This window comes from Ambystoma mexicanum, chromosome 10 (genome assembly GCF_040938575.1).
Source record: "Ambystoma mexicanum isolate Mex_15411 chromosome 10, UKY_AmexF1_1, whole genome shotgun sequence".
Classification (NCBI taxonomy): domain Eukaryota; kingdom Metazoa; phylum Chordata; class Amphibia; order Caudata; family Ambystomatidae; genus Ambystoma; species Ambystoma mexicanum.
This window is the reverse complement of record NC_090932.1, coordinates 440,058,512-440,130,600: the sequence shown is the minus strand read 5'-3', so window position 1 is coordinate 440,130,600 and position 72,089 is coordinate 440,058,512.

The window sequence follows — 72,089 nt, the reverse complement described above, 5'->3', positions numbered from 1 at the left end:
GGTGTTGCGTTTGAGTTCAGTTCAGTAGAACATCTTCAGAGTGAGGCACCATCAGGGTAAAATCATGGCCTAGGACCATTCCCTCACTCTGTTTTACAGACGCAGCAGCAGCAGCGACAGCTCGCAAACATCTTGGCAAAGCGCATGCTACAGGATCAAGGACGGAAGAAAAGTAACCGCACGGCCTATTCTTCCCTCCGTGTTCCTGCGTTAATACAGCCAAAGCACATCCATCACATTCATGCACAAACAATACAAAGGACTTTTCATAGTTTGGTGTGCCCAAAACTGGTGCAGAGCATAATGCAGTTTTAAGCAAGTCAAACGATTGCTGGTGTTCCGCGTTCCATGGCAATGGCGAAGAAATGCCCTTCTTTGTCAAAGCCAACATCGGTTTGATCACTAGTGAAAAATTTGGGATCACCAACCTACAGTAAGAAGCCATACCTATCAAGGCTCTAACTTCCTTCTGTGTATTTGGGACAGACATGCCAGAAATGTGTTTTATTCTTTCAGGTGTCAATCTTCTTCCCTCCTTTGACAGGAGATAGCCTAATTAGGGGACCTCCTGGCAATAATATTGTAATTTTTTAAGCGAAGCTTTGTGACCATGCTTAGCTAGATGGATAAGCAATAACACAGTGCCCTCCTTACAGGCGCTCTCAGAGTCAGCAGCTAAAAGCAAGTCATCAACATACTGAAGCAATGTACAGGTAGAGGGCAATTCAAGGGTATCAAGTTGTTCTTTCAAAGCCCTACTATAAATGCTCGGACTCTCTGTGTACCCTTGAGGTGCACGAGTAAATGTGAACGAGCGTCACCCTAAGGTGAACGCGAACAAGTATCTACTATCCTTGAGTACAGGAATACTAAAGAAAGCATTCCTTAGATCCACCACACTAAAGGAAGTAGCTGTAGCTGGAATCATGGTTAGGATTGTCGTTACATCAGGCACAATTGGATATTGTGGAGCCACAACTTTATTAATGGCATGTAAATCAATTATGAAACGGACTGGAATTGCATTATCGCCTTTCTTGTACACAGGTAAAATCGGACTATTACACAAACTTCATGAAATTTCTTCAATCACCCGCGATGCACAAAATCGGAAACAATGCATTTCAAAGCTTGCTCGCCCTCAACTGAAATCTTATACTGGGGAATGCGTGGCAGCTCATTCCATGTTTCAAAACTATCTTACCAGGTTCAATCTGTAAAACACCGACATCATTGTCGTCAACAGCCCACAAGCTGTCTCGTACATTAATGAATTCTGGAGGCAAAGATCTAGTCAAGAATTGCGAAACAGAAAATTGCTGTGGTAAAATCGTAAAGCGCACTCCATCAGAAGAACAATAAATCACTGCATTTAATTCTTTTAACAGATTCAACCCCAGCAAGTTCTCTCCACAATTCGAAGTCAACAGAAATGGACTGTGGTCCATAACGGGACCCAAAGAAATAGGTACCGGCAAAGAAACCGGACAAACAACTGGTGTGCCAGAAAACCCTACAGAAACATTGGTTTGCCCTGACAATGGAATGTTTGGAACCCGTGAATGATCAATGGAACACTTCTGTGCTCCAGTGTCTATCAAAAACTGATGTTTCCTATTTCCCACCATCATTTCAACGTAGGGACCTTTCTGCTTGACGGAAATAGGTGTAGGTTCCAAACCCTGCTTTGGGCAATCCTAACGAAACAGAATGTCATCAAAAGGAAGCTCTTCAGATAAATACGCAGCGGAAGGATGATCAAATATGTTCCTGGTGTCCACACTCGAAATCTGATTATCCTGCGTGAAAGGTTGCTGAGGATCCGGTGTAAACTGACCTCTACCAGGGCCCCCTACACCCGGGCGACCTCTGGATCGTCTACCTATATTTCCGAATGTATTATTTGACCTTTGTTGAAGGACAGGGCATTGTGCTCGCCAATGACCCTCTTGACGACAATAAGCACACTGGTTAATGTTCACAGGACCCAAGGGCACATTCCCTTGCGGGACATACTGACCTCTAATCTGAAAACAACCCCCTCTGGGGCCTCTAACAATTTTCTGCAATAGCACTTTAGTTTTCAAATTGCCTTTTTGTTTTTCAACCCTATCTTTTTCATTATTGACACGGTTCTCGTAGTACTGATCCATGTGCAGTACTTCTGATTGAGATTTCGCCTGCCAAGCGCTTTCAGAAGACATAATTTGTGACTGGATGTCAGGCAGCAATCCACGCACAAATGTATCCACAAACAACCTTTTCCCAGACTCTGTACCTAGGTCTTGTCCACTGAAATCCGAGAATACCTGTTCGAACCGATTAAAGAACTCGGTAGCACCCTCAGACTTTCCTTGGACACAGGCCGTACGTTTGCCCCATATAATTCTTTTCTCTGGAATTATAGTTTTTAATTTTGTAATAATTCTATCAGGCAAAGTTAGTATCACCTAAGGTGGTCTTTCACCAGCTGGCCTTTCTCCATCGAGTCTAGTTATATTCATCCATGTATCTCCCAACCCTGGTACGTCGTCTATAGTTCTAACTTGTTTCCATAAATCTACGGGCAGGCGTACAATAACAAATCAATATCGCCTAAGGTGAATACTGAGGATTGCAAGACGGACTCTATTTCTTTATAGATTCCTATCAGATTTTTCCTAATATCAGGAATGAATTGACTAATAGTATTCACTTCCTGTCTTGAGAGCGCGAGGTGAACGAACTGTGATACATAATGTGCAGGAATAGGAATGTTCACAGCAACTATATTTCGTGCAGCATCGGCCACAATCTCAACCTTCGGGACAAATGTCAGTGGAACCTCTCTCATAGGCAACTGAGAAGTAGGTGACTCTGAACGCTTACTAAGCAACATAGCTAAATCGAGCGCTAAAGCAGTCGGAGAAGTGTCAAGTGAAAAAGCTCTCTTAGCAATACCCAATAACTCTGTGGGACAACTAATCTTTCTTTTTACACAATCATCCTGTAGGTACTCTACCATTACCTGTATCACTTTCCTCTGCATTTCTGGCGTACACTGACTATGGGCCTGATCACGACTTTGGCGGTATTAGCCCTACCGCCGAACTCCCTGGTGCTAATAGCGCCGGATCACGAGTTTGGCAGTAATGTAATTCCCCATTCCCCATTGAGCCCATTCGGGAATGCCCCATTCCCCATTGGGCTCAATGGGGAAAATGTGCGCTCTTACTGCCGGCGGATTTACTGCTGGCGGTAATGGCGCAAATTTTCTGCGGATTTCCCCCCAGCCAAGAGCTGGGGCGAAATCTGCCGAAGTCCTGATTTGGCGGACCCTTAAATCCGGCAGTAATAGCGTGACCGCCGGATTTAAGGGTTACCGCCAAAGTCGTGATGAGGCCCTATATGTGTCATATACTTCAACTGGAGTTATCGACATATCCGAAATCCATCTAAGCGCGTCCTTCGTACAAATTCGTGCTTCCTCAGATATCGATTCACGACAAGGAAGGAACCGTTTCTGTACATACATACTTTCCTCCTCGTCATCCTCATTCTGCAACTTTTCTAACTCCTTTCTATACCCAAATAACCTCTCGACATGCTTATTTACTTTCTCCACAGTGTCTCTAGAAAATGCTAAAGTATTTAGATCCCTTAACCCTTGCGGCAGATCTGTATTATTTAATTTCCCCCACATTACACATAACTGAATCCCTAAACCTTTAATAAAAACATTTTTCTCAGGAAAATGATCCATGTTACAAAGTGTGGCAAAAACATTAGCTTGATCATCCCTCTTCATACAATGCTTAGCCCATGCAATTAACTCACGTTTCTTCTCCGGTGGTACAGTATTGCGAGTGACAACCTTTGACCCTGCACCTCGATCGATTACAAGCGGCTCAGGACCACTTGGAAGAGAGGGAGCAGGCAAATTCAATGGAGGTACTGTAACTGGTGCAATAAGAAGAGGTGGAGGAGCTGGGGAAGGGGAACATTAGGAGGAGCAGGAACAACAGGAACAACAGCAGGTAGTACAGGAATAACAAGAGTAAGAGGCAAAGCAGCAGGAAGAGGAACATACGGAGGTGGCGCAGAGGCACTAGGCCTTCGTTCATTTAACAATTTATCTATAAATTCATCGGAAGCATGGAGTTCTTTGGAAGGATATATTTTTTGAATTCCAAGTGAGAAAGCCCTATCCATACTCCTAGTCGATTCAGAATGTTTATCTTGGTCATACAATAATGCTTTTTCGGCATTCGTCTTGTGACGGTGCGCATGATTTCCTCTACTTTTAAGTTGTTGCAACGCTTATTTTTTCCAATTCTGCAAAACATCAAATGCTGCAGATCTAGCCTTTTTCTTTAATAGAATTGACTCTAAATACTCAATACGAGGGATTTCAAAACTACCATTGATTGGCCACTGAAGTTTGGAGGCATGTCTGGTTTGTCTGTGCCAAATGTCATTAAATACTATACTTCCAATGCCATGCTTACAGTACATAGTACATGCCGGCGACCCCTCCTGTGGTGCCGGACGGCTAAATTCCAAAGATTGTCTATCGCTGCGGAATAACGCACTGAAGCAGGTAGACAATTTCCCAGGCATATCAAATTATTGGTGTTACTTGGTCAATAATTGTGTCTGCAGATACAATGCGCCAAATTCAAATTTTCAGGGTTGAATTAAGAGTCGGGTCACAACTCACCTGAACAAACCTAAGGAGGTCCGATCGGATTTCAAAGAATCTTACCTAACTAATCTTACCTCGTGTATGGCGATTTCGGCAAATCTGCCCGCCTCGATAAGTGGACCCTCATCAAGATGCTGGGCCTCATTCCGAGTACGGCGCTAACCAATGGCGCTATTAACGCCTTGGTTGACGCCGTACCCGGACCGGCAGCGCCTTGGTGGATGGCGGAATCACCGCCCCATTCCAAGGTTGGCGGGGCGGTAATTCCCCATTCACCAAGGCTCTTCCCCATTCCCAAATGAGCCCCCATAGGGCTCAATGGGAATGGGGAAGATGCAAATAACGGTGACCGTTCATTACGGTCACCGTTATTGGCTTGGAGGCCCCTTTGCGCCCTCGACTTTAACACCTGCTCAAAGCAGGCGTTAAGGGCGAGGGCGCAGAGGGAACTCGGAGTATGGCGGTAAGGGATTACCGCCACCGGTCTCGTTACCGGTGGCCGCTATCCCTTACCGCCATACTCGGAATGAGGCCCGCTGTCTCAGACCACAAGCTAATCATCCAGGGATCGGGTCGTGCAGCACTGCTGAGGTGTCGCATCTCGTTCATTGGGGTCCCTTTTTGTCACACCATCCGATCCCGGTCCGTTAGCGTGTGTCAACCTTCAACAATCCGGCATCAATCTTGAGGGTCCCTATTCGGGCGCCAACTGTGAAAACAAAATCAAAAATATCGAGGCTGAATACCCCAGAAGGAAATACACCAAACACGGGTTACAAAGGAACATACAAAGTACTTTATTTTATACTGAATCCAGTTACAAAAACAGAGCAAAATCAGATAGCTATCGGCCCTCAGTACAACACAACAAACTCCAGCGTGGTTCAGTGTGTTCAGTGAGAGACGCTGTACATTAGAATGCATTGGCTTTTAATACACTTTTTTGGGCAAGATGTCCAGCCCCACTTAGGGTTAATATTCCACTTAATACATCACCGATCTAGGGTTCATGCCAAGTCTCGAACAACCACATATAACTGGTTCGCTTTTAATACATGTATCAACAAGCCTATACAGCAACTGTGTAATCTGGGATTTTCCATGTTAGTCTTCTTAAACATTAATACAATGTGGTTGAAACAAGTGTTCTATGTTCAGTATTTGAATACATTGTTTTTATAGTATACTCAAGGATTCGTTTCTTTACACGAGTAATCCCTTACACTCAAGTCACCGACGGACAAGGTATCAGTTCCCGACCTCAACAAGTGGCCTGCAGGCAAGTTACATATTAGCTATGCACAGAGGTCAAGACGGCCATGTTGTATTTTGGAATGACATCGTCCACCATTTTAACTCACAGGGTGACTTTTGCAAAGCGAATCCTAAAATGGCGGATTGACCTAAAATGGCGGCTTACACTGATTTAAGGTCAGGACCTTGCAACACGGACTCTTTCGCAAGCGACTTTCGAGCAGTTTAGCGTAGGCCAATATACATATATATGTTGCAATATGAGGCACTATATAATTTATCTTTTGACAATGTAGGCAACCCTGGCTGGCGGTAATGGATCTATATCACAGACGTCTGCAGGGACAAAAGCAACACCCCCCTACCAGGAGAAGGCAAGGAGGAAGAGTAAAAGGAAGTATATTCCAACTGGCCAATACATTGTTAACATCATTTTGTCTTTTCAGGAGGCCTTTTTGTTCCACCCCAAAGCACACATAACCTGGAAGAGTATGGACATTTGGCAATGATGTAGTATTGTTTCCTGTTGTTTTCCTTTTTCTCTCTCTTCCTTTGCTTTTATTGAAAATAGAATGGGGGTTGTCAGCATGCCTCACTGTTGATGTAGATGTAGCAAAGACTGCTATTATGTCAGTGATCAGATGTAAAAGAGTGATGTTAACATCTGAGTTGTTTTTGTTTAGCGGTAGAGAAAAGAATCACACCCACAATGACAACATGTGGTATAATCACATGCGGGCAGTGAGAATAGAGAGGTCAAATGACACATGTTACGTCTGTCCCTTTTTCCACGTGCAACGGGCACGACCAAACTCTTTATCCCCCAGAAATACCAGCACAGACATCACACTGTTTAGTTCTCCTTGGTGTTTGCAAAATTATTAGGGGGCTGTTCAAGGGACATAAGGTCCAAGTACAGTGGGTGGAAGAGAGTGATGTGGTTTATGAGAAAAATTATATTAAACGCAAAAAGATGGCAGAAAAGGAAGAAACAAATGATATGGTAGTATGGTTTGAAACAAAGGGGGTGAGAAGGGGATCTATCATTTACATAGCAACACACACTTTCATGTGTGAATGAAACAGGACATGCATTGCCCTGGTGTACAGCCAAGCAATGGCTTCATATAGAAGGTACAATTAAAGGATGTCACACAATTTCCCATATGTTTCATATCCAAGGGGAGCATCAACATGGAGACTAACAAAGCATGCAACAAAGCATGCGAGAGGACAATGGAGCTCCCAAGCCTTCGAGCAGGTCCAGTGGTGCTCATTAATTACTATTGGGCCTGCAGCACCCGAGTGTATACCCAGCCCCCACCACGTTGGGGTTGACTGTCTTCACTGGTTACCCTGCATTCTCTGCACTTATAGTGCCTCACTTGGACCTATCATTTTCTGAACATCTGTAGCATCAAGCGGAGGAGATCATGATTGTGGAATGAAGGATGCTGTGGGGGAGCTTTTGAGTGGAACGTGGAGGCGCAGAGCACGGAGTGAGCAGAGACGGTTGGAGAAGACTGGAGAGGCTACACAATGATGCTCATGTCCCCTCTGCCCACATTACTTAATATACTTATATAGAGTTATACAGTTACAGATAATATTTATAAATTACTCATTAAACACCTAAACATACTTACCTGTCTGTGCCCCATACTTCAACATCCTGCTCTTCAAAATGTGCATTACAAATGCACCAAGAGATCCATGAACTTGCAGAGGCAAGGCATAGCAATGAATACTGGTCACATGAATCCACAGACATATTAGCAGCTATGCCTATGGAGTTTCACCTCTTTAGTAAAAAGCCAGTGTTTTTTACGTAAATTCTAGCACAAGGCATCCAAACTACCACAAATGCTAAATGACTATAGATAACCACTATGAATTACTGTTGCTAGCCAATGGCACGGAAAAGGAGTTGAGTGCCATCAGGGAAGAGTAGAAGGCAGTTAGGTTGACCACTCTGAAAAATAGATACATATTAGATACAATTACTGCATTGGAAGGAGTGTGTGTAAAGATAAAGAGCAGTTTCTGCACGTTCATGCCTCAAACAATGCATAGAACGAAGGCTTATCTCAAGCAATAAACACACTACGCACTCTCCATGCGACTATGGAAAAGGACACAAGCAGAGTCGTTGAAGAGGACTGGTTTAATAAAATATTTTCATGGGTGCACGCCTGGTTGACAATGATTCTTAACGTGTTCTTCCCGATTCTTGTAGTGGCTCTCATTGTCCTCTGTGCATTCCAAATGAGGTTGAGGTGTTGTACGAGGTAGGAATAAGGGTTAATATATGTTGTCACTCAAAGTGAAAAGGTGCTTGAGCACCACACCCAGTTCAGAACTATTCATACGCAAACGGACCAATGGACGGGGGAATAAGTGTGTTCTGATAGGTGTTTCAATTGGTCCCCCAGGGACAGATTCAAACTTTACTCTCGACTTTGAAAATCACAAAGAATATGGAAGGGCCAGAAGCGGCTGTGAGTGATTGAGTCTTTCTGGTGATCTAACTGCAGTGTGGCTTGATACATGACATGTGAGGATCAGCACACCTTGTGGTCCTTTCCTCTCACGAGTACGGACGGTCGTTGGTCTGAGCACTGAGGACCCAGTGATTGTGGGTATGGCACTAAATTGCAGTGAAGGGCGATTAAACGGCTGCCTCTGAGACCCAAGTTCAGACCTGAGCATAGAGACCTGAGCATAGAGACCAGAGTACCATTGGGCAATTTGCCTGTTCCTGGAGGTGCAGGCCAAAATAGAGGCACTGCCGAGCCAGTGGTGGCAGTGGAAAAAAATATGGAAAAATACAGGCAAGGTGGTTGCCTGAACGAGAGGGTGTCTGTTTAGGGCTCAATAAGCCCCTGTGCCAGTGAGCAATGTGGCGAGTGCATTTTGCACCTTGCGACGACTGCTGGAATATGTGCAGTTATAACTGATCCCTGTTTTGCCACCTAGGGGCATAACTACAGTGTGTGTGAGTAGCCTGCATGTCTGACATCTGAAACAGCCCTGGTTTCACTCATTTCCTCACCTCTCTCCTTTCTACCTTTAGGTTCAGCCAGCTTTTGTGCTTGGGGTGATCGGCTCTCCCTTACTGCTATAGAGCAAAGTGGAGTGTTTGTAACTAACCACACGCTAAGCTTTATACTCCATGGGAGGCAAATGTGGTAGTATGAGATGAAGTTTGTTGCTGTCCCTTTGGAAGTGCAGTATTCTTGAATAGACAGACAGTTGGTCAATTGGCCAGTCGGTGCAGCTTTTTTAGGTGTGGACAGGAATACAGTCCGTAGCAACTTCATGCCCACTGTATTAACTTGCAGAAGTGAAATCCAAGTATTTGAATGTGCTTGGAGGGGGCTTGGGGATGCTTGGGGGCACCGTGCCTGCCACAGAGTTAGCCTTGTGTGACCTGTGGTTGAGCGCTTTGCCCATCCTTGCACCCGTCACAAGTTGCCGGCCCGAACAGAGCACCTGTCTGCCTCCAGTGGAGACAGTTGATATCCCCCCCACTGTCTTTTTAATTGCTGCACCGGTAGTCACACCTCTTGCCTGAAGAGCTTGTGGTGACTCGATATAAGCAGTAAGTCTCTGTAAGGTAATACCGGTTCCAGTAAAATCTGTTTTTATTTTTTGTTGCTTGAGAATTTTCTTTTCCTGAAGGTGCCAAATCTAAGGAGTGGCTATGGATTTCACAAAGAGGGTCTCGTTCAGTATCGAAAGGTGGGGAATGCTGATCATTTTGTGCCGGTAGGGACAGAGCCCTCGTCCACGAAAGCTCAATCTTCCGGTTTATTGGCGAAGAGGTGCCATTTTGAACTCTCTGTAAAAAGGACAGCTTTGTGTCAGGGTGACTTTGTGGTTCAAAAGGAGTGTGCATCGGCGCCTCCGATAATGGTTTCCAAGAAGATTGCCAGAGTCCATGCTTCTCCCCTGCAGTAGTCCCATTTTGGTTCCCTTGAAAAGCCCCACACCCCCTATTAAAACTCAAAACACAAAGACAGTAGGAATGGCTCTAGTGTTTTGACTAATCTTGCTTGACGCTGCCCTATACAGTCTCCCTTGAATTCGGCAATCTTTGTATTTGGGGAGCCTAACAGAGGGGTCTTGCCTTTATCTGGGTCATTGATTCAACCACTGTCTCTACAACCATGGTCCCCGCCATCTTTGGGAGTGTTTATGTTGATACGCTAGAGGACTCATTTCACATTTTTTCAACAGCAAACAAAGTATTTTTAAGGGACATTACTGACCTGAAAATGGCTTTCATCCAAGAGGACTTGTCATCTCTCAAACGGAAGGGGAAACAGTAGGGGATGCAGAAATTTGTCAGTATTTTCTTTGGACACTGCGGTTCAGGCAAGGCTCTCATTCGAGAGTTCTAGAATCAATTTATCATCTAGAGAAGATACAAATCGTACCATGGCCTCTGTTTGTCCAAATCACAGACTGGATCCTCTTCAGCGCAGGCCTGGTTCATGAAACTTGGGGGAAGGAGACCAGAAAATCCTTTTGACTGTGCTGGAAGAAATAGGATTTTTAATGGTGACCACGTGACTGAATTGCAATCATCTTGTAAGTGTAACCCTGCCATATCTCATGACACAGTCATCAGACTATCTCCTATTAATGCTCTATTGTGTGAGAAAGATCTCATCACCCCTTCCATGGAAGATCATTCCCTACTGAAGGGGCCTCAGGCCTCTCCTCTCCAGGACATTGCATTCTCTTTCCTATCAAACGTGCACATTAGTTTCGAACCTCACCATAAAGATGTTGGCAGACACTCCCGAAAACCTGGTGGGGGGGGTTTATTGGAGCAACAGTCTGCATTTAACAATCTGTCAAATCACATTGGGTTGTTAGAAGGATTCATTAAGAGGGAGCAGTTCTGGTTACGGATGGTATTGGGTACATAAAAGAATCAGTATGGAGGAACGTACAAAAAATAACAAGGTTGGAGGAAAGGATGTCATCTATTTACAATCTCCTATCTTCAGGGGGTGTGGTCCAATCTGTTGGGTTGGATGGAGCAAGTGGTGTGGTGGTGGAGAATGATGATGTCCCCAGTTTGGAACCAGTGGAGGTTGCCACTATGGTGGACACCATTTGTTCTGTACTTTCTATAATACCTAACAGTCCCACTGCTTTACTGGAGGCAGTTTACAGTTTGGAAAGCTTGCAAGGGGTGTCTGAGGCTTCCCCTCTACCGGTAAACAATCTGGTGGAAAGGGTTGATCAAGAGGCCACCACCATTTAGAACAGTAACGATTTAACTTCTAAAGGGAAAAAACATACTAAGAAATTGAATCTGCAAAACAAAAAACAAAGAAAAACGTGCAGGTTGCCAAGCATACAAGGCAGAATTCATTCCTAAAAGGAATACATAATTTGGCCAGGGTGGATGTATTGATTGACTTGGACCAAAAATCTAGAAGTATGGAAGAGATGGGGGTGTGACCTTATCAAGGGGCACTTGTTTCCTCAAGGGGTAAGTGAGACGTGCCCCACAATTGCACTTCTTCCAGCTAACACACTTATGACTGTAGTTCAGCCGTCAGGCAGTAGGGTGGGGAGATGCGATAGGGGCACTGATACCGGTCACGAGTCCTTGTCTACTATATCAGATACTCGATTGTCGGACACTCTGCCTAACTTTGTGTTGCATGAGCCACATCGGCCCAACATAGCACTTATGGGTCATCCACAAACTAAACAAATTAAGATCACTTCATTTTGGAAGATTATAAGTAAAAACCATGCACAGGCAACCGTGGCTAGCCAGACCATTCAAATGACAAGGGGTGCCAAGGTGGGCCCACACCATAGCAATAATCCTACTGTGGATCCCTCTACTCCTTACCGTTTGGAGTGATGGTGAGAAACAAGGTAGAGGGGTGGACAAAGAGGGTTCTCAATTGCAACCGAAAGAGCTGGGGAGGGCCTCAGATGAGCGTTGTCCGTCAAAGATTTGAAGGTGGGTATCCAATGACAAATCTAATGACTCATATAGGTTGAACACAGGCCTAGAGTATTGGCCATTTTCCAACAGATTTCCCACTTGATGTCCATTACATCGGACCACATCGACTGGATAACTCTCCCCCTTGTGAATAACTAACATATGGCCTGTTACTTTCATTCAGAAATAGTGTCTAATATGGTGTGGGAGCAGTGGGCCAACCTTAGGCTTCTAGATTATGAATTATCTGGTCTAAAAACTGCTGTTGATGCTAAGATATTCCTGGATTTTAAACAACAGGATTCTAGGAAGGGCACGCTAGGGGATACCAATGGTATAAAGGATTAAGGGATCCGACTGCAATAATTTCTAATTTTCTGCAAAATGGGCAGGACTGGTCATGAGTGGGCTCCGCTCTCAAAACGTTTGAAGTTATGAGACAGGGACTGGGTCAATTCTAGCAGTATTAGTGTAGAGGTGATTTCATGGAATGTTTGTGGTCGGACAAATGTATCTAAACTCTGGGACAATTTACCTCGGATGGGAGCCCTAAAAATGTATGTGTTTCTCAGGAGTACTTCAACCGCTCATTTTGACTTAGAGGGTTACCACACATTCACAAGCTCGGCAGTAAAAACAGAGCTTGGTTGGCCTAGATGCGGTCTGGGTGTGGCCATAGATTGCATTTAGGGATAACGTGTGGAATAATACACCACTCTGAGTGGTTGCTGGCGGTAAAGCTTACAGCGTGTCAAACTCAACCCACTATCCTGTTGGTTGACATGTATTAGAATCCTGATTGGGTTGCATTGGAATCCATTCAGGCGTGCCAGGGTGTTCTCCTTGAGGATTGGTTTATGAAGGGAAACGACAATTCTGCAATTCTGGGAGGCAACTACAATTGGAATTGTGCTGAGGGATCAGCCTATAACATCATTAAAGCTACCCCTACTCTCTTACATTATGATGTACAAAGAGAGATAAGTTGGGATCGTTTTCTAGGGGAAGGGGATATGACTCATTTGGCGTGTCCACCCTCCATAGACTCTTTACCCTATACTTGTCATAGATGTTCTCGATCCTCTAACATTGACTACTTTTATAATTCTTCAGGTCTAAGGGCTAAATGTGGACCCTTGTCCCATTTAGATCTATGCTTGGGTGATCTCTTACTCTTATCATTCCCGTTGGACCTTTCCCCCAGAACTTTCGTGCTGAGACTTGATCTTGCATGCTTGTTACCAGCCACGGGAGGACTCACCTTAAAATGGAATCACAGGATAGTGGTTGAGTTTACTAAACTATACACTAATACACTCATGAACTCTGGCTTAAGGGATAATCATAACGGGTTCGTCTGGGATTGTGGCAAAGAACCTTATAAGATCATCATGAACTGTGTGAGAAGAAGTATATACCAGAAATGCCCCGAACGTAAAGGTGAGTATAGGCATCCCTTTGACGTGAGAATTATGGAGTCTCAGGGCCTCATTACACGGTAGGCGGTAACCATGGCGCTATTAGCGCCATGGTTGTCGCCGGTATTTTACCGTGTCCGCCTTGGTGGATGGCGGAATTACCACCCTACTCCAAGGTGAGCGGGGGCGGTAATTCCCCATTCACCAAGGCACTTCCCATTCCCATTTTTGCCCCCATAGGGCTCAATGGAAATGGGGAAGGCGCTAATTACGGTACCGCAAATTGCGGTACCGTAATTAACACCAAGTTCCCTTTGTGGGCCCGTTCCTTAACGGCTGGTAAAACCAGCCATTAAGGTCGGGTCCTGCAAAGGGACCTTGTAGTAAGGCGGTAAGGGTTTACCGGTACCAGTGCCCTTACCGGTATCGGTAAACTCTTACCGCCTACTGTGTAATGAGGCCCTAAGAGATTAAAACTGAAATATCTGGGTTTGTTTAAGAAACAGAGTTTGTCCCTAATAGAATATAACACTGCAAGGAAAAAAGTGTGTCAATCACATAAGAATTTAGTCATATCTTCAAGGATGGATTTGCACGTTAGGGACAATCAGTCTATGTTACTACAACATTGTAATGGAAGGGAAGGCAAATTCTGGGCTACTATCAATTGCACCCTGGGATTAAAAGGGACATCAATGGACTCCCTGATCACAGAACAAACATGGGTGGACTTCTATAAGAAGAAATATTCTTTAGCAGAGTCTTTTATGGAATTAGATGATCCTTCTTTGGGCCCGGTTAGCTGGGGTATTTGTCCTTAGGAACTAGATGATATTATTTGGGTAATAAACCAACTAAAACCATCTTGGACACCGTGACCTGATGGAATTCCCCCTTTTGTTTTGAAAGATTCTCCATTTGCTTGGTCAGCTCTTATAAAACATATTTTTGATCAAATATACACAAACCATGTAATTCCCCCGTCCCAAGCACAGTCTATCATTATTCCGATTTTTTAAAAAGGGGACCCCTTGGACTCAAGAAATTATAGGCCAAGCAACCTAATTGACGCTCTTAGTAAGGTGTTTGCAATATTACTCTTGTGAGATCTAAATTTCATCATCAAACAGTCCCATGCCCTGTCCAGTTTCCAGGTAGGGTTTAGGAAACAATTGGGGACCTCTCTAAATGCCAATATTCTGGGATGGCTGCTACACAATGTTCATTATAGCCAAGTTGTGGCGGTCTTTATGGCCTCGCTGGACATGACCAGCCCGTTTGACTGTGTTGTTAGATCAGTGTTTGTCTGACTCGAGAGGGTTCCCTTTCCAATACAATCAATTCATATGTAGGTTTCAAACAAGGTTGCACATTTGCCCTGATACTTTTTAATCTTCATGTGTGCAATGTGGACTCCCTGTGGCAGGGGCCATCTATTTCGCCAGCACGGCTTTGTAGTCTTAGGTTGGACTGACTTGCCTTTGCCGACTATTTCATTCATTTCGATAAAACGGCGAGGGGTTTACAATGTAAGTTGAATATTTTTTTCCTGTACTCACTTCGGTCATGATAATATGTTACCTAACTGAGCCAATTAGAAGGTGGTTGTGTTCTCCAGGGGCTCTAAACCCAAGATCATGCATTGGATATTTTCTATGAGAAACTGGAACTAGTTCGTCCTTGCAAAATCTGGGATACAATCTGAGTAATAAAGCATCCGTGGGTATGTGGAGGGAATGTCTCCAGGAAAAAATGTGAGCACTCACTCCCCAAATGAAATGTTTATTTACAAGAATGTGTACATTTTCTATATTGCCCAGAAATGTTTCTACCTGGATAAGATCAAACCAGTTTTGTTGTATGGACACGACATATATTTACTGGATTTAGTGAACCTCCTTAATGTAATTCAGGGTAAACTGTGAAAGGAGGTGTTAAGTTTATCCCTGGCAATTCCCAACGTGGTTATTTGGCATTCATTCTTTCTGATTTCCCTTAAGGCACATTTTATGTGGAGACAATTGTCGACCTATATGAATTTTCTTCATCCCTTGGAGAATTCATTATATGTTGACTTGAACAACATCATGCTGGACGAATCAATTACTTCCATCAACTCTTTCAAAGGTCGGATGCAGGGAGTCAATATAGACTCTGTAGCATCCAACAACACAGGCAAACTTTTCAAAGTCTGTATGGAACTGGCCAATCCTATTTCAGCCTCTTCCTCTACCGCACCCACATAGGCCCTTTGCTGGCTCTGGCCGCACACTTCACCACAAAACACAGGACATCCTATCTTCTCTCTCACCCAGAACCACTCATGCACCATCACCTCCTGGGACCCCCTCGGATGCGCCCACCACCTCCTTCCCTCCTCCTTTTCTCATTTCACACCTGAGGAGGTCTCCAGACAAGTCCAATCTATGAAATCAGGTGGACCCCTGCCCCTCCAAAACCATCATGGACAACATTGACTCACTAGCTCCAGCCTTGTCACACCTCTGCAACCTCTCCTTTGCAACTGGAGTCTTCCCCACTTCACTCAAACACCCCCTTGTCCACCCTCTGATTAGAAAACCCTCTGCCAACCCTACTATTCTGGCTAACTATCGCCCGATGTCCATCACTCCTTTCCGAGGCAAACTCCTGAAGAATTTGGCTATCTCTCAACTTACCCTCCACACTGAATTTGTTGGTTGTCTCCATAACCATCAGTCTGGCTTTAGAGTTTCCAGAGGCAAGGAAACTGCTCTTCGAACACCCGTCAAGACCTGCTCTCAAACCTTGACTCCAACTCTCCCTCTGTCCTCATTCTTCTCGATCTCTCCTCTGCTTTCGATATGGTAAACCACAACATCCTGATCTCCCATCTCTGTGAGACCTTGGGCATAACTGATCAAGTCCTGGTGTGGCTAGCATCCTTTCTTTCTGGTCAGCCTTCCCAGGTAGAACTTGGCTCCTTTCTCTCTGCTATCACTCTGCTATCACTCTCTCTACTTGTGGTGTTCCCCAGGAATCTAATCTTTCCCACTGGTTTTTCAATGTCTACATGGCCACTTTGGCCCATATGATCTCTGCCTTCACCCCCAATTTTCAGTGTTATGCGGATGACACACAGCTCTCTTTCAGGCTACCCTCGGCCTCTTCTTCCATCTCGCTCATCTCTGACTGTCGGTCCGCAATTCAGTCCTGGTGTGCTGCCAATGATCTCTGCCTCAATGTCAGTACGCCAGAGATCATTCTCATTGGGATCCCTGCTCAAGTTTTCCCACTTTCACTCTGGCCAACCACCCTTGGTCCTGCACCCTCAACCACTAATGAGCCAAAAAACCTGGGGGTCAACTTCGACTCTTCTCTTTCCTTCACTTTTCATATCTCAGACATGTCCAAAAAGTCCCACTTCGAGTTGCACCTCCTCATATTCTACCTTTTCTCACTTTCCCCCCGAAGCTCACTGTCTCTAGAGCCCTGGTTCCCCCCAGACTGGACTACTAAAACAGTCTCTTTCTCAATCTTGCTACCTCCATTCTTCGACCTCTTCAATTTATCCAGAACAGAACTGCAAGTCTTATCCTTGTCCTCAAGCCAAGGGACCGCATCACTCTGGCACTGAAATCCATCCACTGGCTCTCCTTGGCTGCAAGTATCAAGTTCAAATCCCTCTGCATAGTCGACAAGGATATCTGGGGCTTGGCCCTTCCTCTCTTCAACCCATTCTTGATATGATATGATTTGGGATCTATAACGCACCTGTGCACAAGTCTTTCCCAAATACTCTCCTTCCAGAGCACTCCACTTGGTCTCCTCCAACTCCCTGAGGGTGAGCTGTTTTTCCAAACAGAGATTTGGGGTTAGATCCTTATCCTCTTCAGGTGCCTCCCTCTGGAACAGCCTACCTTCCTCTCTCCCTCTTGAGCCGGACCTCCTTAAGTGCTGGAAACTCCTCAAGACTTTCTTCTGCTCTTCCTCTCTCTCTCCCTCTTCGTTGCTAACCTCCTTCGCTTTTCTCCTACTTCCCTCCTTTGTTGTCATCCCCAACCTGTTCAGTCAACTGACTGATCACCTGGTGTACCTCCAGAGCCCACAGGTTTCAGGCTTCCCTACCAGTTCTGCACTTGCCTCCGGGCCTCCGCAATCTGCCTTGCATTATTGCACTCGGAATCCGTCCAACCATCACACTTCTGTCTGTGCACTTACACGACCTTGTATGTACTAGGCGTAGCATGTTTATCTGCCATGTCCTCCCCTCTAGCGGTCTGTGTCTACATGCGTAGGCCTCCCCCCACTTCTTCCCCTACTCTTTATCACAAACGTATACTAATAGAAATGCTCTGGCCTAGTATGCTGGTTATTGCTGTTAGATCATTCAGAATCTTCAAGACCTAAGAATGACGACGATATCCCCTGTTCCCTTCCCACCTTGAAACTTCAATTTGGGCTTCAGATGAGGAGTTAATATACCGATCAGGGGTGGTAAAGAGAAGACTGTTTAGGTTTGATTGGGACGAGACCATTAATAGTAATGAAACATACTCTACCTATAAGAAATACACCCATTTTACCCACACGAGAGATTCTATGCCTTTGTATCTGCAGCGATTCCTGTGAAGTAGGGCAGGGGGCGCATGCCTCCATTTTCGGTTCAATCAGGTGCATTCCAGGGAAAGGTCAAGATATTGGAAAGGCTCACAAGCACTTAGCACTTTTACATATTGTAGATTTTGTAAAAATGTCCATTTGAAAGAAACATTGAAGCGTTGGGTCACTGCTTGTTCGTTTTTATCGACAATATGCTCAGTCGATTTAAAGACTAAGGTTGCAGTGACTCTGACTTTTCAATGAATTTATTCTTGTGTAGACTAATATGCGGCGACAATGTGTCATTGATTTTAGCTTTGAATAACTTTCTAAAAGGTCTGTTGGAGCAAATGATAGGAACACTGTGATTGTATATAACTATGTACTTTTTATTGCTGATATGGTTTGTGGTGCTTGTATACATTGTGTGTTGTGTAAGTTTTGTTGTAAACCAAAATCACATTAAAAAAAACAAATATTAAATTCACAAATAATATTGGGTGGATTTTTATGCCGATGGTAGGTATGCAGCAATGCTGGGGCAGTTTAGGTGGGGGTTGTAAGATATGGATTCCAAAACAGGAGGGAGAGAAGGAGATGGGCTTGTCAGTTAATAAATTAACTGATGGGGGGAGTCTGGAGAGGCAAATCCAGTGTCCCAAAAGGGGGTGCAAGTAGCAGTTAAGAACTACTGCTGGTGAGGCGGTCACATGGTTTGGTGATGTCGCAGGGTAATTAGACTATACATATAGTTGTAAAACACATCAGGGTGTTGTTAGTTAGGGGCCTATGCAGAGAAATACACAGAGGACGTTTTTAGAGGGAACTTAGCTCAGTACACCTACATTATTAGATGAAGGGCAAGTAGGTGGACCTGGTTTTATTATATAGGTTGAACTGTATTAAGTAGCATTGTCGGTTGCTGTGGGTAACAAGAGGAATGCCATAATGGAGGTGGCCATTGTTGAAAGTGGCAGAGTATTATGGTTTAACTAAAGGTCGCAGTATCCGTTTAATTGAATTTATTTTCACAGTTGGGTAGAAAAGCTCAGGGAGTGAAGGTCAGAATGGAAATGGGTGCCCAATTAATTTTTGCAAGGGAGTATTTTCTCAGGTACATGAGGTTGCTCTTTGGACAGCAGGCTCCTAACCAGACGATAGACTAATGAAAACACAGTGATAGTGAAGGACACAGTAGAATGCACGAGGGGGCTCAGATCACAGCAATGCCAAAATACAGAAAATAAGATGGGAGCAACAGTGCCTTCACGGACCACAGGGTATTTGGATCGGAAATAAAATGGTGTAGTAGAACAAAAACATAGTAGGATTTGATTTCTAGGGTCACACGCAAATTTTTTCCATGCAGGTGTTCATTTTGGGAATATAACTTTATGGTTGGCTCCAGAGTTGACAACATGTATTGACACGGGAGGTGGGGAGTGAGCAGGTGCAAGAGTTCGAGGGGCTAAGTAATCCAATCAGGGCTCCGGGATTGTGGTGTTCTGGGGAAAGCAACAAAGTTATGCCACTGCTGATTTCCACTCAGAAGATCATTGGTCCTCCTCCGTGAGATGCTATTGTGTGACGCTGTCTCCAACATAACTGACCAATCAGCGCCTAGCATTCTTTCAGTTTGAGCTACGAACAATGCCAACCAATCAAAGTCTTGAGTTTTATGCCTGCTATCACATTAGATAATGTATAACGGGTGTTATGTTTTTTTCATCAAGAGAAAGGAAACCACCAGTTGGATTTGTCAATGTATAGCATTTTATAGGGGCTTGATTTCGAGCAGCCAATCAGCATGTTAGAATTATACTAATTTCTGCAATTCTCAGCTTTAAATGGTGTGGCCTCGAAGAATATTGTTGGGAAATGGTTTCCAGTTCAGTTCCATGGAGCTGTCTATTTGTTCTCTGATGTAGCAATCACTCTCCCCTGCTAGGCCCCAGATCCTTCATCATGGCCTAGCCTATGACCTCTTGCCACACCTGACTCCCCTTTCATTTCCACACCCCGCCTTGGCTCGCCAGGCCACAACCTAATGCTGCCCTCGGGACCCACGAGACACCAGATCCCAGTACCTTTCCATAGCTGTGTACAAATACCACCTTATAAAGAGTATTCCCCTGTTTACACAATAGTTGCGTACTGATCCTGCTACACACTGTATGTGCATGAAACTGCAAGGTTTCTTCATCAATGTCGGCTTCCTAGCATTACCAAATGTCTACAAACATCATGAAAACTTGCCATGCTATACAAGATGAGCTCTGACCGAACACTGGGAGAGCTCTCCATCTGACACCTGTCACTTGTCATTCTGTATAACTGTATTGTGCTGTTTGTCTTTCTCTAATAGTAACTTGGTTTATCTCTCAGCTGTGTCCAGACTCTTCATTGCTGTAAGGCATTCCCCTCCCTTGGGGATTTCCTTATCAGATGACAATGTGTCTTGCCTTATCCCTGTTTCCCTCCATTCTGCAGACCACCAGAGAGGTTGCCAAGCCAAGACACACCACAGTGGTCGTGAAAGGTAATTGCTTGTAGCAAGCAATGCATGCCTGTTATATCAAAGGTGCCAAATATTGCTTATGATGGTCTCCTTGGTGGTCTGCAGTGAGCTGTGTGCATCACGGATTGCGAATTTAAGGATTACTGCTGATGGGTAAATCAAACAACTTTTCTTTCTAATTTTCTTTGTGATTACTTTTTGTTAAGACGGATTTCTGAACTCTGTACTGGTGGCGCAGAAGTTCAGAAGGCCAACCTAATTACTTGGAACAGGGTAACCTCTGGACGAGCCAGACCAATCAAGGTAGCGATCGCGGCGGTCAAGACTAGGTCTCAAGAGGGGTGAGGGTGACTGAAAGCCCGCAATGAGCACACAAAGCAAGATCACTTACAAACTACTCCAAACAGTTGTTATATCAAAAATAGATACACATTTATTTTAAGGCCTTTAAAACAATGACCGTAGCGAGAAAATCACAATATAACAATAGTAAACCAACACATACCATACCAATACAATATATATACAAATATGACAGTCGCAAGCGTTATATGCACGAAATGTGTAGTCCACCTGCAAGGGAAGGAAAACAGGCAGTGCGATACAATGCTTTAGACTCAGTTCGTCTTCAGAGGCACCTAACTAGATGGAAGTCCGAGCCCTGCGAAGAGTGGAGCCTTGTGCTCAAAAGTACCTGCACACGCTGGTGCCTACGGGCAAAAGGGGAGTCTCTTCTAAGGAAATCAGGCAGTTCAGTTCAGTGCACAAATGAAGGAGAACAAGTTCCGCAACTCAAGCGCAGCCTCCACAGTGGGCAGAAGCAGAGCGCGAGTACGGCAAAAGGGTGCTGTTTTACACAGCGGGGAAAAGCAATGGGCTCCTGCAGGAGGGCGACCAGATCCTAGCTAAACTACTCACCGGTCTCCGATGCAAGCAGACCCAAGCTTCTCCGCGTCAGTTTCAGCAGCTGGCAGGTTCAGAAGAGCAGGGAACGCCTCATCGTCGTGTTGAGTAAAAAGACGTCCCAATCGAAGAAACCTGCACAGTTTTGTCACCACAGCAGGGCAGCGGAGCGGCCGTGTGTATCTGAGCCAAATGTACACTACTCACTTCCGACCTGGGAACGCCAAGTGTACGAAGCGTGTGAGAGTGACAAGGACTCGAAATACAACACAACCTGGCGGCGGTTACAGAGCAAGACTCCCGTGTAAGCTGGTCAGTCAGCTGGATGGCCCAGAGACGCTTCCGAAGGCTTACTGGCAGGAGATGATGAAGATGCCGAGAATAGCTGTTCCCGCTATTCCAAGGGACGAAGCACCAGTACAGGCCTTCTGGTTCGATCAAAGGTGAAAAGGGTTTCACAAGGTGACAGCAGTGCAGAGCAGAAGTCCTTCAGCGGGTCACCAGCGATTCCTCGGTCCAGTCTCTTGTTTGCAGGATACTTGGCTCCTGTATTCCTTCGTTCGTGAGAACTCAGGAGATCGACATGGTAGTGGTGTTTCCAGCCCCCTCTTATCCACGGTTCCCTTCGCGCCAAAACGGAGGGGACCCAATGGGAGATCCGCTCATTAACACTCACACCATACGTGGACCAATCACAGACCACGGTGGTCCCAGGCATTCACACCACCCTAGACTCTCTGGCACCCAGGATGTGTATTGGGACCAGACATCCCAGCCCACACCCTGGAGGCGCACAAAAGACATGTAGAAGCCCGCGAAAGCATCCGTGTTTCGCGGGAAAGTACATGCCCAAATAAGGAAGGCCCCGGGTCGGCTCGACCTGGGGAAGGTGAAGGGAGCAAGACGGTCAGCGGACAGGACAAAGGAGCCTCTGGTCTGGCCATTTTGGGAGCCAGGCCACCATTTTGGGTTAAGCGCAGAAAACGCGCTTAGAACGCCAAAAGGAGCTCAAAATACAAAGAAACGATCACTGCCACCATTCCCGTCCCTGAATCACTTGCACTGATCAAATACAATCCTAAACGAGTATCTAGGGCCTGTAGAAGGCTAGAGACCCAAGAGAGCTGTAACTTAGCATACAGTGCCCTCTTGTGTCATGTTGCAAGAAAGCCGCAACATGATAAAAGAAACTACGGGAAACAGCGTTCCCCGGTACTGACTGTCTTAAGGGCATGTCAGTTTCCCCATAAGAAAGGAGCGAAAGCCCAGAGGAGTGCGGCAGAAGGCTGCACTTCTCTGGCAAAGTCAAGAACAAGGTGAAAAACAACAGCAAAAAGTTTAGGGGTTGCCACATGGAAGGAAAATTACCTACAATTACGAAATCTTTCCTAACACTCGCCCCTCCCAGACTATGGACAGGGGGAACTAATCCACCCCTGGATGAGTCTCTTGTTCAGGTCGGTTAAACATTCTGGACAACCCATCAGCATTGCTATGTTGGACACCTGGCCTATGCTCAATAGTGAAGTCGAAGCCTTGTAGACTTATGGACCACCTAAGCAACTTTGGATTCTCCCCCTTCATGTTCATTAGCCACTTTAACGGCTTATGGTCAGTTTGCACAGTGAAGTGGGTCCCATAGAGGTAGGGCCTCAGCTTCCTTAGGGCCCACACAACAGAGAAACATTCTTTCTCTACCGTGGACCATCTGAGCTCTCTGTCCTTAAGCTGGCGGCTAATAACACCAATAGGGTGTTCCTTACCCTTCTCATCTACTTGTGATAGTACAGCTCCTATCCCAGTGTCAGAGGCGTCCGTCTGCACGATAAAAGGTCTTTGATAATCAGGGGCCCTGAGGACAGGGGCCAGGCACAAGGAGTCTTTTAAGCCATTGAAGGCCTTCTCACACTCGTCGGTCCAAGTTACCTTCTTGGGTTTCTTCGGAGTTGTGAGGGCAGTCAGAGGGGCAGCTATGGTGCCATAGTCTACCACAAAATTGCGGTAATGCCCCGTGAGTCCTAAGAAGGCTCTCACTTGGGTTTGCGTAGTGGGGGTAGGTCAGTCTTGTACTGCTTGTACCTTACTGGGTAGAGGCTGTCTCCTCCCTCCACCTACTTCATGTCCAAGGTAAACCACTGAGCCTTGTCCATTTTGGTGAGGGGCCACTCGGACACCCTCAAAAGAGCTATCTGAAGGACTGCTTGGGAACAGGTCGGGGAGAGGTTCAGACTCCTCTTCCTCAACATCTGAAGCCAGTAGCAGTGCTGCGATTTCGACGCTTGGGACGAAAGCCTTCAGCCTATTCATGTGAAACACTTTTGGAGCCTGTCCAGGCCTTCCAAGGTCCACTGAATAGTTAACCTCACCCAGGGGCTCCACCCCTGGGTAAGGGCCTGACCATTTGTCCTGTAAAGCTTGAGGCCTTATGGGATTCATGATCAGGACTTGCTGACCAAGTGTAAAGTTGATGAGGGAAGCTTTCTGGTCGTACCAATGTTTCACCAGCGCTTGCCCTGCCTTCAATTTATCACTAGCCAAGCCCATCAGAAGTACCATCCGTTTTCTGAGCCCTAGCACATAATCAACTACGTTGGTAGTAACAGGGGGAGTGGGCATCTCCCATCCCTCTTTGACGATGGCTAAGGGTCCCCGTACGGGATGACCGAACAGAAGTTCGAAGGGGCTGAAGCCAACACCCTCCTGTGGTACCTCTCGGTAGGCAAACAGTAAGCATGGTAGAAGAAGATCCCATTTTCTTCTCTGAGGTTCCTCCAGAGCCCCAATCATGCTCTTTAACGTTCTGTTGAAACGTTCCACCAGACCATTGGTCTGGGGGTGGTATGCAGAAGAGAACTTGTAGGTGACCCCACATTCTTTCCACATAGCCTGCATATACTTCGACATAAAGTTGCTGCCACGATCTGACACAACTTCTTTAGGGAAGCCAACCCTAGTAAATATGCCGAGTAAAGCTTTTGCAACTGACTTGGCAGTTACAGTTTTCAATGGGATGGCCTCAGGATACCTGGTTGCATGGTCGACCAGCACCAGGATAAACCTATTGCCCGAGGATGTTTGCGGGTCAAGGGGACCAACGATGTCGATCCCTACCCTTTCAAATGGTACCCCCACAACTGGGAGCGGTACCAACGGAGCTTGGATTGTCGCGCCAACCTTACCAGACAACTGGCAGGAGGCACAACTCCTGCAGTGACTTTCTACTTGCACCCCCATCTTGGGCCAGTAGAAGTGCATGGATAACCTTTGCTTGGTCCTCTTCATACCAAGGTGACCAGCAAGGGGAACTTCATGCGCCAACTGCAGGAGGAAGGGCCTAACAGCAAGGGGAACCACCAACCTCCTATGGTCTCCTTCTGTAGACTCTGTGGGCTCACTATACAGGAGTCCACCAACCCAATAAATCCTATGCGTCCCAGGAGGTTCACCCTCAAGCTGGGAGCAGGCCTGTCTCCTTAGGCCTTCCAGAGATGGGCACTCACATTGGCCTTTACTGAATTCGTCCCTATCAGGACCTCCTTCAACTAACAAGTCTTTTAGTTCAGGATGATCGTTGGGGTCAAATACTTCAGGCATCGCCACCTCCTCGTCAGGCCCGGGCGATTGACCAACTTCCTCCACCGCAGTGGTAGGCGAGCTTGGGGGAATATTCTCTTTCCCTCGTCTTGACTTGTCGACTCCTTTCGCCTTGGGTTTCCCCTTCGGCTGGGGCAGCGTATTGGTCTTGGCCAATGCTGCCCGTGCTTGAGACCGTGTGTAGGGTCTTTCGGCAGTGTCTCCTACGAGCCCTAAAGCTCTGAGATCATTACCTAACAAGACCTTTCCCGGGACGTTTCTCTGAATGCTCACTGGAATCCTGACTGCTGTACCATTTAAAGTAAGATTTACAGGTATTACTGGGAACATACGGAGTGGGCCGTCAGCCAACTTAGTGGGCATCAGAGTAGCTCTGGCAACTTCCTCTGAGTCTACCAAGGTAGAATCCACTACAGTGCGACTGCACCCACTATCCCTAAGAGCTGGAGTATCTACTCCATTGATTAGCACACTGTCTTTAAAGTAGTGCTTGGTATTATCCGGAATCCTAGCATAAGCCTCTGCGACTTTAGGCTCCCAGGAACCCAGGGACACTAAAACTACCTCAGCCTCTATCCCGCTGGGAAATGAGTCTGAGGAGAAGGATGCTCCTGTAATCTCTTCTTCCTCGTAGGAGGAGAAGGACAGATTAGCGGAGTGGACCCCCAAAGGTCTAACCTTACAAAGGGGATCCCCCTTCACGTGGTCAGTTGCTCCACAAGCAAAACAAGATCCATTGGGTCTGTTTACATAGGGAGGCTTATTGTAACCAGAGTTCTGTTTCGGAGGCTGTCCTCCACTACCCTGTGAGTTCTCTTGTGTCTTACCCTTATTTTTCTTTTTGTGGCCCTTATGAGAAGAAGATTTAGCAGATTCTCCACCCTCCATATCTTTGGACTTTTTCCCTTCCTCCTGCTTACCAGGATGAGTTTTGTCCTTATGGGACACTCGATGTGACACCCATAAGTCGGCTGCAATGGCCAGCTTCTTAGGATCTATCTCCTTCGAATCGGCCAAATGCTGCTTAAGCTCCGGGGAAGAAGATGCAAAAATGTGTTCCAGCATGACAAGATTTATCATGCCTTCGAAGGTAGAAACCTTATAACCTTCGACCCAGCCAGTTAAGTTTTTCAAGGATTCAGTGACATAAGATACCCAAGTACCACCTTCCTTTTTCTTATACTCTCTGAAACGTTTCAAATATTGGGTCGGAGTCTTCCCAAACTTTAAAATGAGAGTTTGCTTTAACATTGCGAAATCAGCTCGCTCAGCCTTCGACATTTCCATAATGGCACTACAGCCAGAATGGGGCAGTCTGCTGAGTAACCAGGCAATCTTATCAGCATTGTCAACTTGTTGAACTTCGCATGCATACTCAAACGCATTCAGCCAGTCCATAATGTCATTCCTTTCTTCATACACACTGAGCAGATCTTTCGGAAACCGTGGATGAGAGGAGGCCCCAGACCCATGTCCAGGACCCTTGGACCCATTTGCAAACTGAAGCTTGGCCAGTTCCAACTGGTGATCCCTGTCTTTTTGTTTTTCTGCCTTTTCGATTTTTAGTTTGGCTATGCTGAATTCAAGCTCCTGCTGCCTAAACCGCAGCTCTTGCTTCTTGAATTCAAGCATAGCCTCCCCATCAACACTGGCAGAGGAAACATTAGACATCTCGTCCTCCCTGTCCTCGTTGTCGCGATGGATCAGTGCGGCGGCAGAACCGTCGGTTCTACCAGTGAGAGCAGCCCCACCACCTTCCGCACTGTCCTCAGAAGTTATAGCGTCAAGCTGCGCTTCTTGCCACGCCACGATTCTTTGGATCATTTCCAATTTCGTGCCTTGAGAGGAAACACCTCTCTCCGCACACATCTTCTTCAATGTTTCTGATTTGGAAGCATTTAAAGTTAACAAGGTATTTGTTTCCATACTGTTAGATAGGACTATGGCCTTTTTAAAGTTATACTACAACAATTCACTACGTGTCCTGGTTGGAATAACCTGAAATGCCTTAGTTCGTGCGCAACACTGGATACCCTCAGTCGTATCCCACCGCTGTACACCAATTTGTTAAGACGGATTTCTGAACTCTGTCCCGGTGGCGCAGAAGTTCAGAAGGCCAACCTAATTACTTGGAACAGGGTAACCTCTGGACGAGCCAGACCAATCAAGGTAGCGATCGCGGCGGTCAAGACTAGGTCTCAAGAGGGGTGAGGGTGACTGAAAGCCTGCAATGAGCACACAAAGCAAGATCACTTACAAACTACTCCAAACAGTTGTTATATCAAAAATAGATACACATTTATTTTAAGGCCTTTAAAACAATGACCGTAGCGAGAAAATCACAATATAACAATAGTAAACCAACACATACCATACCAATACAATATATATACAAATACGACAGTCGCAAGCGTTATATGCACGAAATGTGTAGTCCACCTGCAAGGGAAGGAAAACAGGCAGTGCGATACAATGCTTTAGACTCAGTTCGTCTTCAGAGGCACCTAACTAGATGGAAGTCCGAGCCCTGCGAAGAGTGGAGCCTTGTGCTCAAAAGTACCTGCACACGCTGGTGCCAACGGGCAAAAGGGGAGTCTCTTCTAAGGAAATCAGGCAGTTCAGTTCAGTGCACAAATGAAGGAGAACAAGTTCCGCAACTCAAGCGCAGCCTCCACAGTGGGCAGAAGCAGAGCGCGAGTACGGCAAAAGGGTGCTGTTTTACACAGCGGGGAAAAGCAATGGGCTCCTGCAGGAGGGCGACCAGATCCTAGCTAAACTACTCACCAGTCTCCGATGCAAGCAGACCCAGGCTTCTCCGCGTCAGTTTCAGCAGCTGGCAGGTTCAGAAGAGCAGGGAACGCCTCGTCGTCGTGTTGAGTAAAAAGACGTCCCAATCGAAGAAACCTGCACAGTTTTGTCACCACAGCAGGGCAGCGGAGCGGCCGTGTGTATCTGAGCCAAATGTACACTACTCACTTCCGACCTGGGAACGCCAAGTGTACGAAGCGTGTGAGAGTGACAAGGACTCGAAATACAACACAACCTGGCGGCGGTTACAGAGCAAGACTCCCGTGTAAGCTGGTCAGTCAGCTGGATGGCCCAGAGACGCTTCCGAAGGCTTACTGGCAGGAGATGATGAAGATGCCGAGAATAGCTGTTCCCGCTATTCCAAGGGACGAAGCACCAGTACAGGCCTTCTGGTTCGATCAAAGGTGAAAAGGGTTTCACAAGGTGACAGCAGTGCAGAGCAGAAGTCCTTCAGCGGGTCACCAGCGATTCCTCGGTCCAGTCTCTTGTTTGCAGGATACTTGGCTCCTGTATTCCTTCGTTCGTGAGAACTCAGGAGATCGACATGGTAGTGGTGTTTCCAGCCCCCTCTTATCCACGGTTCCCTTCGCGCCAAAACGGAGGGGACCCAATGGGAGATCCGCTCATTAACACTCACACCATACGTGGACCAATCACAGACCACGGTGGTCCCAGGCATTCACACCACCCTAGACTCTCTGGCACCCAGGATGTGTATTGGGACCAGACATCCCAGCCCACACCCTGGAGGCGCACAAAAGACATGTAGAAGCCCGCGAAAGCATCCGTGTTTCGCGGGAAAGTACATGCCCAAATAAGGAAGGCCCCGGGTCGGCTCGACCTGGGGAAGGTGAAGGGAGCAAGACGGTCAGCGGACAGGACAAAGGAGCCTCTGGTCTGGCCATTTTGGGAGCCAGGCCACCATTTTGGGTTAAGCGCAGAAAACGCGCTTAGAACGCCAAAAGGAGCTCAAAATACAAAGAAACGATCGCTGCCACCATTCCCGTCCCTGAATCACTTGCACCGATCAAATACAATCCTAAACGAGTATCTAGGGCCTGTAGAAGGCTAGAGACCCAAGAGAGCTGTAACTTAGCTTACAGTGCCCTCTTGTGTCATGTTGCACGAAAGCCGCAACATGATAAAAGAAACTACGGGAAACAGCGTTCCCCGGTACTGACTGTTTTAAGGGCATGTCAGTTTCCCCATAAGAAAGGAGCGAAAGCCCAGAGGAGTGCGGCAGAAGGCTGCACTTCTCTGGCAAAGTCAAGAACAAGGTGAAAAACAACAGCAAAAAGTTTAGGGGTTGCCACATGGAAGGAAAATTACCTACAATTACGAAATCTTTCCTAACACTTTTCTTTATTATCTCCACGCTATTGTGTTTACAGTTTTGCATTGTATCCAATTCAAATATATAATTTTTTTGTTGCATTTGCTCATGGCATGATATGTTCTATCACTGCCAGGGTACATCTTCATTTGCAGAAACTGCCTGATATGGTAGCTCTGTGCATGTGTCCGAATATTCTGCTGTCCATGGGTAAACATATTTTGTATTGAAGGATGGTGCCTGTTATGTTGTGTTTGTTTGTTCATGTCCATCTGCACTTCTCGGTACCCCTCTCACCACGTATTGTGTGTTGTAATGCATGTGCCTGGCTATGAAATAATATTGTAGGTTATGGTGGTTTCAGTATGTGCCTAAATGTCGTTTACTGCATCTATCAGTTTCATACTTTGCATTGTCCTGATGGCCATTGTAATTTGCAGGGTTCCTGGAGTCAGTGCAGAGACTGAGCTCTGGGAGGCTTCTCACAGTTAGATTATCTTTCACAGGCTTATCCTGTAGGGAAATGTCAGAATAGTGCCACATTCAAGAAACCAGTAGAGTGCATAGTACATGCTGGATGATCCACAGGTAATGTTCACGTATTGCCGGGCACAACATTTTATAAGTAAAATACCCACACTGTAGCTCTTATATAGCGCCTAGAGGTGCCTTCCACGATACTCATCACTTCCCCTTTTACCGCTGCCAGGCCCTGCATGCAGAGCAAGGCGTTGGCTAGTTCCTCTTTTTAGCTCTACAGTTCAACTATTAACAGTCAGCACCTGCAAATACTTCCTTCGCTTTGTTTATAATTCACATTGTTGGCGCATAAATGTCACTGTTCCTTCGTTTTGGTTCCTCTGTCACCTGCCTCATCTCCAATTGTCATTACATATACAGTTCTGCAGCTGATTAGTTTGTGTCATCTGTGTCATTACATGTAGAGTACTGCATCTGTTCATTTTGTGTCATCTGTCTTATCTGCGATGTCTGAAAGTAAAGCACTGAATGTAAAGCACTGCATTTATGTACTGCATTTACCAAAGCATTTGTCATCTTTTTGTGTGATCTTGGACATTGCAGCCAGTGGCCCCTGGGTGCAATCCCAGGGTCCATGGCTTAAGTAAGGTTTCAGTGTTTAAAGGCACATGTCATGCTTATGTCTATAGCTGCATGGTGAGCCCTGGATGTGGTTATCTGTATAAATATTACAATTGATCGTAACATCGGTTTTTAGGTGCCATATCAGGAACATAGGTTACAGTGTCCAAAGTTTGCTGAAAGACTCAGTTGCTGTTGTCTGTCGCCTTATCAGGATACTGCCGTTGTAGAATTGTTGCGCAAAATTTGGGCTGTCGTTTTTTTGGTCGCTTGTGAAGTTGTGGTTTTAAATGCTGTATGCGGCTTGTCATTGCCTCTCTCGCCAAGATGTTTAAGTGGCATGCTATTACCACATGCTGCCTACGTTTACGCTGGACGCCACTTGAGTTTTGCCGGCAGGCTGACCTTAATGGGGAATAAATATTGCCCCCTAGACAGCCTCTCTCATCTGGTGCACCTAGTGTTTTCATATGTGCCCACTGTGTTTTAAAGCGCGTTGAGCTGGATTGAATTATGACTGTGGTATATGCCAACCTTTGCCTCAATATATTTTCACGGCCTCCCTTGTGAGAATATTGCTGTTATCTATGCCAGCTGTTTTGTTGATTTGCTGAAAAATACTATTGTCGTTGTTTACTCTCTTGAAGTGGGTTTTATGTTGTTAACATTGCTATTGCCACTGCCTCCCCGCACGTTATAGTGGTATGCCACTACAAATGAACGTCGCCATTTATGCCAGAGCTTTTTAAAATGTGCCTGCAGGCTCGCCTAAGGGGTTACTACCCCATGCTCACCGAACAAGCCTGATGTTTTTCTTGTGGGTGTGCCCTAGATATTTGTGATGTGTTGATTATTGGCCACATCTTCCTGTTGTGAATGGCCAGATGAATTTTACTTCCTACCGGTATTTGTTTTTTTTCTTTCTGCACTCACACTAGTATACCAAGATTGCTACATGCTGTGCATACCACACACAGGGGTTGCATTAATTGAAAGAATTATCCTGTAATACCAGTGGTCCCAGCTCACTTACCACACCTAGCGCTCCCACTCACCGCACTTTGACTTCGACAAGTGACGGTGCATAATCTGCCATCAACTCAGGCAGCTCCCTCCCTGTTGACCACACAAACCTCCTCCACCTCAGTTCATGCATCTCCATCCACCTCTTCCTGTGGGTCACTTTCCCCGCCAGCTGACTTGCCCATGTACCATTCGCCTCACTCTACCAGGGGAGCTGCCAAGCAGCCCTAGCTGGTTTCCTCATTGCCAAATGCAGCCTCCACTTATCAGAGACGGCACAGCCTAGAACCCCAGTGGTCAACTGCCTTCACAGGCAAATATTGTGCCTCAGCAGATCCGGGGTCACCCCTTGCCAATGCTGCCATGTGTCTCCTTACTAAACAAGACTATCAACTTGCACACTCTTCCATGGATGAGCACCTCTCGCTTCACACCATAGATGTGTCGGCTGCTGCCTAAGGAGACACTGCCCTCGTACCCATGTGCACCTGCCTCAACCTGATGTTGCTAATCCTGCTATTAGAATACACACTCCATGGCGCTCCACTGACCTGTATCATATGGCACAGCAATTCCCCACTGTGCCTGGCAGCACTGCTGCATTCATGGAACATCTGACCACTGTAATTGCAGGCTATGATTCCACGATTGGGGATCTTAAGCAGCTCCTCCAAGCAGTACTCGGAGACACTCTATACAAACTGATTATGGACAAACTCCAATGGCCTGACACCCTCCCTGCCGCCACTGCCATTACTGCTAGTGTGGAGGTGCTCACCGCCCTCATCACACATACATACCCTGTCAAATCAGACTGGAGAAAAATTGTAGACCGTAAACACTAAACAGTCTGAATCCCTCGCTGACTGCCTGTCTTGACTGACATACTGGTTTACTAAATACTCTGGCATTGCTTATGATGGTGAACAGGCTCAACCTGCCCTTGTATCACATGTTTGTTAATAGCCTCCTTCTGAAAATCTCCAAGAACATTCAAAATGTACATATTGGGTGGCAAGCTCAATACATTGAAAAAGCATTACAAGCTGCCCAACACTTCTATGACAAACTCAAAAGACAAGTGTAAGATGGTGTCTCGCGTCTAATGGCCTTACAGCATGCTCAACAAACTGCCTTAGGCAACCGGGGACGCCGGGTCTCTCACACCAGCAATGCATTGAACAACCTCCTCCTTTTGCCCACACAGCAACCTTAGCAGGGGCAACCATTTTGCATATATTGTAAGCAGACCTATTGTTCATCCAGCCTGCACTATCAAACCCACAGACTACGGCAATATGGTCCCACTGCTCCCAGAAATTATTTCATCATTTCCCCTTGCAATTCCAATCTTAATCCACTGCCCCTGCCGCCGCCTCCTCCTCCTCCTCCGATGCCTCCAAATGGGGGTTACCAGGATATGCTGATATCCTACGGACCACATTGACATTGCCAAAGGGACCCTGCCATGCTGGCAATTGCTGCTTTGCTCATGCTGGACCAGGCTGGTCCAGATCTCCAGTGTAACATTCAGGGACAAAAGTATACTGTTTGGTTGATACCTTTGCCCGCCGCTCTACATTAAGATCAGTGGATTTCCCTCATGTCAGGGTCTCTGATCAAACTATCAATGCTGTTGGAATGTCTGGGACAATGATCCTTCATCCAGTGTCAAACAACATATCTGTTTCAATTGGTCCCATTTCTAACCAGCATGCTTTTCTCCTTAGCCCATGTACACCTGCTAAATTCTTGGGTATTGATTTAATTGGGGAAAATTAATTGTAACATTGGTTTTTGGGTGCCGTCTCAGGAACAGAGGTTACAGTGTTCAAAGCTTGCTGAAAGACTCAGTTGGTTTTGTCTGTCGCCTTATCAGGACGCCACCGTTGTAGAATTGTTGCGCAAAATTTGGGCTGTCCTTTCTTTGGTCGCTCGTGAAGTTGTGGTTTTAAGTACTGTCTGCGGCTTGTCATTGCCTTCCTCTCCAAGGTATTTAAATGCTATCATTTATTGCTCCATGGTGGGTATTTACCTAGTGGTTCCACAGTCTAAACAGGCTGAATGTTTATTCCTGCTTAACAGCCTTCGCTCCCACCCACCTCTTCTCAGTGTACTGTCTCCCTCACCCACGCTCATACAATTGTAACACTTCCTGGACTCACTCCTTGTCTCACACGTCACCTTAATCATGAGGTTCCTCTGCTACGAGTGCCACAGTATAGGATCTCACCCAAAGCAGAAGAAGGTATCAAGCCTGTCATTCATTCACTCCTTGACAAAGGTATGTTATACTACGCCACAAGCCCGTGCCCTCTGGCCAAAGAAGGGAAAAGACAAGTACCCTTTACACACATGACTTAAGAGCTCTTAATAAGGCTCTTGACCTTTCTCACTCAGTTGTGCCAGATCATATGCCTCCCTCCCAATGCCACCTTCTTTATGTGCATTGATCTGCCGTTAGCATTCTGTTCTGTCCCACTCCACGAAGAGTGACAATACCTCCTGTGTCGCATGCATCCTTCAATGCCCTATGCCAGACACCAATAGACAACTCTGATCCTTTTTGTGAATGAGCACTTTTTGCTGCCCTTGGATTCTTGATTATGCCTCTGTTGTTGCGCTCATGCATAAGATGCTTTTAGATGCATTGCCTGATAAACTAACCTGATCTCCAAAGTAGACCAGTTTTTCTGTTGCCAACATTTAAACTGGCCCATCCATCGCCCCTGCCCTGGCCCTCCCGGGTTATTTGAAATCCTTCGCCATGTTCTGTGATGAGATAGGGGGGGCGGTATGCCTTAGGGGTAGTCACACAGAAGCATGGGGACCTACAATGCCCAGTGGTCTACTGCCGCTCTCAGGTAGACCCGGTAGCCTCCTCCTTTCCCAAATGCCTAAAGGCAGTGACTGCTGTTGCACTCCTGCTCTCCAAAGTTGACACCATCACACTGGCATGCCACACAAATGGGGCAGTGCCACCCTCTCCATTTGTCCTACTCCTCAGAGTTAAAACAAAACTCCTTTCAGCAGCCCACCTCACTAAGTATGGAAAAGATCACTCCTCTCCACCACCAATATAACCCTCATCAGATGTGCCCCTCATAATCCTGCCTCCCTTTTACCACCTCCTTAGCATAGTATCCTGCTTGATTGACTTGCTGCATTTGACATACTTTCTTATCCATGACTGACCTCAAGTATGTCCCCCTCCCCAATGCTGACCTAGAACTTTGTTGACGGCTCGTGGCTTAGAATATTCCACAGGAAATTGACAGGCAGGATTTGCAGTCTGTACCACTTTGAGCCCATAGAAGCATTCCAGCTCCCATCAGTAAGATCAGCACAGGGTGCTGAACTCAATGCCCTCAGCAGGGCCTGCACGATTGCCACACAACGCACAGCCACGATATACACATATTCCCGCTATTCCTTTGGTATCTCTCTTGATTATGAAACACTTTGGAAACAGAGAGGTTATCGCACTTCCCAAGGTACCCATATCCTCAATGAACACTATGTTGAAGCACTGCTTAATACTATTTTGTTACACCGCAATTTGGTCAAATGTAAGGCCCATGCCCGGTGTTCAGACAGCATCTCCCAGGGAAATGCTTTGGCAGACTAGTATGCCAAAAACACAGCCATCCATGGCCATCAGGTTCCTGATTATGTGCTGCTGTTTCTACTCTCATGTGATGACCTCCTAGCATCCCTTTCCGGACTGGCGGCCCTCCAAGTGATGGCCCTCCAGAATGAGAAACAGTGCTGGGAAACTAAAGGTTGTATGTGTGTTGCTCTGATCGCCTAGGTTGTGATAGCACAGGCTGGTTAGTGGCCCTCTGTTCATTGCTGCCATACTTGGCAAGTGTTGCTCACTCTGTGTCGCATTCAAGTAAGAGGAAAACTACCAAAAAGTTCCAAAAGATACTGGTTCGCTCCCAAGTTCCCCACCATTGCACAGAATTACTGCACCCACTGCACCACTTGTCTTACATACAACCCAGGAATGCTTCTCAAAACAAGTCCCCGGGCACATGACACGCCCCTCAGACACTTCGTGAATTTGCAAACTGACTTGATCTCAAATGAAAAAAATGTGCTTTCTTTGAATATGTTCTGGTTGTCATAGACAAAGGGGGTCATTCCGAGATTGGAGGCAGCCATGGTGCTATTAGCACCATGGCTGCCTCCAAAACCGCGTCTGGGTCCGGTCTGGTTGAATGGGGACTTACCGGGACATTCCGACCTGTGCGAACCTGATAAGTCCCCATTCAACCAACCATTCCCTATTCCCATTTGAGCCCCCATAGGGCTCAATGGGAATGGGGAAGGCGCTAATTACGGGCCCACAAATAGCGGGCCCGTAATTAGCGCCCTGGTCCCTTAGCGGGACCCGCTAAGGACATGTGGTCTGACCACACGTCCTTTGCCGTTATCGCTAAGGGACCTTGGAATTGGGCGGTAGGGGTTTACCGGCACCGGTCTCCCTTACCGCCCAACTCGGAATGAGGCCCAAAGTCTCCAGATGGACTGATGCCTACATCTGTAAATATGTTGTTTAGATCACTGCAGCTGAGAGATTACTTAAGGAGTTCATCCCACGCTGTGGCCTCCCAGTATCCATAAACTCTGCCAGGGCCATTCATTTTGCAGGACAGACGGTCAAAACATTTGCAAGACACTACGTATTCTTCAAAAAGTTCCACTGCTCGAAATGGGTGCCTGAAAAACTGCCTTGCCAAGGTGTACCATGTAACAGGCCGAAGCTGGCCAGATGCTCTCCCTCTCATTCTGATGGACATTAGAAATACTATTAGTAGAACGCCTGGCCTGTCAACACATGAGATTCTAATAGGCAGACCCATGAGGATGCCAGTGACTGCCCCACTAACTCTAGAACTATGTAATCTTCAACTGAACGGTGATGTTGTTGTGCCATATTGCAAAACAATGCACGCTCGTTGTTATTTCTCACTTCCAGCAAATACAAGAAGTACTTCCTCGTCCACATGAAACACTGTGCCATAGCCTCCTGGCAGGAGAATGTGTGGTCCCAAAGGTTTATCTGCAAAAGTCTTCCTGCCAGGTCCGGCTGACAACACACACCGCAGGCCGCTGCAGAGGCCGCAACGTCTAGGTCCACGCCCACCACTGTGTAAAGACAGCGCCACCAGCTGACGAAGAGTCACAGCCAAAAAACAAGGACAACGCCACCTTGCCACCAGTGACACCAGAAACACCAGCCCAGCAGCCACCTCCAGGGATCCAGGACAAAGACACCTTACTGCAGCTGCCTACGGGGCCACAGAGGACAGGCTCTGTGGAGCACCCCATCCTGCACTTCTAGACAACGACACTCCAATACCAGTCCAGAGGTATAACTTACAGAGTTCTGCCACCAGCACCAATGCCACCTGCATGTAAAGCGCACTGACGTCCTATTACACCTGCCTCCTACCTTCTGTAGGTGGCCCAGCGCTCCCAAAAACATTCTTGCTACACCTGCCTCCTGCGGGTGGCCCAATGCTCTCAAAATGTGTTTCTTCTTCATGTAGACATAATAAAGCTGTGCACCTGCACTATAGGCACTAGGGCCCACTAGTACAAAAGGTCTGCGGGGGCAGACTGAGTGAGCCTAGCGCATAAGCAATTGCCCTTGCTCCTTATCCTGCATCACTATCCAGCTTCACCTGACCCATGTGATGTGCCAGGGTATTTGTCTCCTAGCTGGTCTGTATACCTGCTCTTTGCATCCTATGCCTTTTTTATTGCCTTATTTATTGGGCAGCCTATTCTCCTGTTGAGCTGCCAGCCCACAAACATTTTCAGCACGCCAAACGTCTACCTTTCTGCTCCATGCCTGATCAAGCATCTACCCTGCTGGCTTCCTGAACTTTGTCGTCTGCTATCTCCAGCTCCCCAGGCCCAGGGATCACCAAAATTGCTTGGAACCTTTGGACATAAGGCCCCATTCTGCATAGGGCTGGACAGCACAAGTTAGGAATATTATTGCCACTGCATGCCCACTGTATAACTGATGTTTCTCTGATCGCATGCCTACCGTGTCTATAATGTCTTGCAAGCAATTACTGCTCACTTTTCACGTTCACAGGCTACCCAAGCAAACATCCCAGGGACAAGATATTGCCCTGACTGGTGGGCTAGATTTCTTGTTGTAATAAGTGTACGTGATATGATTGTTTCTTGCACAGTGCCATTGATTTTAAAGTATTGGACCGTGTCCTTTCTCTCCCTCCTCATGTATTTTCATGCCAGTATCTCTAGGTACACTGCCGTGATATACACTAACTAAGTTGGGGAGTGCTTGGACTAAATGCCACCAGCGCATCCATGGGTATCCCCAACACATATTAGACATGTTATCCCTGTTTTTCCGGGACTGCTGCCCAGCACTTCATTATTCAGGTCCCCAGATACCTATACGTTGCTAATATTTCTCAAGGACATATGCCGATCTAATGAATGCTTCAGATTGTTATGTCTGAGCACACACCCCAACACATGCTAGCGGAAGAATTCCTTTCACCTCAGTTTTATTTCCTGAATTTGATTGGCCTTAGTTCTCCCCATTACAGTAAAAACTGCTACACCTCCTTCTCCAGTACCATCCCTTCCCAAAGGACAAACTGCGCCCTGTGGTCTTTACCCTGTCATAGGGATGACCAAATGGGGGGTTGATGTGGCAGGATTGTCCTGATACTATACCTTCTAGCAATCACCCTCCCCTGCTAGGCCCCCAGATCCTTCGCCATGTCTTAGCCTGTGTCCTCTTGCTACACCCGGCTCTCCTATCAGGCCCACACACCACCTTGGCTTGGCCGGCCACGACCTAATGCTGCCCTCGGGACCCACCAGACACCAGCTCCTAGTACCTTTCCATAGTTGTGTACAAATACCACCTTATAAGGAGTATTCCAGTGTTTATTCCGAGTTGGGTACTGATCCTGCTACACACTGTACTGAGGATGTAACTGCAAGGTTTCTTCAAAAATGCCTGTTTCCTAGTATTACCAAATTTCTACAAACGTCATGGAAACTTGCCATGCTATATAAGATGAGCTCAGATCGAAAACCGGGAGAGCTCTCTGTCTGACACCTGTCACTTGTCATTCTGTATTACTGTATTCTGCTGTTTGTCTTTCTCTAATACTAACTTGGTTTACCTCTCAGCTGTGTCCTGACTCTTCATTGCTGGAGGGCATCCCCCTGCCTTGGGGATTTCCTTATCAGTATTAAGTAGCATTGTCCGTTGCTGTGGGTAACAAGAGGAATGCCATAATGGAGGTGGCCAGTGTTGAAAGTTGCAGAGTATTATGGTTTAACTAAAGGCCGCAGTATCCGTTTTATTGAATTTATTTTCATTGTTGGTAGAAAAGCTCAGGAAGCGAAGGTCAGGATGGAAATGGATGCCAAACAGAGTCCGATTAAGTGCTGCAATGGAATATTTTCTCAGGTACATGAGGTTGCTCTGTGGACAGCAGGCTCCTAACCAGCCGATAGACTAATTAAAACACAGTGATCGTGAAGAACACAATAGGATGCGCGGGGCTCTGATAATAATAATAATAATTTAGCATTTATATAGTGCTACGAACCTTCAGGCATCTGAGCGCTGCTTATTATTACCCAGGGTGTGGGGTGCTCATTTATCGTCCTCGGAAGGATGTAAGGCTGAGTTTGGCCCTACTGGGATTCTAACCTGCATCAGCAGGCTCTGTACAGATGTCAAAGTGAGTGCTCTACCCGCTGTGCTATCAGACCGGCAATGGCAAAATACAGAAACTAAGATGAGAGCAACAGTGCCTTCACTGATCACAGGGCATTTGGCTCGGAAATAAAATTGTGTGGTAGAACAAATAAAAAGTACGATTTGATTTCTAGGGTCACACGCACATTTTTTCCATGCAGATGTTCATTTTAGGAAGATAACTCGAAGGTTGGCTCCAGAGTTGGCAACATGTATTGACACGGGAGGCGGGGAGTGAGCAGGTGCAGGGGGCGAGGGGCTAGGTAATCCATTCAAGGCCCAGGGATTGTGATGTTCTTGGGAAAGCAACAAAGTTATGCCCTTGCTGATTTCCACTCAGAAGAGAATTGGGCCTCCTCTGTGGGATGCTATTGTGTGACGCTGTCTCCAACATAACTGACCAATCAGTGCCTAGCATTCTATCAGCTTGTGCTACGAACAATGCCAACCAATCAAAGTGTTGAGTTTTACACCTGCTATCGCATTAGGTAATGTATAAGGGATGGTATGTTTTTTAATCACAAGAAAGGAAACCACCAGTTTCATTTGTCAAAGTATAGCATTTTATAGGGGCTTGATTTCGAGTGGCCAATCAGCATGTTAGAATAATACTAATTGCTGCAATTGTCAGCTTTAAATGGTGTAGCCTGGAAGAATATTGTTGAGAAATGGTTTCCAGTTTAGTTCCGTGGAGCTGTCTGTTTTTTCTCCCAGCTGTTTTTGCTTGAAAAAACATGTTTCTTTTCTTGCAGCGTGTACGCTGCATTTTTGACTACTTTTGGATTATTTCTTGGATTACTTGCGGGGCCGCACCTTTACAAGCCCTAATTCTGTGAGGGACGTTCACTGTCTATCAAAACTAAAACTAATGGTGCTGGTCAAATGTTCCAAATTAAATTGTCGGTTGTCCAAATGCTTGTTATCTATGTGGCCTGCTGCTTAGAAGATAAAAACTACAACAACAAGGAGGCGGGGGAAATTGCCTCTGTTTCTGTCAATTGTCAGACCCAATGGTTTGGATCACTCTCTAAATGAGGAAATTCAGCGTTCATCAAGAACGGGATCTTTTCCAAAAGAATACATTTTATAAGTTCATCAATGTCTCAAAACACAATTCACAAGGATCTCCTTTCCATAGGCTTACATAGTTTGTCGAAGATCCAAAACACAGTTCACAACCTCTCCGTAGGCTCTGTTGTCAAAAGTTAATGGGCCTCATTACACAGTAGGCGGTAAGCGATTACCGGCACCGGTAAGAGCATCGGTGCCAGTAATCCCTTACCGACCTACTACGAGGTCCCTTAGCGGGTCCCTTCCTTAACGCCTGGTTTTACCAGGCGTTATGGAAGGGACCCGTTAAGGGACCTCAGAGCTAATAACGGTACCGCAAATTGCGGTACCGTTATTAGCTCCATCCCCATTCCCATGGGAATAGGGAATGGTTCCCGGAATGGGGACTTACCCGGTCCTCCAAGGTCGGAATGACCCGGTAAGTCCCTATTCCGGGAACACGGACCCGGAATGCGGTAAGAGGGTAGCCATAGCGCTAATAGCGCCATGGCTACCGCCTACCGTGTAATGAGGCCCAATATCTTTTATACGGTTTCCTGTTCCTTAAGAAAATTAAGGATTTTCTCATAAAATTTCCCCAGATACGACTAGGTAATTGAATCTTTCCAGTTTCTCTTAGTCTATAGGTCTCTTTATTCAACTCTGTGGTTCTCAGACTCTCCAATGTCCCCTGGTTCACTAACAGACTTATTTTCTCTGTGTCTCAATGTGGCCTCAGCCCATTCGGGTTTGCTCACTAACCGCAACCCTGATGACTCTCCCAGCCTCGAAGGTTACACTGTATTTGACTGACAGGATTTCCCAGAGTCCTCTGGATTTCTACTAGCCTTGTTGCAACTTGGTTTACATAGGGTGTTTGTCCGCACAAGGTTACCGGTTTAACAGGTTCATGTAACCTTGTCGGCTTCCCCAGCTTTGACAGTCTCTTAGCTTCTTGGGTTTCTCCGACAGCCTTCTGTCCCTCTGATAGGCTTGCTTTCATTCTGTTCAGGTTAATCAGGCCCCTGTAACATTATCAGCTTCCCCAACCTCGACAGTCTCTTAGTTTCTCAGGGCCTTCCGAAACCATATGGCCCTTTGGTAGGAATGTTTTTTCTCTGCTCAGGTTTACCAGTCTCCTGTAAACCTTGTTGGTTTATTCATCCTTGTTTATCAATGTTCGTATCTCTCAACAGTTTTATCACCTCAAGGCGTCTGCTTTCCTTCCGCTGTTCTTCTCTGCAGCTCCTGTACTGCTCTGCTACAATGCAGACTGGTCTCAGCATTGGTTACTGGGCCCCAGGCCCACTACGGCTTTCGTGCAGTTGCACCACCAGTCGAGACAGTTGCTTTCCTGACCTTGGCTTCTCAGTCGGTTAGGAAGTCAACCTTCTGGCATCCGGCTATCGATTTGCTTGCTCTTCCCGCTACTGAAGGCTCCGTAGTCTAGGGTGACTCCGGACCTCGAGGACATCTTCTTGCCAGAGGCTCGCTTCTGTGTAGTATTCTTCATCTTCCCTGCATAGGAGTTTCTCTACAATTAAAAGTTTCTCTTGGGTTTTTATATATCATCACAAACAAAAAGGGTGTGTCCTTCTTCTTTGACTGCGGAGTTCAAGCAAGATCTAGCATTTCTTGAAGCCAAAGAGATTAAAGAAATGTCAGTATTCATGGCTTCAAAACAGAAGTAACAACAGACTTTCCAATTCTCAAGTATACGGATAATGTATGCTGGACTATGAGTTCCTTATCGGAATGTGAGTTCTTGTTCCCCAGAGGGTAGTCACTCCAGTGAGGTCCCGGTGGCCCAGACCTCTAGGGAGGTTTTAGCTGAGCGGGGTCCCGTCCATAGCCTCAAATGTGATGTCCCCTCCTAGGGGAGAAGGGACAAATACCCTGGATTCATCATAGAACATTTTGCATGCACATTATATGCCATCTGGTGCTCGTGTGCTTGAGGGAAGATAGATTTAGGAGCCCAGTTTCCATGCACATTGCCTTCGTAGGGTGGTGGATAAACATCCATATGTATTAAGGGAGAGTATTAGTTCCGGAATCAAAGATATTACGTCACCTTGTCTGGGGTTCCCAGTGCCTGTTCCACAGATAGCCATACACAAGACAGTCATACATTCACTTCAGTCTACTGTGGTCACATTAAGCATGGCATTTGATGATCCAGGTTCTCTTCACTGCAATAGGATCGAAGAAGAAGTAGTAGGTTGCACACGCTTGTCATTGGAAGGGGTCTGAGTGGCTGCTGACCACAACACCCCGTGATTGTGCTTTGCAGTTTGAAGTCTTTGATAGTGTTTGAGCAAGCATTGTCTACATGGGGATGTGCATTGGGCGGTACACACATCTATTGTGGTACCTCTATGAATGCTAACCATGGGAATGGCCAAGGGACGAGTCAGGGAATCCATTATTCCATGGGATAATGTGTGGGGATAGGGAAAGGGGGCCCTAGTGTGTTCTGTGCTTCATTGCAATGAGGCAGGTGATTAACAGGATCGAGGTGTGATAAATTTCTTCTGTCCTGGCATTTCATGTAGACCTTGCTTGTTGAGTGTGAGGTTGACCATTTGTTTTTACTTTCAGTTTTTTTGTTGAATGCTCGTATTGTGTTTGACTCTCTTTATGCTTCAGTGGTCAGTTTATGGTGGCAGCATTATCTGTAAGAGGTGCTGTCATGCCCGTGTGTCCTCCTCCTGAGGTGAACAATGTGCATTAATGCCTTGGCAATCAGTAGCATCAGATCCATCTGTACATGCACTGCCTTATTGTTCAAAGAGGAAGCAGGGTGGCATCAGCTGAGCTATGACTTGATGTAGGTGTTTTAATTTCCAGATTTGCTGGACCTGGATCATTGTGTGGGTGGTGCAATTAATTCTTGCTGTTGCTTATTGATGGTGTGCACTAGTTAAGTATATTCCCGAGGACTTAATTGTACTAACTTGCACATATTTTTACATTTTGGTGTAGCGAGTCAGATATGGTCATGGTTGCTGTTTGGTGTCCCTCCTGTATCAATTTTTAGATCAATGCTTTTCTGTGTCTGCTGACATTTTCTTATTCTTATGCTAATTCAAGATTGTCACTTATGTCTAATCATGTCAAATGCATTACACAGTAATACTTCTTTGATGCTGGCATTTTTCCTTTTGTAATACAACTCGTGCATTGTTTGTGTTGTGTTGTAGTCATTGCATAAGTTCAATGTTTGTTTCACATGCTGACTGTTGGTCGCTCTGGGGTTCATTTGATAGCCATGCTTTCTGGATGATTATGGCTTAGAGTTTGGGTTTGTACTTAGTGGGGCTACATTACGAGTTTGGCGGCAGCCATGGAGCTGTTAGCTCCATGGCTGCCGCCAAACCGGGCTCCTTTACCGGGTTCCCAGAACGAGGAATTACCGGGCCATTCCGAGTACGGAGGGCCCAGTAATTCCTCCCTCTGGGAACCCGGGCCCGGACCTTTCCCATTTCCATCTGAGCCCCCATAGGGCTCATTGGGAATGGGAGAGGGAGCAAACAACGGGCCGATTACGAGCAGCCCCTTGTTTGCTCCCTCTACCCCTCGCGGGACCCGGTAACGACGCATGGTTTGACCAGGCGTTCCTTACCGGGTCCCACAAGGGGAGCTGGTAATCGTGTGGAATGGTGTTAACGGGTCCGCACCCATTAGCGGGACCCGTTAACCCATTCCACACAGGCCGTAATGAGGCCCAGTGTGTGAAGAAACATTTTCTCTTTGCTGATTCTGGCTCTGTTGCATTTGCTTGATTGACATTGTCAATGTAGGATTTCGGCGTAGTTAATGAAGTGACAGCCGCTGGACTCTGGGCCTGCAGCTGTTTGGTGCCTATTGCCTAATTGCATGCCTTTTTCGTGTTTTCTGCATTTCAGGAATCATTTGGGATGGTATCAACTTCTGTACATCTACTCTGACACTCCATCAATTCAGCAGTCATACACTTTTGTGCCTCAGGGTTTCCTTAATCGGCAACTACAATTTTCATTTAGAAACCTTGCATCTTTCTTTGTGAAATGTTCTCACTATTGTTAGTGGGAGCCTCGTATTTATTGTATGAATTCACCTTTATTAGTTAGAACAATCTTACTAACGTTGACCCATGGTGAATGTTGTCACCCTATTGTGCTGATGATGGTTCCCCTCTTCTGTAAATTATCCCTTATTGGTTATGTCAACTTTTCACATAGCTATCGCACAGTGAATTTGATTTAGCATACATTGGAACATTACGTTCAGGGCTATGTTATTTACTTAATTGTATTTTATTGATATTGATTGCGAAATGTATGGATTTTTTCAGAACTTTAAAAAAGTGAATGAAATAGTGATTTGTATATGTCCCCCTTTAGTAATGGTTGTATGTGATTTGATTGATGTATAGATTATTAAACATTCTTGTTAACAGAAATATGAGAAGCAAACATGTCTTTTAACATTTTTATTTATGGTTACATACAGACTAATTTTGTGAGCTATTCACAGTGTTCGTTTAACTTTGATATGTGAAGGGTGGTGTAAGAATGCAAAGTATTGGTTTTATATTTCTACTGTAAATGAAAGTAATTTGCATGCCAGCATTGTAGAATTTGGAGAGACATTGCATCTGATAATATGAAAATATATATTCTTTATTTGATTCTTTCTGCTTGGATACTGTATTTTACATATACACCAATATGATTTTGAGGGGATTTTAACTGGTACATGTTCTGATGTTGTTAGCACGTGTATGCATGTGCATCACAATGTCCGTGGATGTAAGTTGTTTTGCAACCAAGTGAGTTTTACATTTTTTATTTTCATAGCTAAGTGAATTTTAACATTCGTATTCATATTCTTAAGTGTCTTAAGTGTAGGAAAACACCACACCCCAACAAGAAGATGTTACTATAATGTTTTGGTGAGTAGTTATTTACCAACGCTCTGGCTTACTGTCATAGAGATAGTCTGTTACATTATTACCAAGTTGGGGCTACAAAACCTATCTGAACTACATTTTGGCCAGTGGTATTGCCTGTTGCTGATTTTACATCGAATTGGCCTGGCAGTGGTAGGAGTCTTTCTGCAGGTGTATTAGAGAAGATTAACAGTGTCTTATATGTTGGTGTCCTGTTTATGTTGCTTTTGAGAAATACTTAGTTATATCTCTTATTAAGATGCTAGGACAACTTAACAATACAGCCTGCTCATTAGTCGTGCTATCAGACTGAATTAATCCGCATTGAGTTTATTATTTTCATTTCAACATTTGCACTTCATGAACCAGGGATCTGAATGTTTTTGAAGCACTTTTAAGAGGTGTTTGCAGTTGCATATCCTTGCATGTCTCTCTATTTATACATGTATATTCTATATGCGTATTGTAGGAATGTTGTTGATCTGTTATTGTGTTGTAACGTTTAATTGTGTATTATTGTGAATATGTTTAGAATTGTGTGCACATGTTGTTTTTAAAGAGTGTTTTCCAGAAATAAACTCCAACTGGACTTGCGCTTATACAATAAGACAGTTGTTCAAAGTGCCACAAGGCAAAAGGGTAGGGAGCAACGGGAGACATAAACTATAGAAATGACAATAAATAATAAACCAACAGTGGTCCTAATAGGCCTTGTGACATTCGAAACATGCCAGTGCAAAGAGAGAAGGCTGTAAGTGGGGGGAATAAGTGCTAGAAGGTCTCCCAGCGGGAAGTGCTAGATGGTCCACACAGGGGAAGTGCAGAAGGTGCCTGCTGTGGAGGTAACAGGTAAGTGTGAGCACAGAGACACCCCGAAACGAGGAGAGGGTCTGCCACCCATCAGGTAAGTGCATGCCTGAGTAAAACCACCCAACTGGCATGTGTGGGCCCGGAGGCCAGTGCAGGGGGGGCAGATGCTGGTGGAGATAGGGCAGATGGCCAGGATCCTATTTGGACTCTTCAGGGGCCGGGCCTCCAACTAAGTGACTGTGGGGATGGTTAGCAGGGAAGGGAGAGAGGGAAAGAAGAGAAAAAGAGAAAAGTCTTAAGTTGTTTGCAGAACTTGAGGTGGCCAGTTCAAGACGGAGAGAGAGAGAGGGAGACTGTTCCAGAGCAGGGAGCCAGCGGAGGACATAGATCTGCCCTCAGCTCTGCTTGGAGAAGCGTTTCACCAGCAGAAAGTTGTAGCAAGAAAAAAAATGAGAAAATAATACGCCCCTGATGAAGAGAGTTTCTCAAAACACGCTGAGCCACATAATCATTCAAACATTTTTTATTTGAACTACTAATTGAATTGTGAGGCATATGTACTGTATACAAGTTTATTCATCAAAAACTATTAATTAAGATCAATAAGACATTAAGTCCCTAATTGCTTTCCTAACAGTTGGGCTTATTCTTTGAGCCATCAGTAGTGTGCAAGGGACAGGAGTTCCCTAACTGGGAACTTTTTCTCCTTCTACTTCCCATCTAGTGCCACCATTAATGAGGGAAGAGGAAAAAGGGGATAGGGGTGGAGATAAATTGGTTTCTCATAGGTCTGGAGAGGGGACACTGAAGAGGCTATTACTGATAGTCTGTCTGGAAGTAGCACTGCCATAATTGTCAGCAATGGGTAGGCCACAGTTGGAGGTCAAGAGATCTTTTAAAAACATTTTGTCTTCCAGACTGCGTGAGAGAGGAAGGATTAATGATAGAATAACAGTTTAGCAAATGCGGGAAATGGAGAGCACCATACAGGTGGAGGTAAGAGCGGCGGATGAAGAGGCTGCACAGTGCACGAGTGAACTCACCAGCCGTCCTAGCAGCCAAGGGAGACAGAAGGATGCGCAAATGAAAAGCACACCTAGATTCGAAATGTACCAACAGGCAGTTAAATGCAGCACCGAATGAAAGGAATTTACCAACAGGCACTTACATGCAGCACAAAAAGTAAGATGTCGGATTTAGAGCACACCTAGATTCGAATTTAGCATCAGGCACTTAAATGAAGCACAAAAGCTGAGGATGCACACATGAAAAACACACTTAGATACAAATTTAGCAACAGGCACTTAAATGCAGCAAAGAATGGAAGATGCACACATGAAAAGCATACCTAAAAATATTCGCTGTCTCATCTTAATGAAGGCGTGTACATATTTCCCAGTAATGAATGTCAGCATAATCCAACCAAGTGGTGTGTTCAGAGAGTGTTTCCTATGTGGAGCAGTACCTGGTGGCGGCCAGTCTGCTCTCACTCTCTATCTTCAAGGCGGCTCTTACCCCATAAAACACTGTCTCTGGATGCTGAGCATCGCAGAGTGTTGAGAGAGTGTTTCCTGTGTAGAGCAGTACCTGGTTGTGGCGAGTCTGCTCTCACTCTCTATCTTCGAGGCGGCTCTTACCCCATTAAACACCATCTCCGGACGTGGAGCGTTGCAGAGCATTGATATAGTGTTTCCTGTGTTCCCTGAGAATCCGGCTCCAGTACCTGTCTTCTAAGGCATATTCAAAGTAACTTTGAAGACCTTTTTCGTTTTGACTTTTTGCTGCTTAGCTTATAATTCACCTATACTAGATCTTAGTTTTTCGAATTTTCAAACTATTTGACTTTGACCACTCGAACATCAGGAAGTAGTGAATACTGCATACTGACTACTAACTCTGCAGATTGACAACTCCAGCCTTCGCTACTTAGCGGGGACATGAATTGTAACTCAGTGCCTGCATCTGGATTACCTCGAACGAGTCACCAAATGAAGCGTCTGGAAGACCATTTAAAATGAACTGCTAAGAAATAGTAACCTTCTGATGTGTTTGCCGCAAATCTGGGTGAGGTTTCACCAAAAGACGCCAACAATTGGCATAAAGACTCAGGGGCTGTAATTGTATTTGAGGACTTGTCCAAAGTCCTAAAATCCAACAAATCGCTGTTCAGGTTAGTAGCCCCACCACCCCAGCCGGTTTCCAAGTTCAAACTCACAAGTTTCTCTGCTCCTTAGGTCTCACAAAAATTCATCAGTAAACATTCCCAATGACTTGTAACATGGCCTTTCGAGATACAGGGGCCTGAATTTAACGGACCAAGTAATATTGGAAGCTGATTTGTCTCCGACAACTGACTAGATAATACTTAGTTTGATAGGGGCCGGTCTTGCTGCCCCGTCCACTTTTGGATTGACAGTGAACAGCTCTTCTTTGAGGCGGCAAAACTAAATTCTGCTGTTCTCTCGGCTAAGAGGTCAGCTGAGGTGATCAATAATGCAGTGTTTTTTTCAGCCGAACTCTGTCGTATTTCACCAAGGATTAACGCTCTCAGCTCCGGCTTCTCGACTACCTGACCCAAAATTAGATACACAGAACTTAATAGCAAAGATGAGTTTTTGGTGGTGCCAAAGTCTGCAAATAATGCAATATCCAACTCAGACAGATAATCAATGCCTTTAGCAATACGGTTGGCCAGAGATATCACCTTCATCAAGAATAAATTGGACTCAAAGACAAAAATGGATTCAAAGGCAAAAATAACAAAACCAGAATCAACTACCAAGGTTTCAAACATTAAAAGGACACATCAAAACAAAGAGTCCATTTCTGACACAGATAAAATTGCTTTTGTTTTGTGGATTTGCCCAATAAAGATGGGCCTGTTGCAGAAAGTCTAATTGACTTTGATCCGCCTCCAAATTTTAACCTTCAGGGGTTTCCATTATCTACCTCGGTGCTGAAAGCTACCACACCTAAAGAAGCCAAGAGGCACTCATGGATCTCAACGTCTCCATTGCTAGATGATTACATTTTTTCCCCTAAAACCACCTTGGGGTTGGCAAACCCTCTAAATTCCATGCTGTTTCAAATTCATTGCAATGTTATGGCGGCACTAACTGCCTCTTTAACACCATTTCTTAAATTATATGAAACCATCTATGAAAACTACAAGGATCAAGCAACTCTGCCCACTATGATCCATTCAAAGACTTCACTTAACTTCAAGCAAGAGTGGATCACAAAGCAGTAGCATCTAAGCAATTACAGATACAAATTCAGGAATCATTGGATCTAGAACAAATCGGGAAAAAAGGTATGCTAGGTATATTGTTGGAGACTTTAAAGGAGAAAATAGGGGCACAGGACCAGAAACAAAAGGTAGGCGATCAACAACAGATGGTGCCCTTACCAACAACGAATCATATAACAATTGATTCTTCTACTTGGTCATCTAATCAAAAGTTCTCCAAGGAGGAAATTGTCCAACACCTGGTGGGGCAATCCACTGATGACGTGCTGTTGCGCGGGAGAAAATCCAAACATGTACCACATCGAATCAATCATCAATTCAACCCAACCACAAAACCAAGACCATCCACTCAGAATTGATTAAATTCCTATTCTCCCAAACCATAGTAAAAGAAATAACTAAAGTCCTTGCATCCACTAAGTGCACCTCCCGTACAGAAAACACCATTCCTCCCAAAACGATTCTCGACAACACCAAGCTTTTTGTCCCATTACTGCGCAGAATGGTTTACTCTTCCTTTAGATACCGCAAGGTACACACATCCATCAAAACAGTAACAGTGACACCACTTGTAAAAGAACCCGGCTTAGACCAAAGTGACCCAGTCAATCTTCGACCCATCACGAATTGCAACTTTCTCCTTAAAATTCTAGATAAGGTTGCAACAGGCCAGCTGCAAAAATATAAAGACCTGAATAATCTATTACACACCCAACAGTCAGGATTCAGAGAGGCCCATGGAACAGAATCGACCATACTGGACCTCCAGACCAAAATGTTGGCTTTAATGGACAAAGGCAAATAGGACTACTAATCCTGCTGGAGCTCTCGGCAGCTTTTGATCTGTTAGATCATTAGAAGCTCCGAGAGGCCCTACAGAAGTCAGGCAACTGTTCACCAGATGCCATTGAATGGATAACCTCCTTCCTGGGAAATAGGAGCTCCAGGACCCAATGGGGTGACCACACATCGGCCTCTCAGCAGGTAGATTGTGGAGTCCCTCAAGGATCCAGTTTTTCACCGCTTCTATTTAACATCTATATGCGTTGTCTCTGCACTCTTCTGACCAACTTGGATATATTCTTCACAAACTTTGCAGATGATACGCAATTGGTATTAGAACTAACAGGCTGCCACACTACGGACAATAGTAGGCTCGATTCGGTCTACAACTCCATTGAGCCATGGATGAAATCCAACTGGATGTGCCTCAATGGAGGGAAAACTGAACTCATGGTATTTGGTTCTCCCCAAGCAAGAGTGAAACTAGATCCAGCTTATGCGACCTTTAACATTAAAGACTTAAAAGTGAGGGTCTCAGAAAAAGTGAAGATTCTTGGTGTATACCTGCAGGCTTCCCTTGGAGCAGAAGCACAGGTAGCATACCTCAAAAGGACATGTCAATACCACCAAAGACTGTTAAATAAATCAATCCCCACCTGAGCCTACAAAATAGCTTCAATATCGCTAAAGCTATCATATTATCCAGACTGGATTACAGAAACTCCCTAATGTTAGGTGCCGATAAAAAGTGCCTCAAGCAATGCCAAGTCATCCAAAATAATACTATAAGAACAATCACTGGGAAATGTAAAAGAGACCATATCACTGAAGAAAGAAAAGCTCTCCACTGGCTCTCTATCAAAGACTGTATCACTTTCAAGTCCATGTCTCTTGTCCACCATTGTCTCTATGGTTCTGCCCCGGACTACCTCAAAAAACGAATCAGCCCTTACCTAGCAGCCGGACGTTAAGATCGGGAAATAAAGGGCTGGTCAAAACTGGACAAACAAATAAAACCAATGGACTGGGTCTAGCTTTCCCCAGCCTAGCGACGATTAAATGGAACAGACTCCCGCTTGATCTTCGACTTGAGCCCAACTATCTGATATTCAGAAAAAACCTGAAAACTACACTGTTTAAGTAAACACCCCCCTACTTAGCTCCGTACCACTAACTGACTTAATTGTTTCGCTTGTCCTGTCCTCCTATGTTTTCCTGCGTCTTTCTGTTAGCGCCCTGATGCCTAGGGGCTGCAGCACTCTAAAAATACATAAATAAAAACAAATAAAATAACAAGGAACCTTGTGACTCTGGAAGTGCTCCTAATATTCTCTTGCTAATTTGCTTAAATTCTCAAAACTTGATAAAAAAAACAGCTACCTATTGTTGAAATAGTGTAAACCCCGGCTGCTGCGATAACAACCGGGACACATTATTGGATGATCCATGCCTATTTTTCAAAAGAAGAAAAAAGAAAACTCTTCAACAAAAACAGCAAGGAGAGTATTCAAGTAAAGAAAACTAAAAGTCCCCAGCAGGTTTGAATCGGGAAATCCAACGGTGCAAGAGAGTTTTTCCAAAATATATCAACACCGCCTAAATGTTCAAAATCAACATTCATAAACGTAAACAATTCACCAGAACTTCACAGAACTTTACATCATCAGGTGTGTGAACAAGATGAGACTTCACCTAAAATGTTTAAAGAGCCACAGAAGGAAGAACAAGTTGAAGCTGATATGCTTGATTTTTCGACTTACTCCGTGGAATACGAAGAATAGGAAATTACAAATTCAGACTACAATGTGCAAATGGCGAATTCAATGGAAATGGAGTTAGTAGGGCAGGAAAAAGAAAGATTAAACCTTGAAGAAAGCTCACCATTTCTCATGTTAGCTGAAAAATGGGAGATGTTGCAGGAGAAATTCAAATTGAGGAATAATCATTCAATACAAAAACAGCCTAACAATGATTATGCAGAGGGAAATGGAAATCAAAACACAGACACAACCGATCAAGACTAAATTGAAATGTGTAAAAACCAACAAACCAAATTTGGTTCGACACTCTGCCGAGAAAGACCTTGGGGGAAACGTCTTCTTCTGAGACAGTGTCCTACCAACTGAGGAAGGCCTGTTCTTAAACCGCCATAATGTTTTGCGACTTGTTTTCAGATCCCTGTACTATGTTTTGCCAACAGTGAGGACATCAAGATTGTATAATTTCCTAATGAATCTCAAATGGATAAAATGATTCTCCCCCTAACGTCCACTGTGATTAAAGTATCCTTGTTAGAAATGGCTCACTTACTACTTGCTTTGGGATTCGAATTGTCAGTAATTGCAGCCTGATGGGAATCATACAACATGAAAGCCTGCAGATAATAAAAATCTAATGTCTAAACAGAAATTCTTGCTTTGGGAAGACACTACTCCATCAAAATGTGTGGTTAAGTTGAATACTAACGCAAGGAATAGTGGGAGTGACCTAAATATTCCTGCTACAAATGCAAGACACCCCTTAAAAGTCACATTCAGCTGCTCTAACAGAGATGATCGGAAAGTCAAGGAACTCTCAGGCATTCGTTCCAAGGTATCTCGACCTGATCAGTGGGCCTGGACAACTGAGACCTCCAAGTCATACAACAAATAACATCAAGCTCCAATATTGGGTGGGGATAGGACGATTGATTCCCGTAACACGCAGGGTTTACACACTTATTTAACAATAGTGAAATTAACTTCTTACATTTTGATGTATTGTATTTCCAGCAGACATGAATGTCATCTACACCGATTCTTGATGGTTTTAGTGCTCATCTTAACCCTGCCTATAAGGGAGCTAGGGTGAAACCCTCACCGGGCCTCCTTACCTTGATAACAAATGGTACTGGAATGAAGGTTGTGCCATCGTGGAATCTGAACGCCTTGATCCAGGGAACATTGTTGTTGCTTGACCAAGAAACTGATTCCAAGGTACAACAGTCATAGTTGTCAATCTATATTGGAACCCTGATGCACTAATGTCTGAATATTTTGTGGACCCTGTTAAAGAGATCGTTGATAAGTACATTGGTCAAGCAAATCCTCCTTTTGTAATTATATGTAATGACTTGAATGTTTCATGTCTTTATAAAAGAGGTTATGTTATTACAAATGTTGATATTGTTCATAATAAGTCCCATACGAGAGCTGCAATTTGGATTGCAACAATGTAAACTAGGTACCTTCAGATGTTGAATGGGCAAATTAGATGGGACATCCCTGGTAAACCTACTTGGACAAACGGGTTGCGATTTGTTACTTTGGTCTATTTTGTTTTAATCTCTGATATCAGGATGCCACATTTAAGATCTCTAGAGGTGATAGCCAAAAAGAGAAGTGAACATTCTCTCTTAAAAATGACATGTAACTTTCAAGTTCCTGTTGGATTTGAGCACCATCCAGCAAAGCTTGAAATTTCAGAAGGAAGATACGGGCTATGTTTTCACCCGAAGGATGTCCCTACCCTTCTGTCTTAATATAATGAAAAGCTGAGCGAACAGGAATGTTTAGTGAATTATGCGCCCTTATTGCTTGATTTCACGGTCCTAAAAAAAAAAGGGGATAGGCTGACTTTTAGACCTAAACACAGCTGTGACAAAGCAATGTGGGCTGACTTATGGGAAATTCATTGTACAAAATCTAAATTTGTGGTGGAAGTGTTCAGCAAGCAGAAATATAATAACTGGTTGATAGCTAACAGAGCTCAAATCCTGCAGCTAGATGCTGAATCTATATTGAGGGCTTTGGAGAAGAAAAACTCCAGGGAAATTTGGCAGCTGCTTAATAGGGAAAAACTTCCTTCCAAACTGCGCTTTTGACGAGCGTGGTGCCATAAGACAATTAGGTACAATTTCTTAGCAAACTCTTTGGGGCAGAGGGGAAATTTAAAAATCATATAGTTGAGAAAATCAATAGGCTGTGGCACATCCCGTTTGACATCTGTGATTTGGAAATGTATATCCATAATGCAAATTCGTCGAGAGCTCCTGGACCAGATGGTATCACAAACTACATGATTAAAGCTGCGATCGAGGTGTAGTCTCTTTTTGATTTTAAAATATATCTACAGGGCACATGACCGGGAGTCATTCCTAACTCCTGGAGGTCAGCTATCATCGTCCCTATATTTAAGAGAGGCAATAGGGACGACCCTAACAACTACCACCCTATTGACTTCTTGGATGTCTTGGGCAAGCTGTTTTCAGGGATTATTTTAAAACACCTCCATAGTTTGGCCAGAAAGGTGGGTAGGTATGATCCTCATCAAATGGGATTTGTAAAGGGTGTAGGTACTCAATGGAATCTGTTCAGTTTAAACCTCCTTAAAACGAATGCCATACAAAATGGGACAAAAATGTGCCTAGCTTTCATCGTTTGTGATAAAAACCATAGATAGTTCAGATAGACAAATGTTATTGTCCAAACTGGAGGCTTGGGATTGTCCTTCAGATCTTTTATTGGCGGTTAAGGCACTTTACACATCAATCAAGATACAGATCAGACTCAATATCCTGGGTCTTGGGTCGAAGGAGATTCTGACATCTAGAGGATTAAAAGAAGGCTGTCCATTGGTGGCAATCTTATTTAATCTTTTATTTTTATCAGACTTACATGAGACACTGAATCTTACATCAGCATTTCACCCTACAATTAAAGTTCAGCCTCTGGTGTGGATTCCCTACGCTGATGACATGGTCCTGATTGACCAGACCCCTATTGGTCTCCAATGAAGGCTATCTAACCTACAGGAATACATCGGAAAACATCTTTACAGATAAATTCAGAAAAACAAACCCTTCAGATGGTTTTTAGGTCTAGATAAAGTGACCCAAGTAAATGCAACAACTTACTTGGGGACATGTATAAACTCTAGCATTAATGATATGACTCTTCAACTTGAGTAAAGAACACAAATCAAGTGTTTGACATCTTGGAGTATGGTAATACACAATACATATGGAAAGTTTTCTGTTTGCCCTGTCCTAGCTTTTTGTAAAGATAAAGTAATCCCAATCTTAACTCATAGGTCTGAGGCCTTCCTATTCTCTTCATGGAAAATGTGGTCTTCATTATGGGGTACATGCTGGAGGAGAGTACTTCGCCTACGAAGGAGAGTGCCCGCATCAGTAACCAAGTACAAACTGCCTCTTGTTTCTATTTATGCAGTAACAGTGTGGAAAACTCTCTCCTTGTAAAGGAAATGTGCCATACTGCAAACACCACTACCCTACCAGATTCTGCTTGACAATAACATGATGGGAGACCTCTCACTCCCTGAACAATAGAAAATGAGATGTTTGGGTATTCTTACAAGATACAGAAAGCCAGATAACACCAACATTACTCAATCACTTGATACCAATTTCAGACGAAACCAGAAACCTTCAATAAACTTGGGATTGAGAGCAATAAGGCTACATCACACAATACCCCTTCCCTACCAGAAGTCCATGATAATGTACTCATCAAAGAATCACTAGTCCTCTATAAACAAAAAATTTATAAATTGATCTCTGGAAACAGGAATCGATCCAGAGGCTTATATAGTTGCCTGCATTAAAGCTCTTTTAAAGCATGCTGTGTGAAGAGCAGATGACCCAACTGACTGCCACCAAATCCTCGAGCATTTGTGGAATCCAATGTAACAATGGACAAATCCCATAAAGGTTTCAGACTAATGAGAGAAACATAATTAGCATGTATTTCTGCCTGGACAACCTAAACATGAACACTAACAACAACATACCATCTGCTCTTATTCTTCTGGACACATCTGCAGTTTTTGATACCATCCGCCATAGAACCTTAACTTAGGGTCTGACAGAATCCAACACTACAATGGTTAAATCCTTCCTTAGAGACAGAATCAAAACAACCTATTGACTTCATTACACCTAAATAAGGAGAACCATCAGTTGCGGCTTCCCACAAGGCTCAAGTCTCTTACCATTTTTTTTTTCAGTATAAACATGGCTCCCTCAAGAAACACAGACTAACATGTTACAACTATGCAGATGACATGCAACTGATATTCGAGGTGACTGCAAACACTGACTCAAACAAATGGCACACTAGCTGCCTCAATGAGAAAAGCTTCTCTATGACCATCAGCAACCGAAAAAATAATACAAAGAAAATGGAAGTCATGATCACCCCCACATGACAACATTGACCCACAGGCAACAGTTCCGGCCATTAGTTATGGAAAGGAGAATAAAAATATCAAAAGTGAAAACAAATCTGGGAATACTTATGGACAACTTGGCCATGCTGACTGACAGAGGTAGGGTGGTTGCCCTGATACTTTTAGATCTCTTGGCGGAACACTCTCAACCACTCCATCCTGTTAGCCCGCCTGGCCTTAGCAGGTTTCTCTGGATGCGTGCTGGCTTGGTTCACCTTGTTCTTGGCAGAAAGGAGCCAGCTGCTTTCTCTTCCTTCTTTTTCTTTCTTTGCCCTGTGCCTTTTCCTGTGGTGTTCCTCAGGGCTCTGCCTTGTCCCCTATGTTATTCAACATATATCTTCAGCCACTAGTTCACCTCATACACTCCCATTGCTTCCACTGTTAGTCCTATGCCGATGACAAACAGATTCTGGTTCAATTAGATCTTGACCAGGCTGAAGTGTCATTGCGGCTGTGTGAGTGCCTGGCCATCGTGGGAGAGTTGATGAGTATGAACTGACTTAAGCTTAATGGGGACGAGACAGAGATCCTGGTAGTGGGTTGCCCTCCTAACTCTGCATTATGGATTCCCTCCTTTTGGCCCGTTGCACTGGGTGATTTCCCTATTTCATTGACGATGGTGAAGAATTTAGGGGTACTTCTTTCTTCCTCCCTTTCAATGGCCTCTCAAATGAGTGTGATTTGCAAAATGGGTTACTTTCTTCTCAAAGTGCTCCACAAAGTCATTCCTTTTCTCTACAATCATCTGAGACCTCTGGTTGTTGCCTCGTTGGTCACCAGTCGGTTTGACTATTGCAATGCACTATTCCTGGCTCAGCCATCATTTTGCCACAATTGCATACATCCCTAGCAATTGTGGCAACATCTGGCAGACTGAGGGGCCACCAATTCCCCTTACTTGTGCCCATATCAGCCCGGGCTCTGCTCTCTCAACTGGCTTCCTGTGAGACAAAGGATAACATTCAAATCTTTATGTCTGGTTCACCAGGCATTTTATGGCCTGGGGGCAGACTATTTGCCAGAAAAATTCCTCCCTATGTCCCAGGGAGGGCTCTTCGATCTGGCAGTACCCACCTGTTTGCCATTCCAAAAATTGTTTATCTCGAGATTGAAGTTGGGCGTTTCCTTATGCAGCTGACAAATTATGGAATGGTCTCCCACCTGCACTCAGGGGCACTGAGAAGCATCTTCAATGTAGGAAATCTTTGAAGACCGTAATATTTTAGACACCTAGCTGTTAGCCAGTAGAGAAATCCTTGTGCCAAGATGTCCTTGGGTACATATATGCCTAACATAACATAACAGGGGCTCAAACTAGAACCATAAGTAAATGCAATAGTATGACAATTGTTTTACTACCTATGCTCAGTTAGATACATCCTTCCATATCTTTTCTTCCCACACATAGCTTTTACCATAATTGCACTGATAGTATCAAGAATAAACTATGCCAACTGCCTAAACATAGGAATGTCTGACTACCTCGACTAACAATTACAGTACATCACAAGTACAGCTGAAATAGTTATAGTGACACTAAACAGGAGGGAACACATCACCCTGACATTGAGAAACCTCCATAGTGAAGGAAAATAATCCACTTTAAAGAACTCTGCATAGCTCACAGAGCACTTCATGGACGAGGAACAGAATTATGTCAATCAAAAACATCCCCTACCAACCAGGAAGCACCCTTAGATATAACTACAACATACTTATTGAATCCAGGCACTGTGAGAAAAACAAATAAAATTGGTATGGCTTTCTCCAACCTCAGAGCAAAATTGTGGAATTTCATTCAGAAGGAGGTGCAGACAACGGAGGGCCATCTAACACATAGAAAACTGTAAAAAAAAAAGAAATGGCTGTTAAATAAACCAGCATAGTGAACTATTCATAACCCATCGAAGGAAGCAGTCTACAACAAGATTTCACAATACTGTTGTCGGGGGGAAATTCTGCCGGGGTCGGCCGGGCCGTCCGCAGACCTCCGGGCAGGGAGGCCCCAACAACCTCCCGTATATCCCAGGTGTGAGATAGAGTATGAGACGCACACAAGGAGCAAGGCGACTCTGCTGTTTATTTATGCAAAACGGCAGGGATGGGTCAAGGAGCGTACGCGTCCGTCCTGACACACACACAATCGTGGGGCTCGCAGGCCCTTTTTACTACATTATGACGCGCTACTTGCGTCACTTCAGAAAGTTAACAAAAAACCTATCGCCACTCTTAATTGGTTGCTCGAGTGGTAGGGTTAATATAGTATACATATAGAGAATGATATTAGTGGTCAAGGTGTAGTCAGGTGGTATATCTGGGTTGTCCCTTCAATTAGATACATAAGAATTGTTACATGAAGACCCTTGAGGATTGGCTAATATTACTGACGTCTGAGATAAGAGCCCCATGTTTTGATTGGTGCATCCGTGAGCTCCCCAGCCTGGGACCACCGTTGTTCCCAGCTCTCGGTGTACCCGTGTTTGCAACAATGTTTCAATATGGGTACATGCAGACAATGTGAGGATTTATTCATAGGTGGGAGCCGACCGTTCCCACTGTAGCAGGTGTCCATTGAGCCTTTCAAGTGTCCCGGCCTGTGCCTCGTAGTGAGGGACCCAGACGCCCTGTCTCTCCTGGGTTTTGGCATCTCGTCAGGTTCGGCTTGGTCACGTGAGGCGGGACCGTGTTTGAGGCAGAATTCTGCACAATTAATATTATTTTTCCACTGTGTGTCTGGTTTAATTTGTAGATATGATTCTATCGTTGGTACGCGGAGTGCGAGGTTGCAACATCGTGCCTTTGATGATTTGTTCTTGGATGTGGGTTTGCAACATTACGACCTTGGCTGGGTGCTCCACCAGGCTCATTCTGCAGGATCAGCAACCTGATTTTTGCTTTGTTAATGTCCACGGAACTCTTGCTTGAGGCCTACTTGGGTCTGGTGCATAAGTGATCCAGTTCGTGCATGGGTGCTTTAGATTATAGTGGCATATATTTCCATGACCAAGATCGTGTTTCCATTATACCTCTCACGGTGGTAACGGGTTTCAAGGGAAGCATGAGCAAGCGTTATAGATGAGTTCATGATGCGTCTTGCGTTTCTGTATTCTGAAAGCCTATGTAAAAATAATAAAGATGCACGTCCGTGAATATGCCTGTCGCCTACGTCAGCACTGAGTATATTCTTCGTGTAGATTGGTGTGGGAATGTTAAGTGTGTATTTTTATACAGATGTGCTTCCCGTTGTCTAGGTCGTCATGGCATCTCTAACGACGTGTGGTTTTTAGTCTAGCTGATCCGAGCCGCAGGTGTCGGCATGGCCAGTGCGGGCTGCTGGGCAGGCAGGTGGACACATCCGTATGTTCCTGTACCAGGGTACCTGGTCGTCTGGTAGATGGACAAATTCTTCTCGCGGCGGGTGTCTGGGTCGTGACCCTCTAGGCCAGATGCGAGAGGTGAAGGACGGGAGCCTAGTCTTCCATTCTCCCACTTCAGTCCCCCCTCTGGTCGACTTGTCGACCACAAACATATCCTTCTCGTTATCTCCTCTTACCCTCCATATCTTAGTTATCCCGCCGAGATGTCCATAATGGTTTACATGATCTTCAAATGACCAATACATGTATTCACATGTTCCTCCAGGAGTACAGTATACCCATCTTCCTATGTAGCTCCTGGGGTTCCTTGGGTTTTCGATCTTCACTGATGGTGGGTCTAGATGATTGGTGATAATTTGGGTGCGCAACTTCTCCCTTTCTTGTATTATCACACCTGTATGCTGGCCGTCATCTGCTGGCATTAAGGGGTGCATTCCCACCATTTCCAGCAACTCGTCAGTCGTGCGTGCCTTCCGGGCCTTCCAAAACCTAATTACGATCAGGGCAGCTCCAGCCAAAATAGCACATCCCACTATTATTTTCAGTCCATCTGACAGCCACGATGGCATCCATGACCATAATAGTGAAAACCAGCTCTTATCCTTGTTCACACCGTTACTTTCGTCCATCATTTTGGAGTGCATCTGGGCCAATTGTGAAACTGCTTCTGTCAGCGTACCATTGTCAGCATCGTTGGCAGGTATAAACGTGCAGCAAGATTGTCCTATCTTTGCACAAACTCCTCCTTCCATTGCTGTGAGGAGGTCCAGTACATATCTGTTCTGAAGTGCTACCATCCTTACAGCTCGCAGCTCCTCTTTAATTGCGTTGAACCCATTTACTGTTGAATTGATGGTCATCATTAGTTCCCACCTGGTTATTTGGAGCCATTTTGCGTTTGCGTATGCCTGCAGTCCCGGATGTATTATTGAGGAGAAGAACATTGCTGCTCTGCTGAATAGTCTATGTTCTGGCGGTATTGATGTTAGTTCCGTTTCCGACCTTCCCCACAGGTAATTTCCTGTCAATGGCTCTCCTTGTCTTTTTCTCCTGTTTAGGACAGTATCATTGCTGTTGGTCCTGTTTCCTTGCTCCTTCTGGAGTGGGGCAGATCTCTTTCTTCTCTTATCCCCTTCATCCATTTTAGGAAATTTCGCCACATCGACATGCTTCTTAGGTACCACTAGTGATGGTACATTGACGTGTACCATTGTGCACACACCATTCCACAGGGGAGGCAATGTATGATATGCCTTTTCCCCACAGGCCCAATAATGGTCCATTATTACTGCTGTTCCCGCTCCCCCCTCAGGTAACTCCATCACGTTTGCACAATTGGTGTTATATCCTACGTCCACCTCTCCTTTATGCTGGTAGCATACTTTGGGTGCAGTCAATGGTAGTATAGTTATCGGGTCTTCATCTTCTTCTACCCATGTGAGCATTGGTACATACTTGATCCACGTCGTCCAACATCGATGATTGTGTGTCTCGATAGTTGAGATAGTTTCTTTTGTTATCATGTTGCTGCCAATCACTCCTATCTCCCAGCTGTTGCCCAGGAACACCTTTCCTGTTATCGTCAGTAGCGGCCTTTCCCAGCATCCTTGTTTACCCGGAACTTCAGTGGCGTACCAATCACATGGTAGGTACTGCAGTGTTACCTTCTTTGTTTCTCCTTTTGCAGGGCCACTTGTTATGTACCTGAATGCTTCAGCATGTAAACTGGTCTTGTGATAACTCAGATAGGTCTTGAGGAAGTTGTTTTCATATGGGTATGAGTCTCGTGTTTTCCATGTCATGTGCACTACTGTTCCTTGAAATCTTCCTTTCGTTTGGAACAGGGCCAAATATATTACGCACTGTGCTGTTTTTTCATCTATTTCTGTGGCAACAAATGTTCGTGAAGCGCTCATGGCGTATGGTATTAAGGAGCAAACGTAACAGCTATCCTCAGTTGTCTGCTTACCAATGCGGGTCATGTGTTGGTACCATATGTTGTTTGTGACGTGTGCTGAATCTTGTACATAATTATCAATACCCTTATTGTCTGAGTATGTGCTGCGTTTAACTCTATTTTGCTTGGGTGCAAAATTACTATTACCACCTGACGTAACACCTGTTGCAGCAGGGGACGGGGGTATATTAAGGTTGGGTGCAGCAATAAAATCAATAGCATAGCTGTACTGCCAGACAGAAGCAGCCAAGAACCCGGTGATCATAAAAATCCCTATTATTTTTATTACATATGCTAATTTCACCGGCATTTTGCTCTTACCTTGCTGCGGTCCTGGCAGCTTATTCTTGCGACGTTACAGTTGCCCGCCTGAAAATTCTCAAAAGTGCTGGTTATTAAATGTTAGTTTTGTTACCTTTAAGCTCTCCCTATTAAGTAGTCATTCAGTGCCCAGGCGAAGAGCTGCTCCCATGCTACTCTAAGTGATGGGTCTCTTAGCACTGGCAAGTATGGGTGGAGGTGGGGCATGTGATATTCTATGGCCAGGAGGAAGGCTATGTAGTATACACGTACCCTTCTCTTTTTTAGGTATGTTGGCCTCTTTATTTCGTATACAAATTGGTGTGACAATTCTTCTGGGTAGTTATCGTCTGGCAGCACCATCTACGCCTGTACACTGAATTTGTTAATTAGCTTTTCTTAACAATACAATATTACGCAGTTCCTGTATGTGCGAGAGAAAAAGAGAACATTCACGTGTTTACATGTGTATTGGTGTGCGCAATGTCCTTTAATTTTAGTTACAAATGTACTTAGGAGTCAATGGGGGGGGTTTTGCGCTCAGATGGCGAAAGTATTTTTACTCTTTGAGCGCGTGACCATGGGGTGGGCAGTATGGGGATCACCCCTTTCTTCGTCAGTTATCGTCTCCGAGAGAACAATTGGGTCGTTGTCTGTGGTGGAACTTTCTTCCGCTGTCGGCGATGTTGTTGCTGTTCGTCCAACGGACCTGTCGTTGGCGCTGGGGCGGGTCTGCAGTTTGTAGATCTTTACGTCATGTAGGTGGTTCCAGGCACGCTTATCCTTTAGTTTTACTGCTCTTGTTGATACGTCCTCTACCAGATGGGGGCCAGTGAACCTCTTCTCGTGCCACCTTCTATTGAAATTGCGAAGTAGTACGTGGTCACCTTTGGCAAGTTTGCAGGAGTTCTCCTTTCCCAATTCCGTACTTTCGTCTTTTTCTTGATTGCTGGTGGACCCGCCCCGTGTGCGCTCGAGCTGTTGAGACACAAACACCACACTAGTAATCAAAGAAGACACATATTGATACATTTCATCTCCTAGCACATTCGCTGAACTTTCGTTATCGGTGAATGCCCTTGACGTTGGAGTTAGGGGAAGGCGCATTTGACGTCCAGTAACCACTTCGTGTGGGGTGAGGTGGTGGTCGGACCCTGGCCTGTTTCTAAGTTCAAACAATGCCAACGGAAGGCAATACAACCAACTTTTCTTTGTTGTTTGTTGTATTTTAGCAATTGCCTCCTTCAGCAGGCCATTCAGGCGTTCACATACACCATTAGCCTGTGGGTGGTATGCACATGCAAATTTGTGTTTAATGTTCAGCAGGGATGTGATATGCTGGAACATTTCATTTGCGAAATGTGGGCCGTTATCTGATCTTAACACCTCGCACACTCCCCATCTGGGGAAGACCTCCCTTACTATGAATTTGGCTGCTCTAAACGCATCAGGGTGTGAACAGGGCCCTGCTTCAATCCACCTAGAAAATGGACATACTACTACAATCATATACCTATTGCCTTGACAGATGTTGATCATATCAACATAGTCAATGTGAAGGTGCCGAAAAGGTCCTTCTGGCCGGGGTATTGTACCTCTTATCACTTTTAAAGTATGACCGGCCGTAAACTGTTGGCATGTGAGGCAATTGCTGATAAAATTTGACACATGGGAGGTTAACTCGGGACAAAACCAATCTTCTCTAATTCGTGCTGCAATTATTTCCTTGCCTGTATGGGCAGGGTGATGTAATTGGCTCAAGGCGGTATTTAACAGTGCCACTGGTATTACAACTTTCCCAGTGCCACCCTGGCGCCATAGTGCGTCGGTTGGTGACATTGTGCATCCTCTTTTCACCCACACTTCTTTTTCGGCCATTGGTGCAGCCGCTTGTAGCTCCATAATCTGTGTGGCTGGGAGATGGGTGTACCCTTCTCTTATTAACATCTCCCTCGCTATTCCCCTCCCTCTCCCTCTCTGTGAGTCGGTGGGGTTCCATATCTCACCAAAATATGCAGCATATTTCGCATGTGCGTCTGCTGCTGCATTTCCTTTTGATACGTAGTCTTCTCCATTGGTGTGTGCGGTGCATTTTACTAGGGCTAGTTCTTGGGGATCGTTTATTACTTCAATTAGTTCAGCCAACAAGAGGGCATGTTGTACTGGAGTGCCATCAGCTCTCCTAAACCCTCTTCTTCTCCATTTTGATAGCCCTGAGTGGACAGTGGATGTAACATATGCACTGTCGGAATATATGGTTACTCTTTTATTAAAACTTTCCTTTAATGCCAATATGAGTGCAACGAGTTCCGCCGCTTGAGCAGAGTAATGCTGTGGTAATTGTACACATTTCATAGCCACACACACCGGCGCCTCCATCATTTTTACTACTGCTGCCCCAGTCCGTCGTATCCCATCCCCTTGATCAATAGTTGATGACCCATCAATGAACAAAAGCTCACCTCCCTCTAGTGCGTTTTCTTCAACTTTCCTAGTACATGAGTATAGTTCAGTTACTTGGGTGCAGTCGTGGGCGTAATCTCCTTCTTCAATTACTTCTGCTAGGAACCTTGCAGGGTTAACCGTGCTACATCTAACAATTGCTAGTTCAGCTTTAGATAAAATAATCTCATAACCTGATGCCCTCTGTGTCGTTAATGTGGACTTAGGTTTATTCAATATCGCAAATAGTGCATGTTCCACAAATAGTGTAGTTGGACACCCCATAGTTATTGCTGATGCTTTTTCTACTGCAAAAGCAGCTGCAGCGAGACCTTGTTCACAAGAGAAGTGGCCTAACATTATAGGGTCTAAGTGACCGCTGTAAAATGCTACTGGTTTATAGCCCATGCTAGTTTTTTGGGCCAATACTGCTTTCATCACTGCTGAGTCGCAATGTGAGAATATAAAGAAGCGCCGCTCATAGTCTGGCGATGCCAGTACTGGAGCAGTTGATATTGCGTCTTTCAATTCGTCAAATGCCTCCCTCATTTCCATAGTCCATTCCAACTTTTTCTCCCCTTTATTTGCTTCCTTCAAACCCTCAAGCAGGGGTCCTATGTATGAGCTGTAATCAAATACCCATGCTCTACAGTAGTTACACAGCCCCAGAAATTGCTGTAGTTCTCTCACAGTCTGTGGCACGGGAGTGCTTGAGATGGCCTGTGCTCTTTGTGGTGCAATCCTTCTTCCATGTTGGGATATCAGTTGGCCAATGTAAAGTACCTGTTCCTGACAGTATTGTATCTTTTCCATGTCTACCTTGTACCCCTTTTCTGCCAGTATCGTCAACATTTTTAAGGAGTCCTCTCTACATTTGCTTTCATTTGTACTACAAATTATTATGTCATCCACATACTGTAACACTGTGCTTTCCACCTCAACGTTACCCAAATCCATCTGTATTACTCTATTGAAAATTGAGGGTGATTCACAATACCCCTGTGGCAATCTGGTATGTTTCCACTTTGTATTTCGGTAAGTAAAGCTTGTCAAATCTTGTGAGTCTGGGTGTAATGGTATTGAGAAAAAAGCATTTTTAAGGTCAATCACTGTAAAACGTGATGCTTCTGCCGGAATGCCACACAATATTGTGGCCGGGTTTGCTGTTACTGGATACTCTGCTTCTACTATGTTGTTCAAGGGTCTGAGGTCCTGTATGAAGCGCCAAGACCCCCCTTTAGCCTTGCGCACCGGGTACACAGCTGTGTTACATGGTGATTCTGAGGGGACCAATATGCCATTGTTTATAAGGGCCGTTATGGTTTCATATATTCCCTCATCTGCCTCTTTTGACAATGGGTACTGTTTCACTCTTGGTAGTATTGCACCCTTTTTTAACTTTATCCTTACGCCCCCTATGCTTTTTATGCATCCTACGTCATAAGGGCTAATAGTCCATAATGATTTGGGCACCTTTGACATATCCTCCTTAAAAAATGGGACTGGGGTGCCTGCGGGTGCCTCAAGTGCCATGGCAATTTTCTGTGCTATTTGTTTGTGAGCCACTCTTAGCCATATTTCTACACTCATCATGAACACCATTTCATTTTCTTCCTTTTCTTCTGAGAACAGCTCTTCATCTGACACCTGGGTCAACCTACATCCTTCTGCTAGTGCTATCACCGCCCTCCATGCTCTCCCTTCTGTATCTTGGGCGTGCACAGCAACATAATCTGCTGTTGCAATAATGCTCTCAATGTCCACTGCAAACACCTTCCCTTCTAGTTCATTACCTGGTGTTTCTGGTCGGAATAGATAGGCTGCTGGTCTCCTCCATATTTTCCCTTCTATCCCTGGCATCCATGCAAATGCCATGTCAGTGCCATATTGAAATATCTCGCCATCTACTGGCTCCGCCCTAATCGCTGTCTGTCCACAGTATGCTTGCAAAATCTGTCGTGCTGCGAGCATATTAATCCCTGGAGTAGAGCAAATTATGCCATCCTCTGTAAACGAGATCGTCATGTTCAACCTGTTCATTATGTCCCTCCCCAGTATATTTACTGGTGAGGCGCTATAATACAAAAGTGGAACTGACAGATCATAATCTCCAATAGATAACGGAACGTTATCAGTAAAAGGAACCAACCCTTTAGCCCCAGAAAATCCTTGGGTGTTCATGGCTTCGCCTGACATCTTAAATTTACCTTCCCTTATGCAAGACCGGGTTGCCCCGGTGTCAACAAGAAATGATAACTTTTTGTCACCTATCGTTACCTCTATGCGTGGTTCCTCCGCACTATTAGGTGTTACTGACAGGATGGGACACACCAAGGCCGTCTGTGGGCTGGCCTATTGGGGGTACAATGATTGGCCATTCCCTGTGTAAGGGTTGTGTCCCAACACCGTCACCCCACCCAATTGTGTTCGTTCATTTTGTGGTGGTGGTTGAATTAACGCTACTTGTTGTTGTGGCGGTGGCAGATACTGTGTTATTTGTTGTTGTGGCAGTGAATAAGTTTGTTGCTGTTGTGGTTGTTGTGGTTGGCCACTCCCTTGTTGTGACATCTGCTGCTGTTGTATGCCCTGCTGTTCTTGTGATGTCCTAGATTGTGCTTGTTCATTCCATGCTGGTGTTCCTGGCCTGACCCTACATGTACGTGACATGTGTCCTAATATTCCGCAGCTCCAACACACGGGTGGTTCCCTGTTTTGCCATGGGAAGCTCCCTGCGTTGTCTTGGTATACGGGTTGCCCTGTGGAGTAGTTATTTCTAAGTCCCCCAGCCTGTTGTTGGGTATTATATCCATATCCTCTCCCTCTCATAAACCCTCCTCTCCCTCTGTTATAACTATAATACCCAGTTCCTTGCATTGGGTACCCTCCTCCCATGTTTGGTGCGTGTAATTGCAGAGGCTGCACTTGCTCTATTACCCCTTGTGGAGGCGCTATTTGAGCGGGATCTTGTGCAGCCACTACTTGCGTTGGGCTTTGGGCCATTGGTGTGGGCGTAGTTATTAGTGCCCCTTCCATTGTGTATTTAGTAAGTTTTTTCTGTACTAGTTTGGCCTCTTCTGTTTTCCTATCCTCTTCCTTTTGTTTCATTTTTCCTTGCCATGTTCTGCAGTGATGTACTATAGTCAGTTGTATTTCTGGCCATGGTTTTACTTCCATCCCCACTACTTTCTTTAGTTGTTTTTGAACTCCTTCTGGGAGCCCTTGTACTAGTATATGATAAAATATGGCTGGTGTTTTGTCCCATTGTTCTCTAGTTTCCATGCGCCACTTCTCTTGAATATCCTGGATATAATCAACAGGATCCTCATTTTCGCCCATCTTACGGGAAGTAATGGCTCCTATGTCTGATGTGTCTGGGTACTGTACTCTCAGTGCCTGCCATAGCGCATGTCTGCAATTTGCAAATGGTGCCCCATCATGCGATGTGTTCGTTATTGTTACCCCATGGAATCCCGCTCTTTTCCAGATGTCATCCGCTCTATCCCCTAATATTGATATTAACAGGCCCTTCACGTCTCCTACTGCTAGTTTCTGTCCTGCGGTGTGTTTTTCCATTTCATATATCCACTTACCTGCACCTCCACTTAGTGATGGGAGCCTACATTTTATATTTTCCTTATCCGTATGTTTCCAAGGTACATACTGTGGTCTAGCCCCTCCTCTCTCTAGCAGTGGCATTAAATTCTGTCTTTCGTCACCCTTTACGCTCCATAATGTTGAGTCTTCACACCCCTCCTCTTCCCCTATTTCGTTTACTACTTCAAATTCTTCCTTACTACCTCTGCTCCTACCTCCCTCTTCTTCCTTTCCTCTTTTTTCATCATTTCCTGTGTTCAATATAGGTATGTTTATTTGCCTGTCTTGCCTACGACTAGGGAGGTCCCTAAGCCGACATGCATAAGGTGTAAGTTCATTCATGAAGGGCGCGAGCTTTATTCTGTGCAGAGAGCGCGCGGTAGTTGAACATGTAGGGCGTGACGTGGGAGGGCGCGGTGGTGATGTGGGTGGCGTGGTTTCATTGGTTTGTGTTTCCCCTATTCTTTTCACTTCCTCCTTACTTCTCTCCAGCTCCTCCCATCTTCTACTCATCCAGGGCGAATCTATGTTTGTTCTAGTAAGGTATAGTTTATCTAAGCTTTCCCTTTCACTCTTCCTTCCATCCTTCTCCACTCCTCCTTCCTCCTCACTACAAAAATCATTCATAAATTCCACCCCCCACTCTGCCTTTTTTCCTTTTATTGTTACTGTTTTTAAGTCTATTAGGTCTCTTTCTCCCTTTCTGTTGTTACCAACTGTTCCCCTTTGTGCTGATGTTGTTGCTACCTCTCTATTTTTATATACATCTCCCCATTTTTCACTCTCCCAACCCCTCTCTTCTCTTCCTCCTTCACTCCTCTCCTCCATTTCCCTACTATTTTCCTCCCTTTTCCTTTTCAACTCCTCCATTACTTCGTTGCTCATCTGTTCCAATATCCTTTCATCCTCTTTCTTCCTTTCCCATTTCACCCTTTCTCTTTCTACTATACTCTCTATTACCTTCCCCTCTTCATACTTCTTAGTTGCCTCTGATATTATCCTCCTCCTCCATATTTCCATTTCTTTTTCCTTTTCTTCTTCTTCCTTCTTCTTCTCTCTCAGCACTACTCTCGATATCCTATCTGCTGCTCCTTTTACCCTTTCAGCTTCTCTCTTTTTCTCCTCACTTCGTTCCCTTAATTTTTCCAATTCGTCCTTACCTTCTTTCCTTTTCCTCACTCTCTCTCTTTCCTCCCGCTCAAGTTGTTTAACCAGTTCATTCTGCTCATCCCTTAGTTCTGCTAATCTTCCCTCCAAAATCTCTTCCTTCTGCCTTAGTAGCTCCCCTCCCCTCATTTCACTCTCTCTGGCATTATCCTCGTTTGTTCTCTCTACCGCCTCCCTTTCTTCTCCAGTTAGTGAGCCTCGTAACTTCAGCAATATCTGTGCAGCTATCCACTCATCGTTTCCTATCTCTACAGTCTGTTCTTCTCTAATCCTCCTGTCCCCCATTGGTATCTTCCCATGAGCCACATATGGTGGAGGGCTGTATGCCGGGTTTGAGTATCCTTCAGCCGCCCTTAACTGTCCTGCTATTTCTCCTAATTCTCTTAAAGGGTACAACCCTCCTCCCTCTGTTTTCACTCCCGGTGTTATGGGTATCCCATTTGTCGGTTCCTTTTTTATGTCGTCTGATTTATCAATCTTTTCTCCCCCCTGTCTTTCGTTCCCCGTATTCTTTGTTCTTTCGCACTCCTTTTCCCCATCCGTTCCTTCTTTCTTAATCTCCTTTTCTTCCGGTGTTTCCCCCATAGTGAACATTCCATTCGGTCCTGGTCTAGACCCCTGGAACATCCTCCATAAGTTAAACACCTCCACATGGTTTGCTAACTTCTTCCCCTTGTATGTATTGTGCAGATGGTTTAGTAGTGAATGTTGGGCATATGGATCGAAACTGCCATTAGGCGGCCATGGTGTTAACATTTTATTGTCTGTCCCCTGGGTCCACTCTATGCTGTACTTAATTAACTTCTCCCTATGTGGTGGCAGTGTGGTGCATATGTGCTGTAGTGGGGTAGTGAGGGTGTTCCCCCACCCTCCCGACCCTTTCCCGTATGACATAATTTCACTCCCCGTGTTGCCCTTCCCCTTACTTAGCAGTTTACAATATACAACCTTGTATTGCTTACCTCGCCCCGTAAATGTGGGGACTTACGATAATCCTCTGACAAATTATGCAATAATAATAGATATGATGTTATAATATATATTCCTTCCCCTACGGCCCCCTGCGGCCGAAGCGCACGCAGCCCCCTGCGGCTGCGTACCCCTTACGATGATATTATACAGTCGTCCTGTTTCTCCGTTCTCCTCCCCCTTTTACATTTGCCGTGGCCGGCGTTCTCCGTGCGCAGCCACGCCCCTTTCCCCTTCTTCTTTCTATCCACTGGTTTATAGTTTATCTCCGTACCAGCTCCTTTATCATGCTTCTCTTTCCCACCACTCTGAAATCCAAAATTCCTTGTGCTCGCTATATCCTATTAAATCCCTACTGGTGACGTCACCTATTTCTTCGAGCTACTGGTATATACTTGTTATGGTTTTTTTTTAAGTTCAAAATACACTTACAATCTACCCCGCTAACCCTACAGCTGTCTTCCTGTCTCTCCTGGAACAAGGTAATCTCATCAATATTATAACCGGACTGCGCACGCTGCGTCGCCTCGCGTGTGATACGCCCCTCAACAGGAGGGCTTAACCAGCCAATTATCTTCCGTTTTGGGCAACTATGTGACTAGCTACCGGCCACAGGGAAACGTCATCTACCTATCGAGTTTCTTGCTCGAACAATAGGGAACCTCATCTACCTATCGAGTTTCTTGCTCGAACAATAGGGAACCTCATCTACTCATTGATCAATAAATGTCAAGTCGTAGGAAACCACACACACCCATCCTCACTCTTAATCGCAATTTAGATCATCAGTGTCTTACGAGCGGCTGCACGTGATGTTTTCGTGCCCCGCCCCCCTCCTTCGCGTAACGTTAGCTCACTTGTTACGAGCGGCTGCACGTGATGTTTTCGTGCCCCGCCCCCCTTTTTCGCGTAACGTTAGCTCACTTGTTACGAGCGGCTGCACGTGATGTTTTCGTGCCCCGCCCCCCTTTTTCGCGTAACGTTAGCTCACTGTTCTCGCACTCGTTTCGCTACCATTCATTCCATTTGCACCACTCAGTTAAACCTTCGCCGCACATCTCTACAATACCTCCCCCCTCCCTTATTTACTTCCTCCCCCTCCCTCACAATTTCGCATTGCTTGTTGTGCGTGTCATGCTCACCAAGTTCTCTCGATGCAGGGCCGCTCGACTGCGTGCACCCTCCAAGCGGCTCGCCACCTCCCCTCGTCTGGACCACGTCTGGACACTCGCCGACCGCGGGCGGGATACTTCTCAACCGGCTCCCGAGGGCCAATATCCGGATTGCGCTGTCCGGTCTTCTCGCGGCTCCGCGATGGTCCTGTAGTCCTCAGAAGGGGGCAACGGCAGAGGGGGCCGCACCGCCGGGCCTCCTCGCAACGGGAGTGCCTGGAAAACTAAAAATAAAAGTTGATCTTAAACAGATCTCAGCAGTGCCTCCAACTTGTCGGGGGGAAATTCTGCCGGGGTCGGCCGGGCCGTCCGCAGACCTCCGGGCAGGGAGGCCCCAACAACCTCCCGTATATCCCAGGTGTGAGATAGAGTATGAGACGCACACAAGGAGCAAGGCGACTCTGCTGTTTATTTATGCAAAACGGCAGGGATGGGTCAAGGAGCGTACGCGTCCGTCCTGACACACACACAATCGTGGGGCTCGCAGGCCCTTTTTACTACATTATGACGCGCTACTTGCGTCACTTCAGAAAGTTAACAAAAAACCTATCGCCACTCTTAATTGGTTGCTCGAGTGGTAGGGTTAATATAGTATACATATAGAGAATGATATTAGTGGTCAAGGTGTAGTCAGGTGGTATATCTGGGTTGTCCCTTCAATTAGATACATAAGAATTGTTACATGAAGACCCTTGAGGATTGGCTAATATTACTGACGTCTGAGATAAGAGCCCCATGTTTTGATTGGTGCATCCGTGAGCTCCCCAGCCTGGGACCACCGTTGTTCCCAGCTCTCGGTGTACCCGTGTTTGCAACAATGTTTCAATATGGGTACATGCAGACAATGTGAGGATTTATTCATAGGTGGGAGCCGACCGTTCCCACTGTAGCAGGTGTCCATTGAGCCTTTCAAGTGTCCCGGCCTGTGCCTCGTAGTGAGGGACCCAGACGCCCTGTCTCTCCTGGGTTTTGGCATCTCGTCAGGTTCGGCTTGGTCACGTGAGGCGGGACCGTGTTTGAGGCAGAATTCTGCACAATTAATATTATTTTTCCACTGTGTGTCTGGTTTAATTTGTAGATATGATTCTA